The 72,089-nt window shown below is 43.4% G+C and overlaps 1 protein-coding gene across 2 annotated transcripts; it reads right to left on the reverse strand.

The window, feature by feature from the left end:
- Window positions 1-4,136: 4,136 nt before the first annotated feature.
- RAB9B (RAB9B, member RAS oncogene family) lies at window positions 4,137-60,073 on the reverse strand. 2 transcript variants are annotated; one of them, XM_069213547.1, is made up of 3 exons: window positions 59,942-60,040; window positions 36,533-36,601; window positions 4,137-4,904 (listed from the first exon to the last, which is right to left on the reverse strand). In XM_069213547.1, exon 3 carries the CDS (start codon window positions 4,876-4,878, stop codon window positions 4,273-4,275), a length of 606 nt encoding a protein of 201 aa, XP_069069648.1. In that variant the 5' UTR covers window positions 4,879-4,904; window positions 36,533-36,601; window positions 59,942-60,040; the 3' UTR covers window positions 4,137-4,272. The 2 variants fall into 2 exon arrangements, with proteins under 2 accessions (XP_069069648.1, XP_069069639.1); XM_069213538.1 differs by lacking the exon at window positions 36,533-36,601 and having other exon boundaries at window positions 59,942-60,073.
- Window positions 60,074-72,089: the final 12,016 nt, after the last annotated feature.

The raw sequence follows: 72,089 nt of genomic DNA on the forward strand, positions 1-72,089 counted from the left end.
TTCAGCAGAAATAGGTTTATGAGCAATTCTGATTCTGTCACATGTCACTTTTCGTAATTTCAGCATACAGGTCAGGTTAGCAGTGAAGCATCTGAAACTAAGGCAGGTCACTCAATCTTTAGCTCTCCATGTTACCCAGGGGTGCAGTTTTAGGGGAGTGGGTGTGTTTCAGGTGTTAATAAATGTACTATTAATATATATATATATATATATATATATATATATATATATATACACACACACACACACACACACACACACACACACAAGCTTTCAGTCTGGTATGATAAGGTGTTTGTCTGATTTCACCTGGGATTTTTAAATACTCAGACAAAAACACACATATAGGGTATCATTACGAGTCTAGGGGTCCGCTGACCGCCAGACTAGCACCACATTACGAACGCCAGGATTAGTCGTCCCGCCGGTCTGCAGTCGTGCCGGTCCTAATCCACCAGGGCAGCGCTGCCCTGGGGATTGAGATCCCCCTTCTCTGCCAGCGATTTCATGGCGGTAAGACCGCCATGAAAAGGCTGGTGGAGATGGGGTAAAGTGGGTCCCAGGGGGGCCCTGCACTGCCCATGCACTTGGCATTGTCAATGTAGGGCCCCCCTGGCCAGCACCGTTGCAATGTTCCCTGTCTGCTTTGCACACAGTGAACACTGCGACAGGTGCTGGCACTACAGCATTGCCACCAGCTCTATTACGAGCCGGAAACAATGTTGTAGGCTGTTTCCCGCTGGGCCAGCGGGCAGAAACTGAGGTTCTGCCCACTGATCCAGCGGGAAACTCGTATTGGGCCCGGCGGGGAGACTGCCACAGCGGCGGCAACCCACCCGTTTGGATTTCGGTGGATGGGCTTTTCCATCCACCTAAATCATAATCAGGCCCATAGTTTTGTCTCGTTAAGAAGGTCTTAAAATAGAGTTATCTTAGAAAATACTGTGTTTTAATCACAATCTGCACTTCTTTCCCTTTCCACTGGTGCTTATACTCCCCCATGTGCTGTTTCTCAAATGATTAACATGAAGATTCTCTACTCACCCAAAGTTTTACTAACAATGCTACGCCCCTGAGGTTACCTTTGCATGTGTGAGATTTATGAAATACTGTACTGGAGTAAATACCTCTACCTTGCCTGTTGCAGAGACCAGTGATGCAACACAAATATAAATACTTATCTGAGTGATCTAGGGACGTAACAAAACTTACGGAGGCCCCGGCTGCAAAGTACATGAAGGGGCCCCCTCCCCACAGACCCAGTTAGGGGCCTGCCGCCTGTGCAGTGTACTATACTGAGAGTGCTTTCTGGAGCTCCGCCCCCATCCTTACTGTTGGAGCTGTGGGGGCCTTTGTTACAACACTGGAGTGACCACTAGTTTGTCATCTTCATTTTGTGGGCAGGTTCGACTCATGAGCCACTATAGCCTTATAGCCCGCCATAGAAGGCCACTAAAGGTCCGGTCCAGAGTTAAAAGCCTGAGTCGAAAGGCGAGGGCCTTTAAGACAGAGAGAGTTTAATGCCGGTATAGCCCAGCTACGGAGGTCTATGAGGCTATTAGAACATTCTGCCACTAGAGGGTAGAATGTACTAATAAATAAAACAAAGGCTCCACGGAGCCTGAGGGGACTGATATCCTCTCAGGCTCCAGCAGGCCTTTGTTCACAGCAACAGCAACATTGGAATGTTGGAGCTGGGTGCTTCTACTGGCCATTAGAAGCCCAGAGGACTTTATTGTCTTTAATGGAGCTCCCGAAATTCCAGTGTTCTAATGAGAAAAAGGGACATAGACAAATGTGATTGAGGCATGAACGACTGCATGTGGGTGCTATGTCAGGGACTTCATCAGTGGAGTGAATCAGCCTGGCTCAATTGGGTCAAATTAAGAATGCAGTCCCAGAGTGCTGAAGTCATTAGATCAGTAGCATGATTAATGAGATGTGTGGCTGGTGTTCAAAGAAATGTAAGGGACAATGAAATGGCTTGCCAGAAGTGACCTACTTGAAATACGATTACAGTCAGTTTACTTAGGACCATGCTTATGAGAGTCAGAAGGTATAACACTATTGGTGCGGACAGCTTACAAAAAGTTCTTTTTACTTTTATTCCTTCTATTAACCCCCAAAGATCAGGACTAAATAATTACACTCACCTGCTGCTGTTTGCTAAAGTTAGTGTTCTTTTTGGAGCCATTTACTACTTAACAGTTGTGAAAAAGGCTATGGGCTATGGTTTCTTTGAGTAGCACCAAACTGCATATAGAAAGCTTCTATCTGTGGATTGAGCACAAAAGCAAAACCTTGCGTGTTCTCAGAGAGTGCATTTAGTAAACACAATTGTATTTTTTGAGAAAAAAACACACTTTATAGATTCCCAAGTTTACCTATGACAGTAAACATTCATCTCTCTGCATTTTTTAGGTCCACTGTATCCATCAAAGCCCTGAAAGACTAATAACTTTCAGTACTTCTACTCTTAGATTTTACTCCTCAAAGAGCCGACAATTAAAAGGGGCTGTGTTAGTTTTGGTTTGAGCTAATAATGTCATCACCAAAAGCTTTAGGCAAACCACTGCCGAGCATCAATGGAAAAGAAATGGGATGGAGGATGGAATCACCGGCAAAACATCTAACACAGACATACCAAATACCTAGTTTGAGTTATTTATAGTATTTCTCTAAATTCGGAATATGCGCCCTGAATCAGGTATGGTGTCCATTTATTTTTCACCTGACAAAAAGCCAATGTTAAGTATTTTTTTCCCTGAGTCATCTTCCAGCAAGAAGGGCATTACTTAGTAAGCATTTCTGCCTTAGATGACATATTTAAAAAAAAAAAAAAAAAAGGAGAGCAGATTTTTCTTTAAAAAATATATTAAAAAACAACAGGACACCTTCTCTGCTCGGAGGTAAAAAAAAAAGGGAATATGTGACTGTGCAATTTGGGTGCTTTTTCAAGCAGGTTTTTGTTTCGGGCATAAAAGGATGCAATATGTGGAATGTAATTATCTTAAGCAAATTGGTGGACTTCTAGAGGCAGGGGTTGTAACAAAATGCTCCAGTAAATTAACTAAGCGCATTCTCAATTAATAGCCGTGTTTCTTCGTCAAATGCCTTATTACATTCACACTGGTGTTTTTAACATTAGCCTTACATGGCATTAGTAGAGTGGAACTGTTAACATACATTTCCTACTTATTTCCGTTCTATTCTTTTCAAGATTAGGAACATTTTTGTTCTTCGTCAAATGCCTTATTACATTCACACTGGTGTTTTTAACATTTTGCCTTATATGGCATTAGTAGAGTGGAACTGGCAATATACATTTCCTACTTATTTCCATTCTATTCTTTTCAAGATTAGGAACATTTTTCTCTGAAGATAATTTGTCAAGATATTTCAGGTACACTCTCTGTATACATGTACGTTACTACGTTGCCAATTCAGTTATACACATGGAAACTTGCCAATGAACAAAAAGGAAATAAGATAGTTTGTTGTACTGCTGCCTGTAGTTTCACTCACCGTTTTATGAGCAAACGATTACAATTTCACAACATCAAAACAGACAGTAAGATTCCTAGTTAATAAAAATACATTTATATATTGCAAGAATGTACGAATACCTCAGGTGTAAAATTGGGAAACCAATATGCTGTGCTGTTAATTAAGTATATCATGGTCAATGAACGCCTGACATGTTCAAACTCCGGTCAGCTTGATAACTCACTAGACATTACTGGGAAAAATGATGTAGACACAACTGCAGTACAGTGTGAACACGTTTGAAGATGTAATCATTTTTGCCGTCAATTATCCACTGCTTGACTTTAAGAGAACATGTATTTCTCAGATGTAATTTCTTGGCTTTATACCTTCTGACATAGCAATTATAGAGGAATAAATACTGAAGAGAATACATATGCGTTCGTTCATGTGGGTATACTTTCAGAGTGCATGTGCATTTTAACCTTTACCCTAGCGCCAAGTACTGGCTGATTATTTCAATCCTATTCCTTCAATAAAAAAATGCTCACAAGCGATTTTTCATTAATTGTGCCAGCAACCAAAATGGAGCTACACAATCACCTACCAAACATCCTGATCATTTTTTTCCCTACTGCAGGACCCCAAAAATCATCCTCTATTTGAACAGAAAGGAAAAGTCTCCTACTGTAAATAACCCTTCCTATCCCGATGAGCAACCTTATGTGGTACCCAAAAGTCAATGGACAGCATCCTGTTTCACAGATAATTAGTAGCACTCTCCTCTTAGCAGCATGAAGACCCGGATTTGTAATCGCTATGCAAATCAATTGCATTCCCAAGCATAGAATGCTCCATATGCTCTTCTACAGCAAGTACCTGCCTTACTGATTCCTCAAAGGCAACATCCACATTTGTCGCATCCTTAGCACTTGTTTCTAGATAAGGGTAGTTTCCATTTTCAATACACCAAGCTTGTGCCACCTCTGTGGTGACCTCTCTTTCACTTTTGTCTACCTTGTTACCAAGGACTACAAATGGGAAGTGGTCAGGGTCCTTCACATCTGCATAGAAAATGAACTCTTTACGCCAGTTTCCCAAATTCTCAAAGCTCTGACGGTCATCCACACTGAAAGTCAACAAGCAGCAATCTGCTCCTCGATAGAAAGGGGTTCGTAGACTCTTGAAACGTTCCTGCCCTGCGGTGTCCCAGATCTGAAGAGTCACAAACCTTCCATCTACCTCCAGATCACGGTTTAAGAATTCAACGCCTATTGTGTGAAAAGCTTGGGAATCGAACTTGTTGGTCACATATCGATTCATGAGTGAACTTTTTCCAACTCCACCATCCCCGAGAAGAATAACCTTGAGAAGCAGAGACTTTCCACTCATTGCTGCAGCAGTAGAACTCAAAATACCTGGAGAGGGTACAATAAATAGAACCAATTAGAAAATGACTAATCAGTAATGTGCCACATGAATAACCCATTACGGTAAGAGATGAAAACACAATGAGAAGCAGACAATTTAATTACAACGAAGATAAAACAAAAGTGGTAACTTTGTCCACATTATTGGTTTTCACGTTATCCACCATGAATGGATAACAGACTGGATGATCAACTGACTCAATCTCCTTTGATTCAAACATGTGAACTAAAGGTTTCCTACAGCGGCATGTACAACTCACTCACTATCTGTCTATTAATACAGAGGAGGATGCTCTATAAGCACTAATATGTGCTGAGTAAATACAAGTTCTGCTCTGGCCCTCTCAAGACTGGAGTTCCACTGTTTGCTTGGCAAGGTTAGTAATTCATTAATTCTCTTGTTTCTTTGGAACAGATTCGCAAGCACTATTATACTAGTCTTACTTATCAAGCTGAAGGACAAAGTTTTGTCAAAAATATTTCTTTTATTTTAAAGGTTTCAATATAATGATACTACGTTCATGATTTGGGCTCACTGTTTATATTTACCTTTTCTTTCCTCATTTCTGCTTGAACGCCAAATAACTTTGAGTCTACTGATCAGAGTCAATAGAAAACTGTAAAATAGTTTTATAATAATCTTTTAGAACTCACCTTTGGGAGTAACTGCCAAACTGCAGCCTTAAGCTGTGTGGATTTCAACTAAAGTAGTATTTGTTCTATGAATAAATTGCAAGAGAGCGGGTGTCTGTTGAACTTGTACTCAGACTACAGTGAATGCAACAATATGGAAGTTACCCAGATATGAGAAAAAATACCTTATTATACAATACAGCTACTTACAGTTATAACTCTGAGCAGGCTTAAGGTTTTACAGCACCTATACTTGTACACCAAGTTTTCCAACCATTTAATTCCGCCACTCCTAATTCAATACTCTGGCCTTCATTTGGAGCAAAATGCCAAAGTGGATAATATTCTCATGCAGGAAAGTAGTTACTGCATTCAGGAGCAGTGATATTGCCTCCGATATGTGCACTTATGTACATAAATAGGGAATACCTGCTGGTTATCACATTTACATTTACTTTTACAGACTAATGAGTAATGGTGGTACCCTGCACTGATGAATGCAATATCATCTTTTTTCGTGGTCACTAAGACCCCCATTACGACTTCGGCTGACGGAAAAGGCTGTCGGCCGAAGTCCAGTGGTCAGGACATCACCAGTGTGGTCTCCTTCCTGAGGTCCCTATTACGAGTTTCCCTCTGCCGGAAACAGCCCACAACATTGAAACAGTCTCATAATTGAGCCGGTGGCGTCGCTCTTTTCACTGTCTGCAAAGAAGGAGGGCTCTTCCATCAATATGCCAAAACATACGTCAGTGGTTTTTACTTTTCATCCCAAGAACAATTGGTGTCTTTTCAGAAGTTGGATGGAGCCAATTCAATTCCATATTTCAAGATTTCTGCAGAAATCCTATCCTTTAGAGGAAATGGATGCTGTGATTCCTCAGTCCATTAAAGTGGATTCTATTTTGACTCCCCTACGCGGCAGATCATCATTAAACATGGATGACTGTTCTCCATCGGATCCGACAGACAAAAAGGTGGACACCTGCCTAAAGCTCTGGTTAGGGGCGGCAAATTTGGTCTTGCTTGCAGCATCTTATGCTGCGCTCAATTTGCAATCTATTGTTAAGGATTTTTAGTACCTTACAGAGGATATGCAGGAGGGTGTAAATGTTTTGGACATCCTGGTACAGATGCATTAGCAGTCGAAACTCATAACTCATATTTCCTCAAATATCAAAGCATCCTCAATCACTTCCAGTTCGGTGGTGATGGCTCGTCAGAATCTGTGGATGCAGGAGCAGAAAGCTGACTTCAGGGAGAAAGTAGCTTTTCTAAAAATATCTTTTGTGGGAAAGAAGCTCTTCGGTGACCAGCTGGGTGACACGATGAGGAAATCTTTCAAGGACAAGAAAAATCTCTGGTTGTATATATTATCTGTTGGGACGGCCTTCAGATCCTGGTCCAGAGATTCCAGGGATTATCCTAAGAATGACCCCAAGTCTTATTCTGCTAAACATTGCAAATACCAACCCTGTAAATTAGGGAATTTGTTCGAATGATCCAATAGGGCAGGCCCATCAGCACAGCGTTCCTGACTAGGTCAGTCTTCCAGTCTTCAATGTGGCGGAAGAAAGACTCCTGTCCTCAGTGATCCCGTCCGGGAAAGGGTCTTGTGGGATGAGTTTTCAGCCTTGCTACTCAAAAAGGTAATACTCCCTGGCCCCCATGACAAGGGGTGTATTCCATCCACTTTGTGGTGCAGAAAGTCTAATGGGCTGTCAACCTGTACTTGATTTAAAGAGACTCGACCAATGGTTCAAGACTGTTCATTTCTGCATGGCAACGCTGCAGGTCATCATTCCTCTGACTTCCTGGCCACAATCAACTGGATGCTTACGTGCATGGGCCTATTCATCAAGCACACAAAGGTTTCTTCGTTTTGAGGTGAGGAGATCTCACTTCCAGTTCTGAGTCCTCTTGTTTGGGTTAACATCGGCAACACCAAGGTTGTGGCTCTTTTGATGGCTCTGCTTTACCAGAAGGGGATTTGTGTTCAGCCCTATCCGTATGATTGTCTGGTGTCTGCCAGGTCTGCCCATCAAGCAATACAGCATGTGAATTGAGTTGTCCATATGCTAATGTGGGTTTCTGATCAACATCTAGAAGTCTCAGTTGCCCTTAGACCAGGACTGTGTTTTTACTTGTGCCAGATTTCGTACATATTGGGGTATAGTTAATCTTCCAGTCATCAGGGTTTACAAAATTAAGTCCCATGTTCAAGATATTCTGAAAGATCCTTTTCTGATTGTGTAGGACTAGATGAGAGTTTAGGGGCACTAGGTGTATTTGGCAGCAACTGTATTTTTGGTTCCCTGGTGTCGCTACCACCTGAACAAGTTCATTCACTTTCTGCTTCAGATCCCATCTTGTTGGACATCTCCCGGTGAAGGAAATGAAACAGTAGCTGGCCTGCTGGCTTGATCCGTGGCACCTCCTGAAAGGGATGCCCATATGTCCTCTTCCTTCGTCTGTGATTACTATGGATGCAAGCAAAAAGGGCTGGAAGCCTGGATATCTTTGCAGCGGGTCCAGGGTCTACGGACAACCTCTCAATGAATCCACTCAGTCAACAGGAGGGCGCTTGAGATGGTCCTTTTATCTCTACTGGCCTTTTCCCCTTCGATTCAGCAACAATGTGTTCTATCAGGACAGACAATACCATGGCTAAAGCCTACATCAACCGTCAGGGAGGAACGAGGGCTTTATCTCTGTCCCTCATTTCAGATTGCATCTTATCTTGGAGCCAGAATCATCTCTTGTCTCTGACTGCGATTTATATTCAGGGTCTTCTTAACAACCTTGCGGACCAGTTCAGCAGGGTGATTTCCTCCTCTCATGGCTTCTGTCGCTCTTCCAATTTGTTCGGTTTGCTCCATCAGAAGTGGGGGTGTCCAGTGGTGGGTGTGTTTGCGTCCTCCTACAACACTCTGTTTCCCAAGTTGTTTCCTGGATGGGGGAGTCTGCAGCTTGGGTGATAGATGCCTGTCCTGTCCCTGGCCACAGGGTCTTCTGTTTGCTTTCCCTTCTTTCCTTTTAATCCAGAATATTCTGATCAGGGTGAGGAGGGAGGAGGCTCAGGTCATACTGATTGCTCCATCATGGGCATGTTCCTCCTGGTTTCCTCTTCTGGTGATGAGAAAGAACAAGGGGTGGTTGCTGCCCAAGAATTCCTCTCCTCTGAGCTTCCCCGTTCTTCAGAAGTAGTCTTTGGTTTGTCTCAAGCTGGCAGTTTGGAAACTGAAGGTGCAGGTTTTATATCTCAAGGCTGGCACAGTATCCTCTTCTATTCAGGCCATCAGGAGGCCATCCACTAGAGGTTCCCGTGCTTAGCACTGATTTTCCTTTGGGAAATAGAGTGGGAAACAGCAAACTTAACCTAGTTCTGCCTCTCGTTGTCAGGTTCAATTTTTGCAGGATGGGTTCTCTTCGGGGCACTGCCCTTTGTCTATGGCTGCACTGAGTGCAATTAAGGCCTTCCGGGCTCCTTGGGGTAATTTGGAAGATCCACAGGGTCTAGTCTAAAAATTGTTTAAGGGATTTTCTAATATTCGCCCTAAGGTGTCTCCGGTTTGTCCTTCTAGTGATCCCTTTCTGGTGTTGCAGGCTTTGCGTTAGTCCCCCTTTTGAGCCTCTCCATTCAATTGAAATCAAAATTATTATATTGAAGGTGTCTTTTCCTGTCACAATTATTTCAGCTCAGAGAGATAGGGAGAGTGGGCAGGGTTCTTTCCAGTAACGCCCCTTTCTTAAAGATCTTGTGAGGACAGGGTGGTTCAGGGGCAAGCATCGAGGTTTGTTGCCAAAGTAAATTCTTCCTTTCATTTACAGCAGAAAGTTATTTTGTCTGTTTTCTGTCCAGAGCCTCACTATCCTGACAAGGTTTGTCTTCATTCTCTGGACGTTCAAAGAACTATTTTAGTTTATCTAGAGAGAGTGAGGACATTCATCAGGATACTTCTTTGTTAATTTTGGGCCTGCCAGGAAGGGTCGCAAACAGCCCATGCAAACCTTGAGCTGGTGGATTTGTACTTTTTTTGGCTTATTCTCAGTTTGGGATTCCTTCTCCTATGGGGATACAGAGCAGGTCAACATGAGGTTTGTTAACTTCTCCAGCTGAGGGTCAGGGGGCATCCTTAGCTGAGATCTGTAGGGTGACCACTGGGGCAATCCTGTCTACCTTCAATATGCACTACAGATTTGTTCAGGGTCCTGCAGTGGAGGATCTTTTTCGGGTCGAATGCTTTGTCTGCAATGAAGTAACCATGGTCTTCCTAATGGTAATAAAGATAGATGTTCTACAGTTACTCAGTTGACCAGACTTTCTTTTGCTTGGGTACATCTTGCATTGTTAGGAATCAAAGCGAGAGGGACAAGGGGGTAATGCTTTGATTACTTACTGGTAAATGCATTACTCAGAGTCCTTTTCTAGAGTCCTACCTCCCCCTTCCAGCCATCTGTGTTTGAGGATTGTTGATGAAATAAGAGGTATGGGGGAGGGGGTTTTTATGCTGAGGAAATGCTTTCAAGGAAGGCCTCAGGGCCTCACACTGTTAGGAATCTAAGTGAGGGAAGCACTCAGAGTAATGCAATTACTGGTAAGTAATCAAAGCATTCCCTATCATCTGAATCAGGAATGGAATTTTGTCATACAAATGCAGCTATCTGATCACTTGAGTTGCGTGTAGGTGATCCAACAGCTTTGTGAATCTTATCATAAATAATATTGTTTAGTTAATGATGGTCACTGCTCCCTTTTTCAGGTGCCACAAAAAAGGTGACTTCTTCCCTGAATATTCTTGTAAGTGACTAAAAAGACCCAGCCCCCTTTTTAGAAATAGAGTGATGTGGGATGTACTTGGCACACAAGCTTCTGCACTGGCTTCTATGTAGAGGAGGGATAAGATTAAAATATTTCTCCCTTGGTTATAAGGCTTTCACTCACAACTGGCTGAACTACTGTCATAATAAAACAACTTCTACTTCGAATGGCCAATTTGATAAATGTTTATCATTAGTAATTTTCTATTTTAGTTGTTCAATTAAGTAGGTGGTTTCCGGAAAAGTCCTGCCTTTATGTGTCTCTTGAGGTGAGCCACAGCAAAAGCCATCTTTTTATAAACATGCATTTGATTAATGGATGTCAAGCTTAGGTTCTTTTTTCCTACTGCCTGGTAGGCATTTGATGGAGGAAATCTGTTTCTCTTTATCACACTGCTTGTATTACTTCACTGTCGGTCTCAAAATGATGACTCATGCAATTCTAATTCTATGTCTCAGTTAGTACGCTTTAACCAGGGTTGACTCTCCACTATTTGACTTTTGTCTCTGCTTCTCCCATTGCATGTTTCTGATTCTGTACATTATGTTGCTCCACTTTGGAGCATTTCTGCCTTTTATAATTCATGCTGGGTTTGTGGTAATCACAATGTTAACAACTAAAACGCGCAAAAGAAAAGTGTCAATTTTCTGTTCTTTAACAAATGGATAAAAGCCAAGGTATAATGCGGAGGCTCAACTTGAAGTTGCTGCTGTACATTTTTTAAATATATTGGGCACTCAGATCAGGTTAATGGAGTGATGAAGAGAACCACCCAGTAGAGAGAAAGGACAGACTAGGAAGCAAAGAGTACAAATGGGAGAAAAGAGATGGTGGATCGAGAACTGAAACAAAAAAGAGTGTGTTATACAGGATGGTGAGGCTCCACCAGGCTCTACAAATTATCTGTTCTACTTAGCAGTGAGTAAGACTTGAAAAGGGCTAAAACTCCAAAGCTACAGAATGCCAACAGCCTGCATGTGCTTAAAAGAACAGTTTTAAAGTTATTACGGTTAGTTCATTACTGCAATTTATATTTGGTACATTCAGCACCATACAGGGTGGGGGGGGTATTTGTTTGAACCAAGTTATAAATAATTTAAAATTTCTTCCTTGATGCACAAAATAAATATACCGGTATCTCAGCAAGAAAGAATCAAAGTTTCCAAGAGAACAAGCTTAGCTCTGCAAAGGAAGCCCTGAACAGTTGTGTTGTGAACAGCTGCTTCTACAGCACAAACAACAGCTTACACACATCGACCCACAAAATAAAACAAAATAACAAACACCACACAATCTTTGGCTTTTCCTATTATTAGTTCAATGTTTTTCATCAACTTTGCAGAAAGGTTCCCTGAAATTCTCACTTAGATCTGTCTGCACCCCATCCCAATCCTGCATGGTCCTATGGCTGATTCGATTATTCACTCAAAGGTGAATGCAGGTGCAACCCAGGGACACACAAAAACACACCGTCATTGTTTTAGCATCAAAGCTAGTAGCGTACATTATTTTTCCTAGATAATTACAAAATACATCTGCAAGGTCTAACATTTCCATTGTACACAGCCTTTATATATCCTCTCTGCATTCCTCCATGCCCTCCTTTCTCAACCTAGCTCCCAGGATTTCGAAAAGACTATACAATTGGAGCCATCTCTTGCACTCAGATATACTTACTGGCCACATCCTTTCAGGAGCGTGAGGTGCCACCTCTTTCCCATTACTGCAATTTCACTCCACAACTGCTGTTTACTATTTGAAGCATAAAATATCAATAAGGTTTCATGCTTGGATACACATTTGCCTACATGCACAGGTCCTAAGCTTTATCATTCTCGTTCTCTACCCAAGAAAACCAGTTTCTTTCCATAGCATTTTCTTTGACTTAACCATTTTGCCTATCATTCCTGGGGGTTCCTTCCGGAACATGAAACAAATTTCTCACTGAGAAAAGTACCAACAGCTGCACAACTAGGTCATCATTTCAGATATTGGAGGGCCAAATGATGTTGTTTCCCTTTCTTAAGATTACTAACTTGGGAATAGTAACTTTTGCTTTATTTATAATGCTTAGAATCTGCAACAATGTTGTTTTAAGTGCAGTATAAAAAAACTCCTAGGGATTCCTTCCGGAACATGAAACAAATTTCTCACTGAGAAAAGTACCAGCAGCTGTGCAACTAGGTCGTCATTTCATATATTGGAGGGCCAAATGATGTTGTTTCCCTTTCTTAAGATTACTAACTTGGCAATAGTACCTTTTTGTTTTATTTATAATGCTTAGAATCTGCAACAATGTTGTTTTAAGTGCAGTATAAAAAAACTCACATTATAATTGCACATCTGAGTTTAGCGTAAACAACTCCCATAATAATGTTCATGTATTTGGCTTGTTCATAACTCTAGAAGAAATTCTAACGTACTAAATGCCAAATAAGAATTCCCTTTGATGAGGGGCGTGGCCAAGGCGTCCAGATGGCAGTCGCACTTTAGAAGTGCTCCCGACCCCTCCGTCATCCGCCCTCGTTTAAGCCCTAAAAACCACCATCCCTATGGCAGTTTTTGAGCGGACCCCACACAAGGTGGACCCAGAGGACGGAGGCGCTATCACCCAAAATGGTGGGCGCCATCTCCTCGGCAGATTGAGGTGCTGTCCCTCGCTATTGGGGACGTATGAAGCCGGGCTGTACGATGTGATGAGAGGGACAGCAGCGGAATGCTGAGGTGACCGGCCGGGGCGTCTTACCACCCACGGCTGCCTCGAGGCCTAGATGCGACCTGGTTTGGGGTCGCGCACGCAAAGAGACATCGCCTGGCCGATTAGACGGGGATTCAGGGGCCTAGTTGGGGCTTAGGGCGGTTGGTGCTGCGAGAGCAGGGCCCCCCGCAGCAGCAGCTCACGAGTGCACTGCGGTCAAGATCGACTGGGTGCGGCAGCCCTGGAGTGCAGAGGAGGTTCCTGTCCGTGTGCCCCGGCGGCAGAGAGGAGAGGGGCCGGCTGCCCGGCGGAGGCTCTGGGGCATCTTGCGGTCCCCAGGTGCTTCGGGGGTGTGCACACTCTTCCCAAAAGGCAGTAGAGACAAAAATCGGGGCAGTAAGAGTAGACGTGGCTCTGGTACATCAGGATCTGCGCAATGCTACAGCAAGGATTATGGAGGCGGAATCCAAACTGTCCAACGTGGAAGACTAAATTAATACACTTAAAAAGCTGGTCGCCCAGCTTCTTGTCCGATCATCTGAATTACACTGCAGAACAGAGAACGCTAAAAATCGATCATGGTGCAAAAACATTTGCATATTTGACGTCCCTGAAAACACAAAGACTTCCTTCCCTTGCCTCCTATCTAGAGGACTGGTTAAATCTTGGGTGCCACTGAACTGCCTCACACCTTGCTTTGCTACAGAACGGGCTCATAGAATGCTCCTGACCAGGCCCCCTCCGGGATAGCTGCCGAGACCTATAATACTTACATTTTTCAATTATAAAGACAGAGAAGTGGTGTTGCAGGCGGCCCGCCCCCAGGGTGAACTGCGTGCAATGGAGCAAAGGTTCTAGTGTTCCTGGATCATACCAGAGAGATTCAACAGCAATGCCGCTCTTACGCAGAAGTAAAGCAGAAACTGAGGGCAATGGAAGTACCATACCGCCATCTTTTCCCGGCTCACCTCAGAGTAATACACGCCAACAAAACCCATTTTATCGAGTCTCCTGCGGCAGCCTGGACATGGCTGACCAAGGAAATTCCGCTGACAACGTCTAAGGGCAGCCATCAACGGGGGCGGCCTGCACCAGACTTGGAGCACCTACCCTCGTGGCTGTAGAGCCAGCGACACCGTACTAGGTCTGGGAGGCGCAGGGGGCGGCCACGGTCCCGACCTGGCTCTCCTGTGTGGCGGCTGTGGGGGGGGGGATCTGCTGATCCAACCCCCCATGGAGCAAGGGGCACGGTCAAGGCTTGGGGAGCAGTGATGGTGCCAGCAGCAGAGGGGTTGCTCCCGGGGGACCCCCCCCAGTGACTATGACCTGTCCCAGAGTCCAAAGCTCTGAATGACTGGGAGGAATGGGGGAGGGCAAAACCAGATCAGCTCCTGTCTTCAATTCTTGTTATGTAACTGTATAATGAATATGATCAATACATCTAGCTTTATGGAGGGGTCACCACAACTGTTTAGCTTAAGTTTGGGTTAAAATCTTCAGGAGTTCAATGTTTTCTAAGGGCAAAAGATGCTTCTGGGGGGACGTTTGGGGTGGGGTGGGGTGGGAGTTGGGGGGGCTTAAGGGTAAGACTGTCACTGAGCAGCTCATGTTATTGCTGTTAGGAGTTGTTACTTACTTTTCTCTTACCACAAACACACAGGGTTCTAGACTCACACCTTGGTTATAAGAATGCCCTGGTGGACATGGAGGTAACAGTCCCACTTGTTCAACTGGTGGGACTGGTGGTGTGGCCCCCGACTGCAACGGTATATCGACCCATGCACACATAAATGGTAGGACCAATACCGGTTATCTCGTAGAATGTCAACGGACTTTTGGATAAGATCAAGCGCTCAGCCATCCTCAGATATGCCCACCACCACCAACCTGATTTGCTCCTGCTTCAGGAGACCCACCAGCTAGGGGATCACTGTCCTTTTCTAAGGCGTAGAGGCTTTGACAGAGTTTATCATGCCAGGTTTGTTCGGGGATCAAGAGGGGTGGCGGTGGTGCTACGCCGATCCTTCCCCATGACAATCACAAAAGGACGGTGGGATCCCCAGGGGCGGTTCCTGGTCCTGTTGTGCATATTGAGGGGCTCACACTTAATGTCATGTGTATACGTCCCACCGAACTCCCTGTGCACCGTTTTAAATGACCGTGCCAAAATACTCATGTATCTGCCTCCGATGGAGACTTTAATGCGGTCCCAGATCCACTGTGGGACACGTTGGGATCCCCAATGCACCACAGTTCATGCAATGACCTCCATCCTGATGAACAGGATGGCATGCTTGGGGGTATGTGATGCGTGAAGAATTTGGCATCCATGACAAGCTTGGTTTACACACACCTCGGCAGCACACCGAATGCAATCTAGAATAGACCTCATTCTGTTGCCGGCTACAGATTGCAGCCAACTTACACACATTGAGATCCTTTCTAGAGGAATCTCTGATAATGCTCCGGTGTGACTCATACTAGGGTCCGCTTTGTCGAATTACTACCCTATGTAGTAACTGAACACAAGGTACTTACAACAAAAACCCTTTACCCAACAATTGCAGGCAGTTATTCAGGAGTATTTCTCCCTAAACACGAGTTTGAACCCCAGAGAGGGCACCCTATGGTCAGTGTGTAAGGCAGTGGTGGGGGGGCTGCTAAGCGATTGGCCCGCACCCAGAAGCTTCACATTTCTAGTTTGGAAGCTAGAGCTCTACGTCTGGAGGCCAGGCAGTCCACACAGCACACTAAGGGCTGAATCGGCAACTCATGCTCCTATGGGAGGAGATACAAGCCCTCTCTCTGGAAGCAGCAAAGTACTTATGGCTTGCTTCCACCACCCGTGTATATGGGTCGGGAGACAAAAACAGGAAATTACTTGGTTGGTATCACATCATCACTCATCTGGAACTATCCCCGAAGTTAGCAACACAGGGGAAGGTGGTCACTAAGCTGCAAGAGGTACCAGACACTTTTGCCTCTTATTACAGAGACTTATACAAAGCTTCCTTGACGATTATCCCAGAGCACACCCAACAATTCGTAAACAATGTTCCATTCCCAGAGCTGTCGCAAACAGACAGACATCCTTGATGAACCTGTAACGGGGGATGAAATACATGAAGCAATTCTGGCACTGGGGGGCGGGGAAAACTCCTGGACCTGATGGGTTCCCACTGCAATTCTACAAAATGTTTAGAGAGGGGTTAACGCAGCCAATACAGGCCCTCTCTGATGAGGTGGCCCAAGTTGGTTCTTTCCCAGATGGAATGGACACGGCCACCATAGCGGTGATCCCTAAGACACAGCCGCCGATCAGGTCTTGCGCAGACCAATTTCACTTATTAATAATGAAACAAAGATCTATGCCAAAATTCTTGAGACCCGCTTCAAGCGGCTCCTCCCACTTCTCATTCACCCCGACAAATGCAGCTTTACGACCAACCAGAGTATGCGTCACTGTATACGTCGTCTCCATGTAGCAGTGGCTCAACGTCACTGCATTCCATCGGACTTAGAACACCTTTTTATTGATTTCGAAAAAGCCTTTGACACAGTGAATTGGGACTACTTGCACTTAGTGCTAATCCGGGCAGACCTGGGGCCAAGATTTCGCCTGATGGTCCAAGCGCTGTACAGCAATCCAATAGCCTGGGTTCGGGTGAAGCCCAGGCTATCTTCCGCCTTTTCCATTTGTCGGGGGACACATCAGGGCTGTCCTTTATCTCCACTGTTATTTTCTCTAGCAGTCAAACCCTTAGCTCGCCAGTTTAGGATGGACCCACTACATCACGGGTGGAGATGGGATCATACTTGCGAGGATCGCGTGGCGTTGTACGCTGATGATGTTTTGTTACACATGGCACACCCCAGTGAAACCGGCCCGTGGAGCCTTCATTTGCTGTACTGCTTTCAGGAGGCATCAGGTTTGTGTATGAACCCAGCTAAGTCGGTGCTGGTGGCACAGGCTCCCTCTCGTGACTGTTACGATTGGCAAGATCAGGTTCCCATCCGGCGAATGTGCTTTAAATATTTGGGTGTCTGGGTGACTCTCCTCCCTGAACTGACATGGACCCTGAACACGACCCCGCTGATGTCAAGGGCAAAGGCAGACTTGGTGAGGTTGCAATCCCTGCCAATAAATGTTTTAGCGCGTGTGGGCCTTTATAAAATTATGATTTTACCATGGTTCTAGTATGCTCTTCAGAACTTTCCACTTCCAATCCCTGGCACGTGGTTCCGGGTCCTGGACTGAGCGTCACCTTCCTTTTTTGGCGTGGCATGAGACACCGCATTGTGCTACAGTACTGTCAGAGGTGTACATACGAAGGTGGGATGGGCATGGTCAACCTACACCTGCATTACTTGGCAACACAACTGCTGGTCATTCACGACTGGTTTAACAGGGGCCGGGCAGACCTGGCTTTTCAGGCTGAACTGACAGCCTTGAGCTTTCCTAAGATACTAGCTCTTCTTTACGGATCTCCACTCCCTTGTGATCTAGAACCAGTGACCAGAGTGGTCTCTCTCGCCTGGTGGGCAGCTTTGCGGCATAAGCGTTGGGAGAGTGTAATAACCCAGCAAACACCCCTATGGCATGGTGCCTGGCAGAAGGAATCGACGGTCTTGCCTAGGTTTGGGAAGTGGGACCTGCTGGGCCTATCACTGCTGGGTGATCTGTGGAAGGGGGGGTACTATGAGATACTTTCAGAACTTACAGGTTACCCAACAGCTTGCCCACACAGTTTTATAGATACCTCCAGCTCCGACATGCCCTTCACATACAAATAAGGCATGATGACACACTACCATAATATAGCCCATTAGAGGCCTAGGTGCTGGTGGGAACTCTGAGGAAGGTGGGAATTTCCCAGCTCTATAGAATGCTAATGAATAATACTCCGGGTGACTTGGACCATCTTCGGACCCGTTGGGAGGGTTGTCTGGGTCTCCTAGAGGAAGCAGACTGGTGAGACGCTTTAATGGCGCCCAGGTTGATAACCATATCACCTAGACTGAAACTGATACAACCGTACTTCCTGTATGGGGCATACCTCTTTCCAGCATGACTGTATCAGGCGGGTCTCCAACCCTCCCACCACTGTCCCCGATGCATGGGGGGAACTGCAGATTTCTTTCATATGATATGTCCATAAATTGTGCTATACTGGCAAATGATATTTCCAGAATTGCATGCGGAGATGGGGCCGGCAGCTGTCTCCGACACTGGTTTTATTGGGAGTGATGGAGAGTGTGGGGGGCTTGAGGGCGGAGAGAGCGTTTGTGGATACTGCGCTGATGGTAGCAAAATGGGACATTGCAGTTCAATGGAACTCCCCCAGTACACCGTCCCTTCTGAAGTGGAGGCACAGGGTTGACTGGTGCGCTAATCAAGAAAAGTCAGTTTATGAGGCGAGAGGATGCCCGTGCAAATATATAAAAGTGTGGGGGAAGTGGCTGGGTCCCCTAGCATGAACTTCCAAGGACACAAGAGACTTGAGAGTGGCCGGCATGGACAAATTATATCTTGTTGGGGTACTTGTCAAAATGCATGACTACTTGCATGTAACAAACCTCAGTGTCATTGTCGATTCATGTTTCTTACCCTGTGGTGTTTTTCTCTTTATCTTCAAAAATCAATAAAATTGGTTTATAAAAAAAAAAGAAAAAAAAGAAAAAGAATTCCCTTCAATATTTGGCCATCCTTTTGGCAAAGGGGTAAATGAAAGGCAACAGCCATCTGCACACACCACTAAAGGCAAATTTGTGACAATATATATTTTCCATATGTATGGGTTGACTTAAAAAAGTAAATATATGCTGATCAACATATACTTACCTAAAAATATTTTGTTAGTTGATATTATGTCTGCAAAATTTTTATACTCCTATATTAAGACAAACAAGCTGAATAAACTGCAGTCATGAAAATTGCCACCCTGGGAAGTACTGAGTGCACAAAGGATGCTGCTGAGATGCGTACATGCAGTACACACAACAAGGGTTCCTATGGATCTACTTATGTAATACTTTCTATCTCTTCGGAGGCTGAATCTGTACCCATGTGATGTTGAATCATTTCAAACAACAAACTCTACTCCAAATGAGAATCTCAATAATAAATAATTTAATTTTTGTATAAAGGCCAATATTATATACTAAAGGTGCTCCATAGACAAAAGAGGTGGTATGGGGCAATGCCCTTGAGCTGTGACAAAGGGGATATTGGAATTTTAAGTGATAACTCAAAAGTATGAAAAATATGCAATAACTCTCATAGTTGCTAGAGCCTCATGATTCACAATTTCCCAATGTGCTTCTTATGAAGAACACACATTGCTAACAGTATTCCTGGGTTCTACTACACCATGGGTTACCAGAAAGCAGAAATCCCCTATCCTTCCAAACACCAAAATCTGGGTGTTTTGGGTGTTTATTATCAGAGCATTAGTCAACAATACATGCAAAAAACATCATTTTGCTTTTGGAGACCTAGTGGGGTGCATCCAAAGATAACTTAATCAGGGCACAGAGCAGAACATTTACATAATAGTGAGAACCTCAGAGGAAAACCTCTGACTGCTTTGAAAGCAGATGGGAGGATAACCAAAATTAGGGATAACAATAGGGAAGGCCAGCATACTCACTGTATCAGGCTCACGATGACTGACGGTATTCACAATGATCGTAGTTTTTCCCCCACAAACGAAAACGTTCACTGGTGTTGTGGGCATGTGACCTCTTAATATTAGGCTGAGGAAGTGGTCTCCAAACTTTTTAATGCCACCCCCCGCCCCCCCCCCCCAGTTGAAAAATAAAAATCATTGGGCCCCCCATCAGAATTTTTCCAGTTATTTTATAAAGATGGCAATGTTTAAATATGTCTAGACGTATTTAAACATTGCAGTTAAGTAATGTTACCTTTTTATTAGTGCAGTAACATGTCTCTGCTTAAAACAAAACACTGTTATCTGTGTAATACTTCTTTTGGTCAGAGCCTGGCGCCCCGCCTGGGAATCCTTGATACCCCCACCAGGGGGGCCCGTCCCCCTGTTTGAAGACACCTGGGCTAAGGTGAAACGTATTAGGGAAGTGACTACCCTTAGAGGTCTACTCAAATCTTTTGACTCACACAGGAGTAATGAGATGATCAAATCAACAATGAAAACCAATACAATCAAAATAAACAATAATGAGTCAGTATTTATACACACCGTGACCTATGTGGCCATGAATCACCACACCAATTTAGTAAAGTTTAAACATTTATTGCCCTTAAATTGACAATACTAAGGTCACAAAAATGATGTACAAAACCAAAGGGTAACAATACAGAAACAACACAGGCTCTCCAAATTCTCTGAAGAATCTCAGCCTAATGAGATCAATTACCATTAAAAACACTCTAAAAGAATTATGCAGAATACTACCAAAATTATTATGAAAATAGCAGCAAACTTAATTTAGTTGTGCAATTGAATAAATCACAATCAATTAATAAACAATCAAATTAATTGTTGGATCAGACATCCTAACTGCCAAATTCTAATTTGCAAAGCATGTGTGGGCTGGGCTTTGCACATACAAAAATGAAAAATAAGACAAAAATGTAATTTGGAAAAATATCTAACTATGGTGCTAACGAAAAATACGGGGTTGGATTTCTAAAGGGGAAATCCTGCAAAGGAAAAACAAATGCACATTGGTTATTGCAGAGCCTAAATCAGCGGAGCCCAGGAACAGCAGGTCTTCAGAGACCAGCATCAGGAACACAGAAAGGGGCAACAGTTCAGTAATCCTGGGCCTGTTGCAACTGAACTGCTAAAATCATAAGTAGCTGGATAGAAGAGCTGCACAGAACTGACACTGGCAAGAGCTGAACAGAATCTAAACTGAACTGCAAAGAGTTGAATGGAAAACTAAACTGAAAGAAAGCTAAACAGTAACTGCCTCTGGAACTGAGAGGAATCTGACTTACATCACCTAAAGCTTTGCTAAATTAAAGTCTCAAAACATCACTAGCATAGCTTCTATTGGACAAGACAATAAGGTGGGTAAGTGTGCAGCCAATAAAATGTAATCTGGGCTTCAGTTGTATCTTTCTTCATTATTCTTACGCTCCTCTCCGGTTGGCAGTTTCCATGTAACAACTACATTTTTAAAAACAGCAGCGGAGAACACAACATTTAGATAACATTGTTTCCTTTCAAAAACTAAGGCTCATTGTTAAAATTTGCAACATTTATCATAAGGAAGAACAGTACAAGCAGGATAGAGAAAGCAGTAGCTTTCCACTGTGAGCTTTATTAAACAATGTTTACAAAAGCATTTCACTAAAATCAGCATAACATTTTAACGCTGTGCTTTTAGAAAAATACTAAAGAGTAGGCCTATTCTACTAATGCTAATACATGAAGAACAAAACATTTCTAATAATTTCAAACCATTAGATTTGTAGTATGTTAATATTATTCACGTTTTGTCACTAGCTATAGTTATAATTAATCAAAATACATTTTCACAGTCCGTTTCTATTTCTCATTGAACTCGTGGTGGCTGGCACCATGTCAGCCACATTTTCAAACCTGTACGTTTTATTTCTCTAACACACGTTTCTCTTTTTAGGCCTTTTAGTACACATTAAACATTTCAATTTAGTTACCAATTTTTATTAACCCTATAGCTGCGCGCTTCAGCCACTAGGAATGCACGCACACCCACCCTGGTGCGGGTCACGGCCAGTGGCCGACGCCAGGGAGAGGTTTTAAAGATCCTCTGGTGCGTTGATTTTTTTAAAATTTAAAAGTTCCTTAGGAGACACAGAATTGCTTTCATGTCTCCCCTGCTCCCCACCCGCCCCTCTGTGACATCAGCATCACCGTTTGTTTTCCCCTCTGGAGCAGGAAGCAGCAGTTAAGGCCGCTTTCTATTCCGGTGGGGGAACACGGGCCCGAAAGGGCCTCACCAACAATTTTTTTTTTTTTAAATGAAACTGACAGGGGGTCGCTCGTGAGCAGGGCTGACCCCCTATGGGGGCAATTTGTTTTTTAACAGATAATATATAGCTAGAGAGAGAGACTATAGGGGAGAGAAAAAAAATCTCTCCATTATAAATATATAGCGAGATCACTTTTGTCAATTAATATGTGGTTTCCCTACGACCAGCCACCAGGGAAACCACACACACACATATAAAAGTGATCTCTTTACATATACATAAGGAGAGAGAGAGGCACTCTCTCCATATATATTTGCCACCAGTTGTCTTGCAGCACACGCGTCTACAAAGCAATGCACATACTCCAACTGACACATTTCAACCGTAGCTTTTAGGCAGCAATAAAAAAGTTAAGCTAACTCCTGTGATTATGTTTCTGCTAGAGAAGGATCGGACTTTTGTCTAGTCGCAGTTTTGATGCCATAAAGTAGCGCAGAAGTTTTATATGCTTGCTGCAAAGATCAAATCTGAATTTTATGTGAATAGCTGAGTGGATTAGTAAAGCCAGCCATTACCAGCACTATAATACAAATCAAATGTAGGTGCAAGGGGGCCATGGAGAGATAAAGGGCACTTTTGCTGGGTGGTAGTGAGGGAATTCAAGGAGGAGGTCATGGGAGTGGAAGTATAAAAAATGATTGTCATACTGGGCAACACAGGTGCTAAAGACTGTGAGGATGGGTATGTGGCAAGGTGACGTAATAGTGTGTCTTTTCTGTTTTTTTCTGTGTCTTCTGAGAAATGCTGATTGAGGGTAGAAGCGAAGGCAAGGTGACTGGCCTTTACTGTTGCACACATCAGTTTTCTTACCCAGAATACCCCGCAAATGTGAAATGTTGAATATAAACATCTATTTTTTTTTCTTGCATTTCTGTCACACAAACTACAGGGATATGCTTGGATCCACCAAATTCCAACCACAGAGTGTTTCCCTAACTGTCCTGATAAAAACGCTACCCCACTTGAGTGCATGTGCCTAGTGCGTGCGTCAGGAATGGATCACCCCAGGGTCAACAGTTGGCTTCATGTAAAGACTAACATTGACCGTTGTGTGATCCATTCCTGACCATCGCTCTAGGCCTGCGCACACAAGTGAGGTACCATTTTTATCAGGAGACTTGAGGAAATGCTGAGTGGAAGGAAATTTGTGGCTACCTCAGATTCCAGAACTTTCCATCGCTGAAATTTGAGGAAAGAGTTTTTTTAGCCACATTTTGAGGTTTGCAAAGGACTCTGAGTGACAGAATCCAGTGAGAGCCCACAAGTCACCCCATCCTGGATTCCCCTAGGTATCTACTTTCCAAAAATGTATAGGTTTGGAAGGTTTCCCTACGTGCTGACTGAGCTACAGCCCAAAATCCACAGCTAGGCACTGTGCAAAAAAACCATTATTTTTTCATGGAAAAATGTAATGTGTCCACGTCGGGTTTTGGGGCATTTCCTGTCACGAGCACTAGGCCTACCGACACAAGTGAGGTACGATTTTTAATCGGGAGACTTGGGGAAATACAGAACAGAAGAACAAGTGTTTTTGCCAATTGTCTTTTTCTACATTTTTGCCTTCCAAATGTAAGACAGTGGTGACCCCCGAATTCAGAGATGCGCAAATAACCACAGTTTCTAAGGGCCACATGTACTAAGCTTTTTGCAAGTCGCAAACAGCAAATTTGGCTGTTTGCGACATACAAAAGGCACATCGTGATGCACTAATCCCGTTTTGCAATTCGGTAACCTGGTTACCGAATCGCAAAATGGGTTTCTGACTTGCAATTAGGAAGGGGTGTTCCCTTCCTAATTGTGACTCGCAGTGCAATGTAAGATTGTTTTGTGACCGTGAAGGCGGTCGCAAAACAATCGCAGTTTGCACCCATTTCAAATGGGTGCTAACCCATTCGCAAAAGGGTTCCCCATGGGACCCCTTCCCCGTTGTGAATGTGACTGTAAACATTATTTCAGAGCAGGCAGTGGTCCTATGGGCCAATGCCTGCTCTTTAAAAATGAAATGAAAACGTTAAATTTTTTGTTTTTGGAATGCATCTCGTTTCCTTTAAGGAAAACGGGCTGCATTACAAAAAGAAAAAGCTGCTGTATAGAGAAGCAGTCACAGACATGGTGGTCTGCTGTCTCCAGCAGGCCACCATTCCTGTGAGGGCCGCCATTCCCAAGGCGGTTGCAAATTGCGACCTACCTCATGAATATTCATGAGGTGGGAATGTTCGACCCCCTTGCGAATCGCAAATAGTGTCAAGGACACAATCCTACATTTGGATTTGCAACTCGCAAATTGCGAGTCCCTTGACTCGCAATTTGCGAGTCGCAAATCTGAACCTACGTACATGTGGCCCTAAACTCCGTATCTTGTGCCCATTTCGAACTTACATAGGTTTCCTTAATACCTATTTTTCACTCTTTATATTTTACTAAATGGATTGATATATACCCGGTATACAATGAAAACCTATTGCAAGGTGCAGCTCATTTACTGGCTCTGGGTACCTTGGGCTCTTGATGAACCTACAAGACCTATATATCCCCACAACCCATGTCCAGCAACCCTAACAGTATATCGCTTTAAAAAATCTATCATAGTTGGAAAAAGTTACAGAAGAAAACAATCAGAAAGGGCTGTTTTTTTCAAATCAATTTCAATTCTTTTTAATTCAACTGTTACTTTCTGTAGGAAAATCTTGAAGGATCTCCACCAAAGGCCCCTTGCTAAAAATCTGAATTGTGTCTACTTTTCAGAAATGTTTAGCTGTCTGAGAACCACCATTAATTTCACACTAATTTCTGTCACTAACTGGAAGGAGGCTGAAAGTACAAAAAATATTAAAAGTGGGGTACGTCCCAGAAAAATTCCAAAACTGTGTTGAAAATTAGGTTTCTGATTCAAGTCTGCCTGCTCCTGAAAGCTGGGGAGATGGTGGTTTTAGCACCTCAGACCCTTTGCTGATGCCATTTGCAGGGGAAAAACAGATGCTTTATTCAGCAGCACTTTTTTCCCCATTTTTAAAAAAACAAAAACAAATTTTAGTTGTATTATGGCTAATTTTTTGGTCTCCTCCAGGGGAACCCCCAAACTCTTGGTATTTTACAATCCTCAGGATGTTGGTAAAAAAGGACGCACATTTGGCGTGGATAGCTTAAGTGGACAAAAAGTTATGGGGACCCAAGCACAAACTACCCCAAATAGCCAAAAAAGGGCACAGCAGTGGGAAGAAAAATACCCGTCAGCTACGGGATTAATAATGTTTGCTCTCTATCAGTGTCAAAGGTTGCACAGACGCCCACCTAAGCAGGCATTCAGCCAACAATTGAACTCTACAGTGCATATCTGTGCAAAACTCCAAATGCAACGGGCTTGTGAAAGGTTCCCGCACACAAGTGAAACCCTGCGTTTTCAAAACTATTTAGCTGTTTCTCCAAAACCCAAAATACTAAACAAGCTGATAACATACTGTAGGAAAGTACCATCTCGCCTGGGATGCTACCCCCATTTTTACATGTATGTAAGTTTGTTTTTGCCTGTCTAACTGGGATACTGCTAGCCAGGACCCCAGTGCTCATAGTTTGTGGCCTGAATGTGTCAGAACCTCAGTGCTTATGCTCTCTTTGCCTTTAAATTTGTCACTATAGGCTAGTGACCACTTTTACCAATTTCAATTGGCACACTGGAACACCCTTATAGTTCCCTAGTATATGATACCTAGGTACCCAGGGTATTGGGGTTCCAGGAGATCCCAATGTAACATGTCTAAGATTATAGAATTGTCCTCCCCATTCCAAATGCGGTATTGGGGAGCCAATTCCATGCATCCCCGGGGCTCCACTATGGAACCCTGGTACTGCCAAACCAGCTCTCTGGGGTTTTCTCTGCAGCTACCGCTGCTGCCACCCCACAGACAGGGTTCTGCCCTCGTGGGGTCTGGGCAGCCTGGTCCCAGGAAGGCAGAAGAAAGAATTTCCTCTGAGATAGGGTGTTACACCTTCTCCCTTTGGAAATAGGTGTTAAAGGCTGGGGAGGGGTAGCCTCTCCCAGCCTCTAGAAATGCTTTGAAGGGCACAGATGGTGCCCTCCTTGCATAAGCCAGTCTACACCGGTTTAGGGAACCCCCAGTCCCTGCTCTGGCACGAAACTGGACAAAGGAAAGGGGAGTGACCACTCCCCTGTCGGTCACCATCCCAGGGGTGGTACCCAGAGCTCCTCCAGTGTCCCAGACCTCTGCCATCTTGTTTCCAGAGGTGTGAGGGCACTCTGGAGGCCTCCGAGTGGCCAGTGCCAGCAGGTGACGTCAGAGACCCCTCCTGATAAGTACTTACCTGACTAGGTGGCCAATCCTCCTCTGAGGGCTATTTAGGGTATCTCCCGTGGGCTTTTCCTCAGATAATGACTTGCAAGAATTCACCAGAGTTCCTCTGCTCCTCTCTCTTCGACTTCTGCCAAGGATCAACCGCTGACTGTTCCAGGACGCCTGCAAAACTGCAACAAAGTAGCAAGAAGACTACCAGCGACATTGTAGCGCCTAATCCTGCCGGCTTTCTGGACTGTTTCCTTTCTGGTGCATGCTTTGGGGGCTGCCGGCCTTTATCCTGCACTGGAAGGCATGACAAAATCTCCTGTGGGTCGACAGAATCTTCCTCCTTCAGCAGTCACCGATCTACAACTTCACCGGTACTCTGGGACCCTTCTCCTCCTGACGAGCGTGGCCCCTGGAACACAGGTTGTGGACCCAAGTGAACCAGAGTGTCCAATGATCCAACTGTCCAAATTTGGAGGAGGTGAGTCCTTGCCTCCCCTCTCCAGACAGTAATCCTGTGCACCGCATGAACTGCAGCGACAAGGGCTTCTGTGCACATTACCACAAAATCCTGCATGCACAGCCAAGCCTAGGTCCCCAGCACTTTGTCTTGCGATGCTCAGTTCCCTGAGTTGGTCTCCGGTGTCGTGGGACCTCCTGTAGCAGTGTTGAGACGACCGCTGCATTCAGACTTCTTGAACCCATGTTCAAGGACTTCTGCGGGAGCTTCCTGCTTGTGCGTGGTCTCCCTACTTTGCTGAGGGCCCCCTCTGTCTCCTCACCCAAGTGGCGACATCCTGGTCCTTCATGGGCCCAGGCAGCACTCTTTTTCTCTAACTGCCACTCTTGCAGCTAGCTAGGCTTGTTTGCAGAATTTTGCCAAGAAAACAACTCTGCATCCTCCAGCACGCCGTGGGACATCTTCTGCACAAAGGAGACGTTCCTAGCACCTTTCGTTGTTGCAGAATCTTGAGCTTTTTCCTTTCGGAGGCAGCCATTTTGCACCTTCATCTGGGGTTTAGTGGGCTCCTGCCCCCCGTGGACACTTTCACGACTCTTGGACTTAGTCCCCTTCCTTTGCAGGACCTCAGGTCCAGGAATCCATCTTCAGTACTTTGCAGTCTGTTGTGGTCTTTGCAAAATCCCTCATCACAACTTTAGTGTGTTTCTGGGGAAATAGTAGTAATTTACTCCTACTTTCCTGGGTCTTGGGGTGGGGTATCTTGGACACCCTTAGTGTTTTCTTACACCCCCTATGACCCTCTACACACTACACTAGCCTAGGGGTCCATTCATGGTTTGCATTCCACTTTCTTAGTATATGGTTTGTGTTGCCCCTAGGCCTATTGCATCCTATTGTATCCTACAGTTGTTGCACTACTTTCTGACTGTTTTACTTACCTGATTTTGGTTTGTGTGTATATTTTGTGTATTTTACTTACCTCCTAAGGGAGTATATACTCTGAGATATTTTTGGCACATTGTCACTAAAAATAAAGTACCTTTATTTTTAGTAACCCTGAGTATTGTCTTTCTTATGGTATAGTACCTATATGATATAAGTTGTATAGTAGGAGCTTTGCATGTCTCCTAGTTCAGCCTTGACTACTCTGCTATAGCTACCTCTATCAGCCTAAGCTGCTAGAACGCTACTAATCTACTAATACGGGATAACTGAACCTGGCACAAGGTGTAAGTACCATTGGTACCCACTATAAGCCAGGCCAGCCTCCTAAACATACAGGCAAATATTTTCACATGGGTTTCTAAAAGGGAGACTAGTGTATATGCTCCCGGGTGTGTCTGGCCACCCTTGTTAATTTGCAATCTCAACTAGATGGCAGCTATTACCATGGTTTGCAAGATAAAGTGGTACCATGGTTTGAAAAAAAAAATTATCACTGTGCTGGAGACAGTTTTTGACAATACTAGGGACCCAATAGGGAACCTAAGATCTACCCAATGTTAGAAACTTGAATATTTTTACCAAATTTACTATGTTAACTGAGATAAGCAATGATTCTTCATCTTGATTATCCTGAAGTGGATTAACTAAAGGTGGTTCCTTATATAGAGGTTTCAAGTGGGTTGCTCATGTTTCTGAGAGCACAAGGCCTGGTGAAGTCTGCACACAGCCCATGTGATACTACCAAAGCGCACCATTACCTTGACTATGATGGCATATGACAACAAAGGAAGAGCATATAATGCACATACTAGTTCATAAGTCAAAGCCGCCATAATCATCTAATGTAAAATCAAGTGCTATATTAACTGCAACAGTAAAGTAAGCCAATCGTTCACCTCTCCAAAACTACATTTGAGACTGCAGGTATAACAAGAGAAATGGTGGAAAATGAGCTGTAGCCACTGTGTCTAAACACTCTTATGAGAAGGAACTCACAGGAAATATTTTACATAACAAATAAAGTTACTGACTGTAATTAAATCAAAAAGGGTATAGACCACAAGAGCAAGGGAGGAACTACAAAGACTAAAAAAAAAAAAAGCAGATGCAGTTTTCTTAGAGAAATTCTGAAAATCAATTTAAAAACAACTTAAAATGATTAATGGAATGCTTCCATTAATCTTATTCATTGATAGCCATACTTGCCCATCTTTCTTTAGTCACTGTGCCACTACAATCAATGACAAAAGGACATCTAAATCAGTCATGGCGCAGTCTATAAGGGACATTTCAGCTTGAACTGCTAGGCCGTAACCAAGCAGCCCCAGATGTGTTTCAGACTTGTAGAGCATAACACCTAGCTAGTGCACGATGCCATGCAGTATGAATCTTGTCAAACATAGTTATCATGATAGTAATGTCAGAATGTGTTATATCCTTGTAGCTACCCATTCTATCTCAGGTCCTACTTTAAAAGTCTGTTAAACTTTAGTCCTGAAGAGCTGTCTCAATAGCGTCATATACATTTTAAGTGCGTTCTTCAACCACATCCAAATGTTTGTCAACACATGGTAAATATTAGCACCTATGACTGCAGTCTCAGGGGTGATCTTAGCCAAATGTCCAAGTAGCAAACAGCATGATGCCAGCATTTCCAGATTATAAGACTAGAACATTCCATTGCAGTTTCAACTTGGGAATGAATCCCCTGACCATTAATACAGAAAAAGATATCATAGAGTGCAGTCATTTGTGTCAGTGAGCATGTTATGCTATATGGTCTCCATCCCACATGCAGACCCCAAACATTTATCCTAGATCTTTACCCTTTTCATTTCGACCGGGGGTGTGGACCAAACCAAGACCTTAATCTCTTCAAAGGCAAGTCTGGAAATTGTAATGGAAGAGGGCTGCAACAGTTAATAGGTCTCCCTCACTTAATATGTCTGGACAAGAGAGACTGTGGTTACAAAATGGCCACAATAAGAGCCACCATACAAACTTACTGCAGATCTGGTCAACTGGGTCAGAGGTGTCATGAGGCCTACTTCTCTTCTGTAATGGCAGCAGTCATGAGCAAAGCGGCCTTCATTGCACAATTTGCTTCTGTTCTTCGACTCTAAGGCAACTCTTCTAAACTGCTGGTCAGCGTCTGCTCACTCTCCTCTGCGCAGCTCCACCTGTTGCTGCTGCCTCTGCCACGTTCCGAACTGAGAGCCTCCCTGACACTCAGTTTCAGGCCCACCTCCATCCACAGGCTCCTGCCTGTACCTCATCCCTGGTGGCTTAGAGACCTTCTGTATCTAAGTAACTTGCGGTCTCTTTTTTACTTCTGCTTATTTTTCTGTCATTTTTATATTTTCTTTTCTTTCTTTCTTGTCTCTTTCTCTCTCCTTCAGTCTTTCACTCTTCCTGCATTCCCCGCCCCTATCCTGCCCCGCCCCCTTCCCTTCTGTGAATCGCTTTCCCGCTCTCCCAGCTGACCGGATCCCCCACCTCCCTCTCATGTTAACGGTGGCTCCTGAGCACTGAGAGGGCAACTCCTCTGACCTCCTGGTCAGCATCTGCTCACTCTCCTCTGCTAGCTCCACCTGTTGCTGCTGCCTCTGCTGCATTTCGAAATGAGAGCCTGCCTGACTCTCAGTTCGAGGCAAACCTCCACCCACCTGCACCTCATCCCTGGTGGCCTATTGGTAATCTGTATGTAAGTATCTTGCTGTCTCTGTTTAATTCTGCTTATTTTTCTGTCATTTTTATTTTTTCTTTCTTTTCATTCTTGTCTCTTTCACTCTCCTTCAGCTTCCTGCACTGCTGCTGACTCACCCCCTCCCTCCCTGTGAAGCCCTTTCCTGCCCTCTCGCCTACCAGCTGACTGGACCTCCTGCCTCTCTTCCCTTCTTAATGGCAGCTGCTGTGCACTGAGAGGGCGGCTCCTCTGACCTCCTGGTCAGTGTTTGCTTGCTCTTCTCTGCTGCCATATTTTGAACTGAGAGCCTAACCGACTGTCAGTTCGAGGCCCACCTCCACCAGCAGGGTTCTGCCTGCACCTAATCTCTGGTGACCTAGTGGCCATCTGTATGTAAGTATTTTGTTGTCTCTTTGACTACTTATGCTTATTTTTTTGTCATTTTTAATTTTTCTTTTTTGTCTCTTTCTCTCTCCTTCAGCCTTCCATTCTCCTTGCGTTTCACACGCCAACGCTGCCACTGTGCCGTCACCCTCTCCCTCCCTCCCTGTGAAGTACTTTCTTGCCCTCCCAACTGACCGGACTCCCTGTCTCCTTCCCCTTCTTAATGGCGGCCGCTGTGTGCCCGTGCAGCTGGTGCGCCAAAGGCAAGCCCGTCTGCACCCGTCGACTACTGGACATTCGCCCAGTGCCACGTACCCTGGTCCTCCAACCTTCCATCACTACAGAGCGGAGACACTTCACTAACTGAACATAGGATGATCTGCCTCCTGCCATCTCGCATCACCCAGAGACACCCATGGACTGCTTTCCTGCATTCACTACCACTGCACCCTACACCAAGCATCGGACCCTCCAGCCACTGAGCCATCGAACACCAACCCAGAGAATCTCAGTTGCATCCTCGTCAATATTCATTCCCTCCACAAACATGCCACAGAACTCTGGGACCTACTGGACTCCACCAGCCCAGACATCACCTTTCTCACTAAAACTTAGACAAACCCGGGATCTGCACCGGATATAGTCATCCCCATACCCAGCAGCTACAATCTGCTCCGCAAAGAAGGGCCTTCTTGGGCAGGTGGCGGCCTGGTCATTGAACACAAATTCTCCCTCCGCTTCACAACCAATGCAGAAGAACACTCCCCACCAAGGAGCACCTCCATTTCCAAATACACGTCACACCCAAGTCAACCTTACGTGCCAACCAGTCCCCGTCCAGCCTACAGCGACTCCATCGTCGACATCATCTCTCTTCATGCTCTCACCTCCTCAAACTACTTCCTCCTCGGTGACCTCAACTACCACATTGACAACGGCAACACCACCAACACCGCTTACCTGCTCGACAACCTCGTCACAATAGGACTAAAGCAACTGGTCACCTCGCCAACACACATCGCTGGACACAAGCTCAACGCATTTCCTCCACCAGCAACAACCTCACTGTTGTCAACACCTCCACATTTCACTGGACTGACCATCACTGCATCCATTTCACCATCACTCTACTGACCATCCACCTCCACACGCTCAGAGCCGCAAGCACAAAACTCCTGGACACCTCCCAATCAGGCTTCAGGAATAACTGTAGGACGGTGACCTCCCTCCTCGCCGCTACAGATGACATCCGCCCACTCCTTGACCGCAGCCATACAGCAGGCCTCATCCTACTGGACCCATCGGCTGCCTTCGACACAGTCTCACACCTCACCCTCTGCTTCAGGCTCCACGCAGATGGCATTGTGGAAAAACTCTACAATGGATACGCTCCTTCCTGTCTGGCAGAACACAGTCAGACTCCCGACTTACCTGTCAGAACCTACGGAGATCAGTTGCGGCGTTCCATAGGGTTCCTCCCTGAGCCCCACACTCTTCAACAACTACATGGCCCTGCTCGCATCCATCATCAGGGAGCATGGGCTGAACATCTTCTCCTATGCCGAGGATACCCAGTTGATCATCTCACTGACTGAAAACCCCACTACTACCAAGAAGATTCCACAGCAGGATGGAATCAGTCATTGCCTTGATGAAGGACAGCTGCCTCAAGCTCAACTCTGACAAGACCGAGATCCTCATCCTGGGACCATCCTCATCAGCCTGAGACAACTCCTGGTGGCCATCGATCCTCAGCACCCCTCCCAACCCAACGAACCACACACGCAACCTCTGCTTCATCCTGGACCCATCGCTCACCATTGCCTACTAAGTCAATTCAGTCGCATCCTTCTGCTTTAACACACTCCGACTTCTCCGTAAGATCTACAAATGGATTCCAAGGGACTGTCGCAAAACCGTAACCCATGTACTGGTTACCAGTAGACTTGACTATGGCAACGCCCTCTACGCTGGTACCACCCAGAGGAACCTGAAGAAACTACAGCACATCCAAAACGCCTCTGCCAGACTCATCGTAGACATTCCCTGCCGTGAACATAGCTCCAGTCACCTAAGAGATCTCCACTGGCTTCCTATCGAGAAAAGAATTAACTTCAAGCTCCTCGTCCATGCTTACAAGGCTCTCCACGACCTAGGACCAGCCTACCTCAACCACCACATCACCTTCTACTCCCCCACCAGACAGCTCCGCTCAAGAAGCACTAGCAACCCCTCTCTGCATATGGAAGACTTTGGCTGGTCGAAGATCCTTTGTATACCTCACGGCAAAGAGCTGGAACACACTGCCCCTGCACCTTAGGCAGTCATCATCGCTACCTCAATTCCGGAAGGACTTTAGAACCTGACTCTTCAACTGACACTCAGAGGACAATCCCCCTTAGCGCCTTGAGACCATTACGGGTGAATAGATGCACTTTCTAAACCCTGATTTGATTTCAACTCTAGTAAACATATTTTAATGATTTATAGTTGAACAACCACTTTAAGTGACCTTAACCCTACCAAATGGTATATGTATGGAGCTTTTAACAGACATAAATAACATGCATATACTTTATGCTTAAAAGTGGAATTTTTGTTTTTAGATCAAGCACAAGTTTGTTACATTTTTTTATAACATCATCCTTTTTGCCAAGCTTACTGTTAGCAGAGTTATTGGAATGACAGCAGGGAGACATTGTCAGTACTAAAGAAAGTGTATATTATTTTACTCCTCTTTTCACAATTTATAATTCAGAGTCTTACTTCTTCGATGAACGTTATTTTTGTAAAATAACCACATAGATGAAGTCTATTGTGTGGACGCCAACAGAATGTATTTTATAAAGCTGCAGATCCTTTGCAAATGGGGAGACAGCAGACTCAAAGAAGCAATAGGATTTGTTGTCACCAAAAGGAGGTCAAAGTCACAGAGCCTTTCCCAGGAAAAACTGAAGAAGTCATTTTGGCAATCCGAGAAATTACCAGAAAAATGATGTACTAAATCAAGCACCTTTCTATGATTGCAGTAAAGATGGTAGGCAACTTAGGTAAGACTATGGCCCTCATTACGAGTCTGGCAGTCTTAAGACCGCCACATTAAGACCCAGGCGGCTAGACCACCAGGGTACCACCAGCACTGCCGGGATCCATGATCCCGAAGGCCTGGGGGTGGCAGAGATCACAATCAGCCAGGGCCGCGCTGCATGCAGTGCCATCCTGCTGATTATGACCTTGTTCTCTGCCAGCCTTTTCATGGTGGTCTTATTGCCAAGAAAAGGCTGGTGGAGAACAGGTGCAAGGGGCCACAGGGGGAACCCTGACCTGCCCATGCACTTGGCAAGGGCAGTACCGGGTTCCCCCTTCCCAGCACCATCTCAGTGTTCAACATTGTGAAGGTGCTGGTGCATCCTGCAGCAGCAGCATTGCCGCCGGCTTGATTAGAAGCCAGAGACTATGCTGCTGCCTGTTTTTCTCTAGGCTGGCGGGCAGAAACCTCAGTTTCCACACGTCAGCCCAGCAGGAAACGTTTAATGTGCCCAGCAGGTAGGTAGCCAGTGTGGCGGCAACATCCCCATCGGAAGTTCTGAACTCCTGATGAGTCCCAATATGTGCTGGTCTTGAAAATGTGACTAATCTAATATAAAGTTTAGACCAGACAGTGCCAACTTCGTGCTGCCACAAATTCTCTTGCATTTGAGGTATCTTGAGTCCTTGCAACCAGACTTGCTCCTGCTGATGAATGGCCCAGGACTGTGGAAAATAACCCAGAACCTTACACGGCAAGGCGTGGTGGCAGGAGGTAGACAAGGGGTCAGGCTAGCAAGGGAGATCATTGCATGCTCCCCTATGCCTGTTGGTGGGGGTCGAGTGGGGAGTTGGGGACTAAGCCTGGGGTCTGACGTTCCTACATCTTAAAAATGTGTGTGTAGGATACACCTCCCCCCACCTACACACACATACACAACCAGAACTTATGATTTAGAGGATCAGAATTACACACAGGAATTCCACTACACGCGGCTCAATCACAGGCAAACAAGCAATTACATGGGCATCCTTCTAGGCTTCGCCCCTGGTGTATTCTGACCCAACAAAGCCAGTTGGCACTAGTTGCTGCCTAAAGAAACCATTCGTAACACTTAATTAGATCTTTTTTTCACTGAACACAAGAAGAACAAGATCCAAAAATATTAACTTGCCAGAACCCAGTCCTCTATAGCTACACCACCAGCTTGCACAATAACGCCATATTAAGACCATAGCAAAATATAAAACCATCTCTCTGAAGTTATCGGAAACCAAAAAAGAAGATCCAGGAACAAATCACCACTATTATGGACAACTGCCAAGGAATAAACATGGGGCACAAAGAAGGAACAGTTAGTGAAAAACCATTACAAATGTAAAAACAGACTAAAACTTCACATCAATAAAGATAGATAAACGCAGTAGGAACTGAGCAAGTAAACCAACACATTATCAGTAGGAACTGAGCAAGTAAACCAACACCTTATCATTACAAACTATTTACTGACAATTTGTTAAGCATAGTATACATTTACTGTTAAGAGTAAAGAGATACACACACTATCACACTAATTGCATACATAATTCCACAATTCTTGCACTCACGGCTTCCCAGGGGTTTCCGGGCCATTGGTTAAGAAGCACTGTTCTAGTTACTTCTCCAAGAGCAAAGACTGACATAATATCAGAGACTTCACATCTTGCCTTCAGATAGCCTAAACTTTTTAAATAAATGATTGTCAAAAGCCAAATCACAGCTTGAGCAACAGTAACTGGGATATATCCTTGCCAATCAAAATGGTTGTATTTTTCCTCATGGAATGGTACCAGTGCCTTTCTAGAGATCTTACACATTAGTTTGATCCTCGCAGTTTTACTATCCTCTTCTCCTTCCTTTGGTATGTTCCGCTTCTTCTGGGGTTACTGGTGGGTGACAGCGTAGACTGCACTTTAGGTGGTAGTTTTGCTCATCTTGTGTTAGCTCGACGTTGACTAAACTTATTGACATTTTTCTTGTGTTTTTTATTTATCGCCAAGAAAAAAATCCAAAACAAGTGTGCAAAATCGAGTATAACCAGCATGGCACAAAGCAATCTTGACTCCATTTTGTAAACACATGATTAATTCACTTGCTCATCTAGTAATGAGCCGAGTCTGATTCTATGTAAAGAGCATCTGGCTTTGGAAGCACCTAAAAACCACAGAAAGGACAACATCTTAATTTAAATTTATTCAAAATAATTCTAAAACACTCGTTCCCAAACGTTCATTTGGACAGTCAGAACAAAAACAGGGAGTCACAACAAACTCCTTACCTTTGTTACTACGTAAACACTAAACCGTTTTTTCAAGATGCAGAACCCGCCACAGATTCCTTTCCTGACAAGTTCTTCATTTATCAGGGAAGGGTGTTTACCAAAGGAAATTTTGCAGATCACTCACTTCCTCTTGCATGTTACTGATCTAAACAACAATTAAACACAACAAGTGGAATATATGTATTGTTATGGTTTAATATCTAACACTGTTTACACTTTTGCTCACTGTAAAAAGTAATGAGCGAATGAAACAAACAAGTGCATGTTTCTGCCGTTCCCGTGTCTACCAAACATCCATGTATCTTTCACAAAGTATAATGTAACTGTATTGTTCTTACCTATAAAGCAAGAGTAAGGTTCAGTTGTTCTGTAACTGTCCAAGGAAGGTACCCATGTGGTCTTGAGTGCTAGGACCACAAAAAAAACAAGAGTTAGCTTAATAGAGGTACCCATCTACAAGGCACATTTGTTTGTTTTGGGCTTTTTTTAATATTCCACTTTTCCTCTAGGTATACACTGAAAATAAATAGCTATTTAACAGGTGAATTATGGCTCTTTAGTAGCCAGATGCACTCCTCTGCGTGCTGCCCAAAAAAAGGTTAAAAGTATAAATTGGGAATATGCTGGGAGTTGTCAGCTGACAATATTAAATGAGAATAAACTCAGCCAATCCTGTTTTTTTCAGCAAATAGCACCAAGTATGAACAAAACTGCTCATACCTATAAGGCATAGTACACTACATATTCAACTACTGTATGGCTAGTGCTATAAGGCATTGGCCTATATGTTCCTCCACACTTTTCCTTCCCTTATACCACAAGGAACCAAGCTCATAACCTTCAATTCTATGAAAGACAAGGTAACCAGGCTGGCAAAACCAGTGGCATACATGAATCATTTCCTTCTGACTCAACATTCCCTTGTCCACTTAAACTATCAACCCATTCGATTTGAAAAAGTCAGAGGTAGACCTGTATATTTTTGGCAACATAACGGCTGACTTCCAACCAACCATATTCACTGAACAAAACACAGCTTTCTGTGATCAGCATTATGTCCTTTGGTACAGAAAGACAACTGAAACCATCTGGGCACACAGCAGAGAAGAAATCCTCAACACCCCTGATGAATGCAAGAAATCACACTTACACTTGAGCTTTCGTAGTACACAAAACTCCTGAAAGGAATGGAGAGGGAACACCGAACTACCTTAAAATTTAAATTGTCATACTACCTCAAGAAATATGGAAGTCACTTTTCCAATGCATTTAGCTTGCTGTTACTTAACTAACATGGATAGTTACATCCTCTCTGCAGATATGTTCAAAACAGTGGAATACAATGCCAAATTCCAGAACAACTTTTTCAAACTGTTCCTAAATCTGAGAGAAGGATCCCATAATCTATTAACAAGTGGCATCTAGCTGTCGGAGGACAAACCTAATGGGGTAAAAGTTACTTTACAAAATAATCAATCTGGTTTTCTGTAGAGTGACTGGATTAACACATACAGCTGGTCACATACTTGTTCTTGAGTTTGATCATGAGGATTGAGCCTCCATTCAAGACAGACCACTCATTTCCTAGCTAACAGGCAGCACTGTACTCGGTTCAAACCACCGCACATCCAATGAGATACAAACAAAATAAGCATTAATGATTTTGACAAAACTGGGTCAAATCCAAAGGTATTTTCTGTGCTTAATCGCACTTCCATTTATTCCTGCCTGGAATTCAGAAAAGAATTCCTGGCATGGATAAATGATTTTACTACTACAGATTTGTCGTCGAGTGCATAAAAATAGGAAAAGTAAATCCCACACAAGAGTTGGGAAGCAGGTGTGGTTATCTTCCAGATAGTCCCAAGCACTGATCCAGTGCTTTCCAAACTTGAAAATGTTCAGAGTTTTACTCCAACCTAGGACCGTAGTAACTCTCCTTCCAAGATGGGAAGGAGAATGGCTCACCCCCAGATTTGGTGAGGGTGCACAAGAAGGTATTTTTCTACTGGGGAATATGTTTTGTCTGTGGAGAAAAACAACAAACTATATTGCTCCTGTTAGTAATTCTGTAGAATTATGTGCAGTGAGAATAGAAGCCAGAGATAGCTGATACATGACACAGTAGTATTTAGGAAAGCTCTGCTTGGGCAGCTTTCCAGGTGTACTCCTGGCAATGTATGTGATTTGCAAAAATCTGCATCAAATACAGGCATATACTTTTACAAGTTCAGGTTTACTCTTTTTTCATGAATTAGGCCCTCGTATTTTAGATCCTCACCAAAATTATCATTCTATAAAATTCTCATGTGAACATAGCTAACTCAGTGACAAGGAAGTGCCTTACAGAAAGAAAAAAAATGAATACCGATTACACCACGAAGTAGGACGACAGTGAGCTGGCAGGCCTAATTAATTATAAAAGAGACAGTGGTTCACTTTGTGGAACAGAGACGAAAAACCTAATGCCAAATTCACAGGAGAGGCTACCACAAAGTCATCAAGAGTGACAAAAAAGTTTTAGATGAAATAATTAAGGAGCACAGAATCAGAAAAAATAAACATTCAACATGAACAATCAGACCAAAAGGCCAACACCTACATTGAAACCTACCAGCACCGCAAGTACCTCTAGTAAGATCCAAATCTAAAACTGAAAACAAATCTGCAAAACCGTCAAAAATAGTCCGAAATTATTATTTCTTTGCCCATATTTTCTTCGCCATGCTGAAGGAGATCACTACATTCTAACACAAGCATTGGCAAAGCCAATATGTCTACCGTTTGTGACCTACTGGCTTTGCCATTGGTTTTTAGCCAAGCTGCACAGTATCTGTGAAGCTGTTCAGCATGGCTTGACTTATTTTTAAAGAGCAGGTGCTCCTAAGGATGAAAAGGTGCAGTGCTACACAATATAAACAAATGTACACATGACTGGTAGGCAACATCTAGAAAAGAAGAGACGAAACCCAAGCAATGGGTAGTGACATCCCTTCTAACAATCTTTACAAAGGGCCAGTCCATACTGAACAAATGTCAATGTTTCGACCCTCAGGATTACTTATATACGTGTCATCAGGACAACAGGATAAACAAGATGCACTCAGTAGGGAAAATGGCCCTTCCTGTCCATTGATCAGTGTGGAAAATGTGGTGAACTATCCACTGCGTTATGTAGTAAGAGTTTGTAACCAGCTTCAAGGGGGTCAACTGTAGAGCTCCCCTATAGAAACTGCTTATCAGGCTCCATGTGTTGACAACTTGGGAGGCAAGCTTTCCTGCAAGTTTGATCATGCAAGGCAAAGAAGACGCAGGGTTGTCTCTTTGGACCACGCGTGCTGGCACAAACACTATGAAAGCGCGTAGTGTTGGTGCCAGCACGTGTGGTCCGGAGAGGAAAGCCTGCGCCGTCTTTGCCTTGCACGATCCACCCAGTGTTCATGTCAGCTCTCATGTGGAGAGAAGTATGTGTTTTCACAATGTCAGTGAAAAGAATGTCCCTGCCTACATTTGTATAAAGGATGTCTCAAAAATAGTACAAGTCCTATAATTTTTAAGCAAGTCTAAGGAGACTCAAGATTATCAGGTTCCGTGTGACCATACTTATATGTTATGCATGCCTTTATATAAGTGTTTAGATATATTTTGCCCTAGCTAGAAAAATCTCTCTCTATATAATTTGAGAGGAGCAGATTTAAATTAGGGCATATACTCAAATAGGCCCTGATGAATATCCATATGAATATGACCAACACTCCATGTATTTTTAAATTTAGTAGTCCTTCTTTACTTTTGGTGGCCATTTAGAGAAAGGGCCGGCTAACCATGTGGCGCCATCTTAAAACGGACTAAGATGATGTTATAAACTAAGACCGAATAAAGAGATTAAGTTAATAAGCTTCGATAAAAATAAGAAAAGACTGGAAAGTGTGAAATGGCCACCAAAAGTAAAGAAGGACTACTAATGTTAAAAATGCATGCATCAACTTGAAATGAATTCCAACATGGCGCGATACTAAGACGCATATACGGCCAACATGTGCGTTTCTCTACTTGAAATCGACCACCGGTATTTGGGTAAACCCCTTTTTCTTTACTTGGTTATCTGTATAGTGATCTCATTTCTACTCTGACTTTAGTGGAATTATTTACACAACCAGAATCTATTAGGGCAAGTCAGAACTTTTACATAGTTCATCTATTTAGTATAAGAATTTCGTTTAGCCGTATTATCATGTAACTTGAGAAACACTCTTGCCTTTTCTTCTACGATTATACATTTTTATTTTTTATTTTACTATCATAATTTCACTTTACTTTATATTTTTCTTTGTTTTTAACTATTGATTGGTGATATCTGTTTCACTTTTGTTATTATAATGTAGACCATAGACGATATGATGTGCTGCCTTATTTGACAAATTTAAGACATGATGTGCCGCTTTATATTACAATGGTATGAATTTCTTTAATCTGGGTGATACTTTGGTTCTGTATGGATTAGAGAGCAGGACAAATAAATCCTGTGGTCTTGTTTGATACACTATGATCACCAAATTTCACTTTATTTCTTAACTAGGCGTGCTAGCACCCCTACTAACTTACTTTCTCTACGACCTCGCTATTCTTTTGAGCACTTTTTAAGGCATTATATTAACCTATTAAACGTGGTGCCTCATTACACACATGGATTCATTCGAATTGCTGTTTGGGTTTTCACAGTTTGTTTCTCTTTCTTTCAATAAATCTGGTGTTCAAGGAATTTACATTACCATCTATTTATACAATTTACTCTCACAGTTTGACACGGATTTAGTCAGAATGTCCTGAGGATCACTAAGGGCTCTGCATGCCTCAGTATAATGTTTTAACTCACCAAGGCACCTCATTATTCTACCTTACCACATGACTTGGTTTACCTCTGATTGTTTACAGCCTTGAGAAAGCCCTAGGTGGACAGATCATAGAGGGCGAAACACATGTCGGCTGTTTCTTCGTTTCACAATTTTCAACTTAATTTTCCGGACTACTTTGGAATGAATGAATAAAGACTGTTTTTGACTACTGAAAAGACTGCATTGAAAATGTTATTCTCCAATATATATAACTTCTGTGGGTTCTCATTCTCAACTAGTTCAAGATTTCTACTCTCTAATGGGGGAATCTGGTCCAGACTCCCTGTTTGAGTACCCACCATCGAATTCATCAGCTATAGGGCATTTACACAGGAAGGAAATTTGGACCTTTGTTTTTTCAGGGTTAAAAAATTGAAATAGGAAGCAGATTAAAGTTTTCCAGGACCTCTGAGGAGAAAACTGCAGCTCACAGAAAAAAAAAATAACTTTTTGGGATTCAGACGGGATGTTGTACCTCCTATATATGCTAAGTATCTCTTATTTATAATGTTGCGCCTCTAAGGATCTTTCTGCTTTTGTGCCCTTTCCAGTAATTCCACGTGAATTTATGAGTGCTGCACTCGAGAGCGGCTTGGAGCGTTAAGCATTCTTATAGTGGAACTGGTTCAATTTTAGAATTGTTTTGTCTTGTGAAAGTATTGTATTGTGTTTGGAATGTAAGAGCTCTCTTGGTGTAGCCTGCGCATCGGCTGAGTCAGTTTTCTGGCGGCTTACTAAGGCTCAGGTTGCGCTGGGTATGGGCTCCATTTGTTTTGGACTTAAATAAATAAATAATTTACCTTACTGGCCTTGGAGCATTGTTTACCCTCAATCTGTGCATGCAACATTTTTTGCGACAAGCTTATTTGTCAGTTGTAAACGTTTTTGATTAATTTACATGCCTGGAGCCTGCAGTTACATTTCCTGTTATTGCTGCTAAAACCCGAGCTGGTTTAATGGCTGAATGCTGTTTTGCGTTGCAGTTTTACTGACTTGGATTTCTTGCTACATTTACTGGATTTTTGGTCAACATGGGCCGCAAAAAAGCAGAGGATCCTTTATTTAAAGTATTACTGACTACATCCTATGCTGCTGGAGATTTCGTCATCTCTTCTTGGTGCTTAATGGGGTCATGTGTACGCGCATACCTTTAAGCTTTTCTGTACACGTTGCCTAGTTTTATACGCTCCGTGCTGCAACACAATAATTGCTCAGCATTGTGGGGTGCTTCAAACAAACTATTTGCAACGTACTGTGATACCGCTGTGATACTACTTTGACTGTTTATTCGGTGACAGGCATGCTTGTCAGCAGTTCTAAATAAACATTTTGCTGCCTGAGCATCGGTGACAGGCAGAATTTTCACTTCCTCTTGTTTCTTGAGGTATTTTGAACAACCTACAAGCCTGACTTGTTTTCCTATTCATTTCAGCAAATCAGTCTAATGTTTGTTATATATTTTATGCAATTGGGATTTTTACTTACTATCCCTTGTATGGCATCTATGGCTACAACAAATTTGGCTACTATTACTCCATTTTTGCAGCATCCAGGGAGACATCCAGGTAAATGGGCCATTAGGTTATGTTCTTTTGAAAACTACTTGATTTTAGGTGCAGATGGATTTAAGCCTAAAAGTAATGGCACTCTGGGCAGGAAGGGCAACAAGTATTTGATAATTTACCAAGAGTAGCCCCTCCAACAGAAGCAGCGGGTAACTGTGATGAACTTGCTGAAGCTATTGTATGACCTGAACTAAAGTTTTCTCAGGAACCAAGAATTCTTCTTAAAGGATTCAAGTTATTTAAAAAGAAACAGCCTGCTGATGAATCTGTGGAAGAATTTATTTCAGACTTAGGGGGTCATTCTGACCCTGGCGGTCCATGACCGCCATGGCGGAGGGCGGCGGAAGCACCGCCAACAGGCTGGCGGTGCTTCCTGGGCGATTCTGACCGCGGAGGTAAAGCCGCGGTCAGAAAAGGGGAGCCGGCGGTTTCCCGCCGGTTTCCCACTGGCCCAGGGTATCCGCCATGGCGGCGCTGCTTGCAGCACCGCCATGGGGATTCCGACCGCCTTCCCGCCAGCCTGTTTCTGGCGGTGTCCACCGCCAGAACCAGGATGGCGGGAACGGGTGCTGTGGGGCCCCTGGGGGCCCCTCCACTGCCCATGCCACTGGCATGGGTAGTGCAGGGGCCCCCTAACAGGGCCCCACAAAGATTTTCACTGTCTGCTGTGCAGACAGTGAAAATCGCGAAGGGTGCCACTGCACCCGTCGCACCCCTGCAGCTCCGCCGGCTCCATTCCGAGCCGGCTTCATTGTTGAAGGGGCTTTCCCGCTGGGCCGGCTGGCGGTCTTCTGGCGGTCGCCCGCCGGCCCAGCGGGAAAGCCAGAATGGCCGCCACGGTCTTTTGACCGCGGAGCGGTCTTTCGGCGGGAACCGCTTGGCGGGCGCCGACCGCCGCGGTCAGAATGACCGCCTTAATGTTACTAGCAACTACTTGTAACTTTGGTGCATCCTTAGATACTTACCTACATGACCAATTTGGTGTATATCTGCTATTCCAAGAAAATCCAAGAAAAACTCTTGAGCTGCAGCGATCCTTCGTTAAATGAAGTTCTGGATTTAGCTAAGAGCATTGAATGTCTAATTGTTTCCACACATGCATTGTCTCAAGGGTGTGCTACTTCTTGTCCTTTATCTTTGAATGTAGCTGATTAATCTGAACATGTAGTGTAGGGTAGAAAAGTTACATCAAGTCTAATGCTATGACAACTAATTATTTCTGTTATGGGTGTGGCCCCAGATCCCATTTTAGCAACTTTGGCGCTAGGAAAACGTTGCACCAAGTGTAAGAATCAGGGTCATTTTTATAGTGTCTGTAAAATGGGTAAAGAAGCAATGAATGTGCATACTACAGAACTAGTGGACAAGGAAGATTCACCTAATTTCTCAAAATTGATGCCCAATTTAGGTCTCATTGGAAGGATCAAAGACTCTGTAGGTCAGGTTTTGCTGGGTGATGTGCATACCATTGACATAATGTGTTATTCGAGGGCACCAATCACAAGTATTTCAGACACTCTTTTCAATTCACATTGGAGAGGTACAGTGGCATAAAGAACCAGATGTCAGTCCCAAGGCGTATGTTGAAAAGGACACAGATATCCTTGGCTATTTTGAGCAGCATATCATGTACATGGGTGGAAAATAATTTACTAAAGTTAATGTTGTGGTTAAGGGTACACACATTACTGGGTGGCAGGACCTGGCTAAGCTGGGACTCATTCTTGTGATAAGTGTTGACCCTCCTGTGAGAGTATCAAATGCTCCCATTTCACTTGTTCAAGCTCAGGATCAAGTATCTGAGGAAAGGATATGCAAAGCATATCCTGAGCTCTTCAACAATAATATTGGGTGCCTAAAAAATGATGGACAGTGTATCAAACTTTTAAAAAAATGCTTTACCAGTTACTCATAAGGTTCCTGTTACATTGAATTTCAGAGCAGAATTGAAGAAATTGCTAGAGCAGATGATCAGGGATGGTATCATTAAAGAAGCTGGGCCATCGGAGTGGGTGAGCCCCATAGTTATTGTTCGGAAAAAGGATGGCAATGTCAAACTCTATGCTGACCTTCGCAGCCTCAGCAAAAACATTGTCATCGAATGTCACCCTCTACCTAAGGTGCAAGAACGTTTGGCAAATATTTGGAATACAAAGTATTTTTCATTGTTGGATCTCAATTCCGACTACCATTAAATTCCTCTGGAAGAACCTTCTTAACAACGCACTACTTTTGTCACGCCATTTGGGGCCTTCAGGTTTCCAAGGTTACCATTTGTTTTGGCTTCTGCAGCCAGTGTCTTTCAGAGATTGATGGACACTGTCCTGGAGGGCATGATGGGGTGCAGGCCTTCCAGGACGATGTTCTCATTTTTGCAGGGACTTTGGCTAAGCATAACCAGATTTTAGCTGCTGTTTTTGACAGGTTCAAAGAAATTGGAATCACCCTTCTCTCTGATAAATGCAAATTGAATTTTCAGAACTTTGATTATTTGGGAGATACCATTGGTACCAAAGGCATTTCGCTAAAATATTTACTGGTCAAAGCTATTCATGAGGCACAGACTCCCAGAGATAAAGACACCCTTAGATAATTTCTTGGTCTAAGTGAATACTATTCACAATTTGTTAAAGGGTATGCATATGTAGTTCAACCTTTGAGAAATGTGTTAAAGAAAAGTACTGAATACATTTAGTCTGGCGAAGTTGGTGAGTGCTTCCAAACTGTGAAGAAGCTGATTATTTCAACTCCAGCTGTTTCACCAATCATGGCTGGCAACATATGTGTTATCACTGTGGATGCCAGTCAGGTAGGGTTAGAGGCTGTACTGTCACAAGTTAATCAAAGCACTGAACTCACTATTGTGTTTGCCTCACATTCTCTTAGTGTTTCTGAATCACATTACAGCACAACTGAACATGAGGAATTAGTATGTTCATGGGCAGTGGAGAGATTTAAAAATGTCATTTGGGGCACACTGTTTGACATGTATGCTGACCACAAGCCCTTGCTCCATCTTCTTAATGGTAATGGGTCGGGTAAAGCACCTGCGCGTCTAACCAGATTATTTTCTTGGTGGAAGGAATGTTCAAGCAGATTGTCTCTCCATGTTACCCACTTCATATGAATTGGTGACAGATGTCTGTGAAGAAGAATGTGCTGTAGCACTGGTGGACGACATTCTGCGTGACTCTGGCACACTTTCACAAAGTGTATGGGTTGATGTTGCACACAAGGATCTAATTTTGGCGAAGTATCACTTGTACTTAAAGAATGGTCGGCTAGAGAGAGAATTGTGAAATAATCTTTATGCCCATATGAGCAGGTTTCAGATGAATTGACACTTGTGGATGGGGTATTGTTACATAATGATCTATGTGCACCTCTACCGTCTTTAAGAGATTTGCTTATTGAGGAAGCAAACAAAAGACACTAAGGAATCAGCAGCACATGTAAAGCTTTGAAGCAATTCTATTGGTGACCAGGTGTGGAGTCTCGTGTAGCTAGTTTTATTGGTCCACATGTCTGGTGTCTGATAAACATTGGAGGCTCAGAGAGTCACCACTTTACAATGTTCCTCATCGTGAGGAGCCTTGGCAAAAGGTGGGTTTAGCCTTTGCAGGACAGGTTGAAGTACTTCTATCTTCAAAGAAATACATGATAGTTTTTGTGGATTATTTTTCCAAATGTTTTTTTGGGGGGGTTTAACTGCTAATCTCAACACAGATTCCATCACAAAACCTTTGGAAAATATTTGTTCCATTGGAGGAGCAGCAAAAGAAATAGGGATAGGTAGTGGCACTCACTCTGTTTCAAACAAAATGAAGGAATGTATTGGTGAACTTCAGATTACACACATTACAGTAGTACTCTACTCTCCTTCATCCAATAGTTTAGTGGAGCACATGAACAGGTTTTTGAGGGTGTGCAAACGGCTGTGGCAATCGGTTATGAGGCAAAATCATTTTTTAGAAAGAAAATTTGGTCATATTTAATAACACCTCATAGCACTACTGCGGTTTGTCCTTTTGTCTTGTTGCGCAAAATAATCCCCAGATGTGTTATCTGCCCTGACTGGATTAGAGCACTAAGAACAAATTTGATGATTTTTCTTCTGTGTCATTGTTAGAAATTGGGTCTTTGGTTGGCAGACAAGTTGTCCCCAGTCCAAGCAAAAACCCTCACTCTAGTCAGGGTAATGGAGAAACACACTTAGATAACCCCTGCTTATCCCCTTGGCAGCTTGGCACAAGCAGTCAGGCTTATCTCAGAAGCAATGTGTAAAGTAGTTATACCAACACACAGAGTAATACAGTGAAAACTCTACAAAATGGACACCACACCAGTTTAGAAAAACAGGAAATATTTATCTAAATCAAACAAGACAAAATGACAAAAATCCAACATACACAATTTAAAATATGAATTTTCAAAAGAATAAGAGTCTTACTCCATAGGAAACAATTAAAACATTGATTTTGCACAAAGTACCTGGGTAGCATCAAAAATAAAGCTGCATGGGTAAGAGTGCGTTGAAAAAGGCAGCAATGAGTCAATTCCTTCCTCTCGAGGGAGGCCGTCTGTCATTTCTTCTCTGGTCAGGTCGGCAATGTGCAGTTTTTCTCGCTCACAAGAGAGCCGCGCGTCGATCTCTGCACTGGATCTGCCCAGGGACGATGTGTGGAAAATCCTGTTGTACAGTGTTAAAAAAACACGCTGCAAGCAGCAGCCACAAGCAGGAGTTGCATGTCGTTTCTCCAGCTGCGATGCATCAATCTCCCAGCTGTGATGCGGGTGGAGTGTTGATTTTAGCCACGAAGCCGGCAGCGTGTCGTATATCAGCCGCGTTGCAGATGGTGCGTCGAAAAATTCCCCACACGGCATTCTGTGCATGGATTTTCAGCTTTTGTCTGACAATTTCATCTTTCAAGGGCCCAGGGAATGGACAGGACACCACTTGGCAGAGCAGGCAGGAGTCTCAGCAGAGAGTCCAGATGTTAGCAGAGGAATTCTTAGATGGTCCTGAGACTTCAAAACGGGAGGCAAGCTCAACTCAAGCCCTTGGAGATTCTTCAAGTAGGAATGCACAACAAAGACCAGTCTTTGTCCCCTTTCACAGGCAAAAGCAGCAACTGCAGGATAGCCCAACAAAGCACAGTCACAGGCAGCACTTCTCCTCAGCTCTTCAGCGCTTCTCCTTGGCAGAGGTTCCTCTAGGTTCCAGAAGTGATCTTATTTTCAGGGTTTTTGGGTCCAATACTTATACACCTTTCTGCCTTTGAAGTAGGCCTACTTCAAAGGAAAGTCTCTGTGGTTCACAAGATCATAGAAGCACTTGCACTTTAGCACTGGTTAGCATTGGTAAAGTGCCCAGAGAATCAAAAACAGGAAAAACAGAGTCCAGCACACAACAACAACCTGGAAAGCAGAGGCAAAACGTTATGGGAGACTAGCCAAGGATGCCAAGTCTAACAGTCATCTAAAGTAGCTGCTAAACAGATCTGCTCCAAGGAACTTTTTGGCAGAAAACACAGTCACAGTGATTGATTATGTGAGCAGATATTGGGTCTTGGGGAGAGTGCCTATAAGAGTGAAGACAGGCTAAATTCTCTTCACCTGTGCGGGTTGATAAAGTCTCCAAGGGTTCAGTTTTATTACAAAACAAGGGTTGGTGGAGCAAAAGAGATGTCACTAATATCACAGATAACCAAGCTAAGAAAATTATATCTGTGAAGGGTATTAATACTGATCATGACTATGATTTTGTGGGAGATCAGCATGCCTCAAAACCTATTCACTCTGAGCCTGTTGGTCCTGTTGCTGAGGCACAGTTTCCTGAACCTGCAAATGATTAGATTTCATCTGTGGATTAAATCATACGTTCTGACCAAGTTTTACAACAACTATCTCAAACTGTGTCATCAAGCAGGGGTGTGGAATTTAATAAAAATACATACTTGTTCATGTGACACGTTGCTTCATAAATCTACTTGTCTAGTTAAAACAAATCTACTTGTCCCTATGGAGCCATGTAGTTCGGTGACTAATTATGGCAGCAATCTCATTGGATCAGAGCTCTGATAATAGCCTCTTTGATTATGCCAGGGCGAATACTACAGTAGAGTTTAAATACTAGCAATTTCTTTATTTTGTCACCCTTTCGAAGATTTACATACTACATACTGAGGCTGAGGGTAGCAATAAGAAATAGTTACAGGGTTGGAATGCCATTTTGAGTCCATGCAAACCTTCTACATGCATGTTTTAAGGGTTTTCACCAGCTCTCTGCTAATCTTTTCCTTTACTGACAAAGGTTGGAAATTTACTCCTGACAAGGGATGAAGTAAAACGTCTTCCACGTTTAGGGAAAAAGTGGTTGGAGGGAAATCGAACTTATAAATGCTCAACAGATTTTCACATGAGCAAATCTACACATGCATATTTGCTTGTACTATAATACAGTTCACAAATATATTTTCCAAGACCTTTTTTTTATTATAGTTCTATCTCTCTCTATCAATCTTTTGGCTGGCTTCACTGTGAATGATACCAATCTGCTCTTTCACAAGGAACAACTGTGGCAATGTGTGCTTTTTGAGACCACAAAGTATCTTTGCATTTGCCAATGTTTGTTACAATGGTGAAGACCTGGCAACTCCCACAACATTATTTTTTTTACAAAAGCCATGTCAAAACAAGATATGCATTCACAAAACCAGAAGACTGACCCCTCCCCCCCTCCCCCAATGTCAGGCCTGCTGGCTTTGCCAATGTTTTTTTTGTTTTTTGTTTCTCATACTCTTGTTGAAACTGGTTACATTGATTGCACATTCTGAATATTTGGGGAAAATACTAGCATGCATCATCATTTTACTAAATGATACTTCAGAGAAATGGTAACAAAAATTTTACAGTAATTTAACAAAATATGTTTTGTTTTTCGAGTTGCATTTTTTGTGAGTACATTTTATTTTGAAAGCAAAGAACCATAAATTCTGCTTTCGGGCTTATGCAAATATTTGAATCTAACCAGAGAGCATTATACATAGCCCTTTATTGTTTTGACTTTGCAAATGTGTGTACACATTTTTTGACTGAAACCACTATCAGTAGTGCAGTCTGAGCTTACAATAGTTATTTTGAGCTCTCACCCTAATAGTAAAAGCTTTGCATTAATGAACCACAAATACAAGTTGGAAAAACATGATCAAATGGACAGAAGTATTTTCTCAACTACAAACGATTCCCTTTCTTGCTTCATAAACTGGCAGCCAAAGGGTATGTGCTGCAAGGGGTTGGGCCTACTTGTCCCAATGACAAAATAAAATGCAACTTGTTGTACTTAACCCCAAACAATATACCCTGGGCTTCGGGCTATAGGAATTCCAAACCCCTGATCTAGGCATGTGTAGTGGAAGAGCAAGGAATAAATGAAGCAAATTCCAAGGTAGAGGAAAATCCACAACGTAGTTTATTCTTTCCTAAGTTTGATCAAACTGTCCATCCTCCAGTGTTCCTCCAACTCTGCTGCCCTGCAACTGACTGCCAAACTAGCAACCGTAAGTCAGCACGCAAGAGAACAGAACTTGGAACAGCGCTCAGAAGATGCACAACTACAAATGATGCAAGACATGGAATTCATGGCACCTGCATATAAAGAAAGCACTGAAACAAGTGTGTGCACACCCTATACAACAAATACATTTACTACTTATGCAACAAATACAACTTCCAGATACAACAAAGCACCCACAACCTTTCAAAATCAAATACATGTTTTTTTGGATACTTTGCCACTCCTTGTAGTAACTCCATCATTAGAAAAAACATCTTCAGAACATGCGCTCCCAATTCTACTGTCCTCAACAGAATCTCCCTGGCTGATGTCAGGACCATAACCCACCACACCCATATGGGACTGGCCATCACCAGGAAAAACTAAGCTGTAATTGGTTATCACCAGCAACACAAGGCTATGACTGCCCCACATCACCAGTGGTGGTATACATGGATTGAAGATGCAACTCACAAGTTTGCTGTTGCTGTAATCTGTATCTACCAAAAATTAGTTTGGAACTCATTTAATAGTACAATATTCCTTCTTGCCCAAGAGCAACCATCTTCCAATTGGACAGAAGAATGTGCAACTTTAATCACGTTAAAAGGTCCCTTAAAATTGAAATCCACTTTAGACCTCCTTGGTCTCATGTCTTTCCACATGACCAAAGACCCCCACAAAGACATCCTTCATACTCACACATCTTGTCTTGTCATGGTAATCTATCACACTCTTCTGGTCTTCATAGACTTTAGTTCCTATTCTGTCCAAATCCAAAACCTCCCCAAGTTTTCCGGAGGACTTCTCATTTAACCAGGTGGGACATAATCCCGTGCGAGCCTGTCTATCCCTTGACACCAAGAATCGGGACACTCCTGTAACAGTGTATTATAGTATGCCCAAATTTCGTCCTGAACAAATTTCTCCACGTTCAACCCTCACATCAAAGCCATTTGAATACCTTCTTTAAGCAGCCAGTTAGGCCTCTCAACAGTCCCAACTGATTACCCTGAATATAATGCCAGATTAGCATGTGTAATACTTTTGTTCCTCAGAAACGATTCCATAGTGTCAGACACAAGTTGAACCCCATTATCGGTGATCAATTGTGCAGGGTGCCCCACTAAGACAAAAACTGTATCCAAGAATTGGATAACAACTTGAGTAGATGTTTCAGCCACAAGACCTTAGTATATTCAACCATGACCACCAAATATTTAGCACTGTTAGGTAATCCAGTGATTCACCCAGCCAAATCCAAAGCCAATTTGTGCCACTGCCCTTGAGACAACGGTGTGGCAACCATGGGAGTGCCCTGTGACTTCCAAAGTTTGTTAGACATAATACACTCCTGACAGTCATAGACAAACTTATCTATGTCCTTATCCACGTGTGGCCATGAAAAATAGCATCTAAATGTTGTTGTTTTTTTTTTGGTTTTTTTTTGGGACGTAGACCCTAAATGTCCTTGTGCCAATTCCATAACTTTAGGTCTCAACCCACCAGGAACCACCAATTTTCCAGCCCTCAGAAGAATGTAATTTTTAATAGAGAGCTGATCGGCAAACTGATAAAACACCTATAACTCCCCATTAATATTTGTAACAGGAGGGGAACCTTGTTGAACAAAATGTTTGACTTTCTTCAAAATATTGTCATTACTCCATGCAGCATTCTATTAGATTTGGTCACAGTACCACACTTGTTCACAAAATCAGTACTAGCAACCACACACTCACTACCAAACATTTTCTCCTTGGACCCCACTTCCTGTCCTTGACGGGAAACCTGAAAAAGCAATCTGCCCTGGTGCTCCCAGGTTTGTACATCACATCAAATTTGTACTCTTGTAATTTAGATAGGATTCTGCTGAGCCTTGAAGAAGCAGCTGAGGTGCCCTTTTTACCCAACAAATACATCAAACGCTTCTGATCAATACACAAGGTGAAAAGCATGCCCCATACAAAAGTCCTAACCTTTTCTATGGCCCACGTACACAGGCAAGTGCCTCCCTTTCAGTTGTACTATACTTCCTTTCAGTGGATGGTAGAACTCTAGAAGCAAAAGCTACTGTTAATTCGGTATCGCCCACTCTTTGACACAAAACAGCACCCAACCCTACAGAACTGGCATCTACCGTTATAATGCATTTGTGAATACTGACAGATGTTTTTAATGCAGAGACATTTGACCAAATATTTTTAATGTCAAGCAAAACATTTTGCTCAACTGTACCGCAAAAAAAGTTCTCCTTTTTGCGTAACATTCTCTTAAGGGGCTCCATAAGAGTAGCATACCCGCAAACAAACCTGGAGTAGTAATCGCTTAGCCCAAGGAAAATCTTAACTTATCCTTGTTGCTATGGGGCAGGCACTTCTCTCAGAGCTCTAACAAGATCCTTGTTAAGCTTAATCCCTTGAGCAGTAATACAATGTCTCAAATATTCAACATTGTCTGTTAAAAACATACATTTGTTCTTAAATACGACCATACCTTGCATACATAAAATGCCCAGAACTTCATCTAATAAACAGTTATGCTCAGATTTTTCACAAAAATCAGGATATTGTCCTGGAATGCTAGCACCCCAGGTACATTCTTAATAATGTGAACATGAGCTTTGGAACTACACTTGCCGCCGATGCCACACCAAAAGGCAAGAATAGATCCTTAAAAGCTCTAAAAGAAGTAATGGAAGTACAAAGAGACTGGGACTCTTTTTTTAAGCAGCATTTGCTGTTAAGCTGCTTTCAGATCACTATTACTGAAAACTTTGACCCCTTCCAAGGTAGGTAACAACTCATTAATCTTTGGAAAAGGATGAAATTCCACAATATTGTTTTTGTTCAAACAGGGTAAAACTGCACACAAACAGATCTTACTGTCTTTCTTTTTGCAATAACAATTGCCCTGACCTGCACTTATAGGTTCAATTATTTTATCCTCCCGAAGTTGATCTAAATGTTTCCTCAAATCATTTCTGACCGACAGTGGAATGTCCCTAACTTAGTGCTTAACAGGCACTGCATTTTGCCTCAATATTATTTCATGCTTGAATCCTTAGACTGTGCCAATACAATTAGAAAAAACAGTGGCATGCTTCTGTAAAATGTGCTCCACAGTCCCAAAATCACTCTCAACTGACGTAACAGGGATGGTAGTCTCAAATCTCAACACAATCTCTAGTCTTCCTTACTCCTCGCAACCCATTATATCACAGCCATTCACTACCACGTATATTTTTGCCAATATTGATCTACCAGAAAATTGCAAAGCATACGCAAAATATCCTTTAGTAATAATTTCTGACTCTCTATGCAACGGCTCTGATATCAGGAGTTTTAATCAAAGCTGTCCTCTGCTGCAACTTAACATTTTCCTCTGACAGCATGGTTAGTGGTGATCCTCAATCCACCATAATTTGTAAATTCACTCCTCCAATTCTAACAATACAGAATGGTCCCTTTTTTAGCAATTATACTAGTATCACAGCCAACAGTTTGCATATCATTGTCAGACTGATCTACTCTTCCTCTCCAGGTTAATATTGTTGTAAAACATCAGGCACACAATTGATCTTAACAGCACTGTTATTTTTGCACACTTTCATAAAATATCATTCTTTTTTTTTTTTTTTTACATTTACTGCACAAGGATTCCTTCCTTGTGCATGGCAACTTTGACTATTACCCATGTGGCTGTTTGAACTACACCTATAACATGCAATTGATTTATTGAACCTTTCACTCAACATTCTATACAGCATTCACTTTGGAATTGTCCACAAATCTAGACGCACCAGCTAGTACTTTTACCAAAAGAGCATATTGCTCAATACCCTTAGCGATTTTGACTGTTTCCTTCAGTGTGGGAATAGTATGGCAGAGTAAATGTTTTTGCATTTTTTTAGAATGGCAGTTCAACACTATTAGACCCTGCAAGTATTGGTCTTTCATATTTTCAAAACAACACGTGCTAGCCAGAAATTTGAGGGCCGCAACATATTGATCCATGTTTTCCTCCAAGGTCTGATTCCTAGCGTAAACGTTAAATAATTTTAAAACAACACTAGGTTCCTCAGCAAATTGTCACACTAGTCTTTTTTTCAGCTTCTATATACAGGTTATCCAGGAGCTTCAACTTCAGGTAGGTTGTCGAAAACGTTCTGTCCCTCAATACCTAGACAATTGTACAAAATTGCCAATTTTCTTGAAGGGCTGTAGCCCATGCCATCAACAGCCACCAAGTAATTCCTAAAAACACATACCCGGTGTTTCCATTCTAACTTGGGTTTTCTAAGAATGTCAAGAAAATGTGGAGGCTGTTGCACATTTTCACCACCACCACTTGAATGTCAATTATTTCAATTGTTCTCTTACAAACATATAACTTAAGGATAATAAGTTCCAATAACTGCAATGCAATGTTATCCAAAAGTTCCAGAAATAATGTAAATATGCCAACAGCAGAGATCAAATTCTCAGTCTAATGCTTAGAAAAGTAATAATTTTAGAAAATACTGATACAAGTACAAGCGCCCCATGCACTTGTCTCTTACTCCTCTCTGTGCCTTAGTGTCAGAACTGGTGCTTCCTGGTGCCTCTGTGTCAGAACAGCGGAAATCAAAATGGTGGCAAGCTCACTGTGCACGTCCTGATTTGCACAGACCAATAAACCAGGCAAACGCATCAGCCACTCCAGAACGCTTGCCTGAGTGACACGTCAACACAATGCTGCACTCTCATTGGTCCGGTGAAGAGTAAGCCAGTCCCAACTGGTGCCGTCGTGCACACAACACAGCACACAAGAGAAACTTTGGATCTCTTATTTGGCAAGATTGTTAGCCAAATACAGCAGCCGGAATCCATGGAAACTGCTGTTGGTGGGCTTCTGTTGCTCAGAGAAGAGCAAAAACCATCCTTTATCGTCAAATATGTAGTGCATGAGCCAGGAATAAATGAAGCAAAATTCAAGGTAAAGGAAAATCCACAGCGTAGTTTAATCTTTCTTAAGTTCGATCAAAAAGCCCATCCTCCAGCAATCCTCCAACTCTCCTGCCCTGCAAATGACTGACCAAACTGGCAACCGTAAGTTGGCGCGCAAAAGAACTGAAACTGGAACAGCACTCAGAAGATACACAAATACAAATGATGCAAGACATAGAATTCATGAGGCCTGCATATAACAATGCACTGCAACAAGTGCATGCACATCCTATACAACAAATATATCTTCCACCTAATCAGCAAATAAAACTTCCAGATACAACAGCATAAAAGAAGTGTCCACAATGGGGGCATGCCCACTAAATTCAAGGATTACTATGCATCATAAATGTTTTTACCATGGTACAGCCTTTGCTTTTGTTCTGTTTGGAAAAGGGAAAGGAGCTGTCCCTCCTATATAAGTTAAGTATCTCCTATTTATAATTTTGCTCCTATAAGGATCTTGCCGCTCCCGTGCCCTCTTCAGTAATTGCACGCACATTTAGGAGTGCTGCACTCAAGAGCGGCTTGGAGCAATAAGTATTCTGTGGAACTGGTTTAATTTTAACATTGTTTTGCCTTGTGAACAGATTGTATTGGGTTTCAAATGTAGGAGCTTTCTTGGTGTAGCCTGAGCATCAGTTCAGTCAGTTTCCTGGCGGCTTACTAATGCTCGGGTTGCGCTGGGTATGGGCTCCATTTGTTTTGGACTTAAATAAATAATTCAACCTACGGGTGTTTACCCTCAGTATGTGCATGCAACACAGGATCAAATGAAGCAAAGGAAGGGGACAGTGGAATCCATAAAAAACATAAAGGTGTCAATGTCCCCTAAGGGCGAACAAAACAGGTGAGCAACTCACTGAAGCGATAACGCCAAAGAAAGACAGCTGCCTGATCAAGGGGCAGGTGCAGAAATTACCTGAAAAAGGGCAAACATAGGAAGAAGAATTTCCTCACACAAGCTTGGACAATCTTTTCAGTCAACTATTCCGATCAAAAATACAGCCTGGGTTAAAATGCCTAGAAAAGAACAGAGGACTGAATACATTTCATACTGGTGATATGAACGCGTGGAGCAGGTGCCTCTGCCCTCCTACGCTACCAGCAACTCACAACTCCCCGTTACTGACAAAGCTAAAAAACACCAGGACAGATAGCAGCAACATCAAAGGGGGACTACCAAGCCAAAGGACAGACATGGCCCCACCACTTCACTGACAACTGCGACTTGATTTCAGATACAAAGCCTAGACATGTCTGTGATAGTGAAGCGACTATGAAAGAAAGGCCTACTGTGCTTAGGAACAAAGAGCTCTGCATCAAAATAACACCAGCAATACAAGAGCCTCTGAGACCCCTCACGGGCCTAGGAACAGCACTGTCCACCGCTACTATGATGGAGAGGTCAGAGACTATAAGGCCAGTAGGAACTAAGACACAAGTAAGTCTTGACATCAACACTGGGTGAAGCACACCAAAGCCCTAGTGATGGCATGCCTTAGGCACTGCTATAATGTCTCGATTGGGCTACCCACAAAGCTATAGCCAGACTGCAGAGAATGCCGAACCAGGCAACTGGAAAGGGCCTGAATGTCTGAAACCAAGATCAGGTATAACCTTCCCTGAAATCACTCCACTGGCTCAAGGTGGAGTTAAGAATTAGCCTCAAGAATCTATTATCCTTACACAAGGCCTACTGGTACTATGGTCTGGACTGTACTCCGAATCTGGCACTCCACGACACTCCCACATCAGAGGCCTTGGGCAACCCACCTGTAATCTGATACAGTAAAACTTGTTCTAACAAGAACAAGATGGAGAACAATCATTAGAAGTCCGTGAACCCAGATTCAGGAATATCCTGCACGATAACCAATGGGCAGTACGTAAAAACCTGCACTTCATGAAACACTCAAAACTGACATTTTTGGGCTGGGTTTCAATTGCCAGCCTGCCTGGAAGAGATAAGTCACTAAAGAATACTGGATGGTGAATCACACATCGCATATATTTGGGCTGCAACTATCCTGGTCGTCTCATGACATTCTGATGTACACCTAGCATTCAAAGTGATCACAGGATAACTCATAAATAAATCACAGGAGAATTCATAAATATATAAAGTGGTAAACTGTCATGAAACCAAAATATGTGAACACAAGTAAATAAACGGATCATAGTTCAAATAAAATATATTTTAATAACAATGGCTGTCTGTCTCTACTGATGGTTTTACAGGGCTGTGCTGATATAAACTGAAAACTCTTCCTATGCTTTTCTCTTTTGTTATATTTTTTTATCCTAAATTAGAATTAATTCTTGACATTTCTCTTTCTTTGTTATTTTTTAAAAACTAAAATCACTTTGTAACCTACACCTCCATGCCGCTGTGCGCGTTATACTTCATGTGTGTGAAACATGCCTAAAACAATGCTCCCTACTGGGTGTAGGAGAAAGTATTTACATATCAAAGACTGCTTGAGTTTGGAAACTTCATGTTCACAGCACAGGGCAACTAACATATGAAATATACAACTGATTAAATTCAATGACGTTGGCTTGCAGAGTTTATAAATGAGTTCATACACATCACTTATCTCATATTAGTGTATATGTGCAAACACACACAATGGTAATAACTGTAGCATATACATTTTTCATAATCGTTTCTTGAGAGTGCAATAAGGAACATACCAAACTGATTCTTCCCAACTTTTCAAATGTGAATAATGGGACTATAATTGGGTTAAATCAGTTTGCCTTGTTCATTATTTGCAAAACTTCTGTCGGATGGCCAGTGTGCTGAGACATGAGAATAGGGGAGAAGAAATATGCGTGTCATCATGTCTGTGGATTCAGTTTACAGCCTTGCTCTAACTTTCACAGTAGAATGCAAAATAGGAGTTCGGGTTACCTTTTATTTGTTATTCTTCATTGTGTAGTCTCCATCTACTTATTTTGTCAGGAACTACAGATTATTCTGAAATAATTGCTTCTAGTGGTCTACGGTAATGCAAACACCTACCAACCCTCTAAGAGTATTGTTTGCTACCTTCCACAGAAAGGTGACCTAAAACTGACCACAATATTCCAAAGTCACTCTTACCGTAAGTCTTAACACCACCTCATTTAGAGGGCAGTGGAGGGACAGAAAAATAATTAAGGTATAAGATCAGCACACAATGTCATTGTAATTTATTATGTGTGGCAGTGACGGAATCTTTCTTCTGACTCATTCTGTTATGAATTAGCACCAGAAAAAAACGTGTAGCTAAAGTAAGCATACAACAGTGGTGCCTTTCTTATAGAAAGTTATTCCATGTGTTTCTGTTGTAAACGTAATGCCGTTGTAATGCTGTGCAGTGGTGTAATTACCGCTGCTGGACAGTACCGATGTTTTTAAAGCTTACTTTAAAAGCATCAATGACGTGCTTTGATGGAAATTGAGGAATAGTAATCAGAATTTCTATTTTACAAAAGGCCCAAATATCAACACGCGGAAAAAAATCAATTAAGCTGTTTGTTACCACTTGCTCCAGGGTCAAAATGACACTCGACACTTCAGAAACAGCGTAAGAGAACTTAACATTTTGTTCAAGCACTCTATAAACCACTTCTGTTCCCAGAGATTATTTTGTTTTAGATTGGCATGCCTGTGGAGGGTGCTACCTTTTTAAAGTAGACTCCATATTTATTCTTTGAATTCAGGTTTGAAGGTAGCAGCATTAGTATTTCTACATCGTTCACTGCTGGGATGCTTTACGTTTGGGCTTGGATATATTTCCTGACAGGGAACAGTGACTAGCTTTCATAAAATGCTGTGAAAAGGGACTTTCAGCACTTTGGACCGTAAAAATGTTTGCACTGGACAAAAGAGTCATTCTGTTTACTAAGTTCTAAAATACATTCAGCTATGCAGCATCAACATGTTTATAATTATTTGTCAGCTTTGTTCCCAGAATTTATATACACAAGACATAAATTACCATAGAGACTAACGATGCATAAATGAGAATTAATGAGTCATTTCGTCTATACAAAGTACACAGTAAACGCCTTCTATATAGTGGCTATGTGACAGCATCCAGATCCTTCTTTATAAATGTGTCAAGAGCGCCAGAGTTTCCACCATGCTGCTACAGTAATTTGTCAAGTGGTTTAGCCGATATAAGGTTTAGGAACTCGTGATTTTAGACCTCGCCTCCCTTTGAAAATAATGACTCAGGTTTTCAGATCACTCTATTTCGAAATAATCTCTTCACGAAAGAGAACCTGTCCTTCCTCTTTTTTATACTCTATAGAACAGCATTAAGATAGGAATGTCTATGTAAAGGTATTGTCACTTTAAAAGATTGTATTTTGTAATCTGACCAAATGAACCCCGATTTATATGCTATAGGTAATGAATGGCGTGCTTAATACAAACATCACCACTGGCCACTTCTGCTTTGCAGCATGCGTATTTGATTTTACTGTATGGGTTTTATGGCTACCTATGTGCAATATGGGGCAGCAACGGTATTCTTGTCAGGTTATGTGAACCTTTCGCCTCTCTCTCTTCTATCACTGAAGCTCCTCACATCCACCTCCCAAGTACTGAGCCAGCAGCCCTGGATCCACAAGCACGCATGCGCAATGGGCTGTGACTCCGGCGCAGCCTCGCCACCCGCTATCCATTACTCAGCTCGTTTCTGAGCGTCTGATTCAGTGTTCCCACCGCAAGTATTGCATCCTCACTTACCTGCGAGAGCTTATCTATAACCCCGTGAAAATCTAGAAAATGGCTTGCTGACTGCACGCTCACTCCTCGCCACCTCCTGCTCCACTGAGTGTTGAGGGTGCAGGTGGCACGATGACATCACTAGCAGCAGCCGGGACAAACGCAAAGACTTCAGCTGCGCACCAGCGCGAGACACAGGAAGGCTCGCGCGCTCCCGGCTATGTTCACTTCTGCGTGCGCCTGCGCGCCCGAGAATGGAAGAGACGAGGAAGGGTGGGGTAGGCGTAAGGGTGGAAAGCCCCTGCTTAGCTCCCTTTCCACAGTGCTGAAAGATGTAGTTGCTTTATTGTGACAGCTGCTTACAGGGCATGTTGCAGGGCGCAGCGCTTAAAACAAAACCTGTCCAGTTCAGTCATCCTTCAAACATGGGTCCACCTCCGAGTCTTTTAAATTGGTTGCTGGGTACATTCCTAATGTTTTCATCCCTGTGCTTTCTTATTCAATTATCGATATGAGATTTTATTTGCGGATGTAATGTCATGCTCTAGATGCGTTTTTCTCTCTTTTCGATTTTAATTTATGGGGTATTTTTTGGTTAGGGTGGGCGTTTTTTTTTAATTTTAATGATTTTAATCACGCATTTTTTACTGCAAATCCATCCCTGAGACAAAAAATAAATGAAACTGTATCAGTGTTAGGGTCTCCATAGCAGTCCCACTCTTCCATTTCGACCATCTATTAAAAGTAGGAGCTGGTCGTAGATTGGTCTAACTTAAGAAATGCTGAAATACGGGTGTGATGTATTGTTGAAGTTAAACATGTTGGGGAAGAATATTTTCTTAGTACTTTATGTATTTGACTTTTTATATATCGCTGACCACATCACATGACATCAAAGCCCTTTATAACTGGAAGATTTGTAACAAAAATATGTAGTTTCATATTTATATAGTCAGATTGGAAAGTGGATACAGATATTTTCAGTTAGACTAGGAGTTATTCATTATGATTTACAGATGTGTGCAAATCAGTTTGATCTTCGTAATAAGATAAATAGATTGCTGTTGAGTCTGTATTGAAGCTAGCATAAAATATATAAACGTACAAGTGCAAGCTTTTTGCCAGAACTGCCTGCGCATGCATTTTTACGGTTGAGAGCACAAGCGTTCTGTCCCTGTTGTAATCTCTCTTTGGGCTTTTAACTACGCCCATGTCACACCTGTCACTTTCATTGGTTCGTGGGCTTGCCTTTTAAAATCTTCTTGATTTCATTAGTGAAAGGCATCCATACGTCATGCCTTTTCTGGTGCTTAGCCCTCCTCGAGAGTACTGGCCAACTAATGAAAACATACGAGGCTCCATGTTTTCAGCCTGGTTTCTGCACTACATTATCTTTTTATTTTCCAGGTAGCGATCACGCTCGTTTTTTTCCTTTCAATTTATGTGGCAAGAAAAGTCCGGTTAGGAGTTTACAAGGCCCACAGCTCTAACGAGCAAATGCAAGACCAGTTGCATTGCAAATGGTTGTTAATATTCTTAGGAGTGAGGAGGAACATGTTATGATGTTACAGTTAGTAATGCCACAGTGTCTTTATCATTGATTATATCATGTAAGGTGGAAAGTGATGGTGATGAATTGATGGAATCCGGGGTACAACTAGAACCAAACCTTATGGGGGGCTTATACTTCAAAGAGTGTGGGCAGAGCTTTCTTCAGCTCTTGGTCAGAATTAATCATAGGGTGGCTTCCTTTCCTGTTCTGGAACAATACCTAGTATGGAATGTCAGTGTTCTGGAAAATATGCGGGGAATGGAGCATTTTAAATCACACTGTGCCATCGGTCTCACTACAACAATACTTAACAACTTGCTGTTAAGAAGATTTTGTTAGTTATTTTCAGTTTATACCGCATTGTTTAGCACATAATATAATTATTTTAGTTGAGAAATGTAAGGCGAGGACAGAAAAGGGGAAGTAGAGGAGACAACCCTCTTGCAGCTGGTTGGGGGTGACTCCTGTCCAGGCTTTCTAACATAGGAAATGGTGAATCTGAGCTCCTCGGTTGTTCACGGTAAATCTGAGTTTCACTTCCCACCAGATATTATTAGTTATCATCTGTTTGGGCAATTTCCTAGCATTAAACGTAGCCAACATGAAATGGTATTGGCTGTAGAAACACACATGGAGTACAGAAATTGTTAACAAATGATTATGGAATGTGCCCCCACAAGACAGACTGAATACCCAATCCATGAACATTGGTAACAGCCGAATTTTACCTATTAATACTCTTTGTGCAAATATTTGGCTGAAGTCAGTAAGAAAAACTTAGCTTAGACATAAGTATAGAATTTGTACATGTGGTGTATTTTGACAGAAGTCTTATGAGTCAGCATATCATTGAAAACGTTATCTTAGGGGAATGCTCAGAAAGGAGTGCATCTCAGCAGATTCCTCTGATGCAACGGATCATGTAATAAGACATCTTGGGGGAATGCTCAATGGATATAATAAGGTGTTACCTGCATAGACTGACAACAAATGCATCACCTTTCCTATTAATATTCCCCATCCCAAAGGTGTGATCTACATATATCAGGCATAGGCTCCACCACTAACACAAACAATACAGATGAAAGATGACATCCCTGATGTATACTTCTTCCCAGTGGCCATCTCTAAGATATCTTAGAGTGAGATATAATTTTATTATATTATTATATTTTTAGAATAAAGTCGTTTACTTGAAGAAATCATTGGAATTAAAGAGAAAAACCTTACAAATATAGGTGAGTGATGTCTTTTGACTCACAATTAAAAAGTAAAAAAGAACAGATCATATCAAAGGAGGAAATATTGAAAACTATTTTATTTTTGTCTTTACCTAGGTGCGACCGACAAAAAACTCTTAGTCCTGAAGATGACCCTTTAATTAATTCTATATAAGGTCGAAACATTGACATTAAATGTGGTTTAGCATACAGTGTGACTTCAAGACACCTGGAACGAAGGGGTCCTTTTGAAGTTCACTTTTCTGTCTTGGTTTTTAACCACATTATAGTAAATATTGTATCAAACACTTTTTCACTTAAACTATCACTATTATCACTGCACTGTGTCGTTATATTTAGGGAGCACCTGAGGCTTATGATCTAGGAATGGAATATTTTCGTACAATTGAAAAATGATTTTATCAAGGATGGTAAAAATAAAACTTAATGTATATTGATTTAACAATGGTATGTTTGGCTATAAATAACCTCCTACAGAAAGTTAAAAGGTGCTGTGGAAGTGTAGGCTTATACTTCTCCCTGAGGACCTAAGAATTTTGATATTTACTTTTAGTAAGTGAGCATTTTTCTACACTCAAGACCTTCTGTGCCTTACAGCCTATCTCCAATCCACGTCTGGCTGGGTTAGTTGACAGCTCCCTTGTGCATTTCACTCAGACAACCCCAAACACAGGATGCTTAGTCACATCTGCCCACATCTGCATACTGAATGGGTCTTCCTGGGCTGGGAGGGTGGAGGGCCTGACACTTACATTTCAAAGGACAGTGGCCTGCCCTTTCACAATGGACTGCCAAACGCCCTACTGAGACCCTGGGAGACAGAATGGAACTGAAAGGGGACCTTGTGCATTTCTAAGCCACTCTTTCAAGTATCCCCCACTTCAAAGTATTTTCAAGTATTTTCAAGTATTTGGGTATTTAAACAGGGCCTCTGACCCTACCAACTCAGACACTTCTGAAGTTAGACACTTCTGGACAAGATACCACTGGTGAAGAAACTCTGAACCAGACCCTGCAACCTGCCAAAATGAACTGCCTGGCTGCCCAAAGGACTCACCTGACTGCTTTTCTGCAAAGGTCTGCTGCCCTGCCGTTGCCCTGCTGCCTTGCTGCTCTCTGGCTGTGCTACGAAGTGGTCTCCAAGGGCTTGGATAGAGCTTGCCTCCTGTTTCTTGAATTCTCAGGACCAAAAAGACTTCCTCCTGCAAAAAACTCCTTGTGTGGTTAAAATTAGACGCACAGCCTGCCAGAAACGATGCACAGCCTGCATCGCGTTGAGAAAATCACCACACACCAAACCGGAACAACGCAGCCTGGCTCCCCGAGAGGAGATCGACGCAGCGCAAGCATTGTGACCGGAACTTCAACGCATGGCCCACTGGATCAACGCATAGCCGAGCCAGAATGATGCAGCCTGACTTCCTGTAAGAAGAATCAACGCAGCATCTGCTGTGGAACAGAAATTTCCCTGTATCGCCCACCAACTACACAAACAATGGAAATTCTAAAGTTATAGCTATAACTTACAGTTATAATTTGCTCACCAAAACTTAATATAACTCATCCACCACCCCACACAGTGTTGTGAACTCACTAGGCAGATTACTTGAACAATAACTTACAGCTTCCCCATTCATTGCTTATACCCTTTCATATTGCATCACCTATAGCAAGTTAAATCGTAACATTCATAGGAACACCTGTGCCATCTGAAATTACATGTATAAGAACACTGTGCATGATAAAGGGGGGAGTTATAGTTAATTCAGTCTGCTTAGAGAATTCACAACACTGTTTTTGTGGTGTGCAAGTTATATTACATTTTGGGTGGTACACAAATTATAAACTGTTAAATGATGCCTATAACTTTAGAAATTTCAAATGTTTATGTAGTCTGAGTTTGTTTTGTCTACAAATGAATTATCCTAACTGTAACTTATTCTCAAATATATATATATATATATATTTTTTTTGGAAAGGTCCACGACTGCTTAGAAAATGAAATAATATTAACAGATTAGGTCAGTAATGACTCAGTAGGGGGTCCCCGGATTCCAATAATGATTCAGTGGGGGTCCCCAGGTTCCAGTAATGATGAAGTGGGGGTCCACAAATGTCAAAAGGTTGGGGACCACTGGACAGCATTTAATATCAACAAAACAGTAAATAAGAAAAACACCACACACAAAAATCCGACACAATTTTTTAATAATAGGAAATATTCTTATCTTTAAAATGACGGCAAAACAACAAAATTCCAATGTAGGGAACTGGAGATATGAATTTTTAAAGATTAAGGGCCACATGTTGGTAGCTTTTCGCACGTCGCAAACAGCGAATTTAGCTGTTTGCGACATGCAAAAAGCACATCGTGATGCACAAACCCAGTTTTGCGATTCGGTAACCTGGTGTTCCCTTCCTAATTGCGACTCGCAGTGCAATGTAGGATTGTTTTGTGACCGCGAACGCGGTTGCCAACCAATCGCAGTTTGCACCCATTTCAAATGGGTGCTAACCCATTCACAAAAGGGAAGGGGTCCCCAGGGGACCCCTTCCCTGTTGTGAATGTCACTGTAAACATTTTATCAGAGCAGGCAGTGGTCCTATGGACCACTGCCTGCTCGGAAAAAATGAAACAAAAACATTAAATTTTTTGTTTTTGTAATGCATCTCGTTTTCCTTTAAGGAAAACGGGCTGCATTACAAAAATAAACCTGCTTTATTGAAAAGCAGTCCAGACATGATGGTCTGCTGTCCGCAGCAGGCCACCATCCCTGTGAGGACCGCCATTCGCAAGGGGGTCGCAAATTGCGACCCACCTTCATGATTATTTATAAGGTCGGCATTTGCGACCCCCTTGTGAATCGCAGATGGTGTCAGGGACACCATCCTACATTCAGATTTGCGAGTTGCAAATTGCGAGTCGCTCTGACTCGCAATTTGCGGGTCGCAAATCTGAAATTTTGTACATGTGGCCCTAAGGGCCTTATTATGAGTTTAGCAGTCTGACTATAAGACCACTGTGGTGGCGGCCGCCAAAAGACCGCTATGTTGGCTCATACAGACCTCCATATTACGAGTTACACAAGCAGGACTGCCAAAACCCAGCCAAAATTCCGGTACCTCCAGGACTTTAGAGGATGGTAAAGAGGTGGCTCCACCTCCAGCCCGTCAAAAATCCTCCGAACCAATTACAACGCACAAAACATAATAGCCATTATCCCATGGCATTAAACCAATGGCGGTGCGAAGCACAGCGGCTAGCGGTCTACTCAGCAATACATTACATCACTTTGGATAGTTTGAACTCCACACACCTGACACACATCCCGACGGTAGACCCATCTACAAATTGCACTATAAAACACACCCCACAATCCTTTGCAATCAGAACGCTACACAGAACAGGATAGAGGTCGCAAATCTAGATGTAGTATAGAACAGACATACCTCCACACCTCAAAAACCATTCATCCCACACCTGCACAACATACACAACACACAAATTAATACCCTGCACATCAGACACCAACAGTCCCCCACTCACAACTCAGCATCCACACCTCATCACCCTTTTTTTTCTTATCCACCACCTACATGTCCCCAAAAAAACATCCCTGCTTCAAAGATGATGAGTTGAGGGTCATAGTGGATGAAATAATCAGAGTAGAGCTGACCTATTTAGAGCACAAGTCCAACTAACCTCTATTGCCAGGAAAATGGGGATGTGCAAAATATAGTCTACTGGGTAAATGCTGTAGGCAGCTATCCTTGCACAAGGAAGGACATAAGGAAGAGGTGGAATGACCTCAGGGGGAAGGTACGTTCCACGGCCCCCGTGCACCAGCTGTTGATCCGCAAGACTGCCAGTGGGCTCCCAACTCTTCCCCCAACATTCACATCATGGGAAGAGAAGGTCTTGGACATCCTGAGGGCTTGACATGAACACCTGGGGGAGTGGAGTTGGATAAGTCACAACACTGAATATGTCACCCTAAATTCTGTCTTACATGCTAACTGATCACCTGTTGACATTTTACATCCAACACACTCACCACCCCTGTGTCCAACTGTCCAAATACCCCTCTCTAGCATACCACATGTCAACTAAACTCACTGGGGGATGCATTGTCTCTGTATGGGGTGGGTAGTTCAGAGACTGACAGCACTACAATTCTCAGCAGGCACTGCCCTACCATTAAGAAAACCTGAACTGTGTACCATAATTAAAATAGCCTTGTATATCAACTACACAATCGGCTAAACCCACCTGAGTGATCCACAGTTTTACAGTCTAGAGTAATGACATCAATGCCATGGCCATCTGCCAGTACAGTACTACCAACACACAGCAACAACTGTGTCCTATGCTAAAATAAATGTAGGAAAGTACCATCTTGCCTGGTATGTTACCCCCATTTTTACTTCTGTGTCAGTTTGTTTTTGCCTGTCCCGCTGGGATCCTGCTAGCCAGGACCCCAGTACTCATAGTTTGTGGCCTGAATGTGTTCCCTGTGTGGTGCCTAACTGTATCACTGAGGCTCTGCTAACCAGAACCTCGGTGCTTATGCTTTCTCTGTCTTCAAAATTGTCACTGCAGGCTAGTGACAATTGTTACCAATTCTGATTGGCACACTGGAACACCCTTATAATTCCCTAGTATATGGTACCTAGGTACCCAGGGTATTGGGGTTCCAGGAGATCCCTATGGGCTGCAGCATTTCTTTTCCCACCCATAGGGAGCTCAGACAATTCTTACACAGGACTGCCACTGCAGTCTGATTGAAATAACGTCCAAGTTATTTCACAGCCATTTTACACTGCACTTAAGTAAGTTATAAGTCACCTATTTGTCTAACCCTCACTTAGTGAAGGTTAGGTGCAAAGTTACTAAGTGTTGGGCACCATGGCACTAGCCAAGGTGCCCCCACATAGTTCAGGGCAATTTCCCCAGACTTTGTGAGTGCTGGGACACCATTACACGCGTGCACTACATATAGGTCAATACCTATATGTAGCTTCACAATGGTAACTCCGAACATGGCCATGTAACATGTCTAAGATCATGGAATTGTCCCCCCATGCCAAATCTGGTATTGGGGTGCCAATCCCATGCATCCCCGGGGCTCCAGCATGGACCCTGGGTACTGCCAAACGAGCTCTCTGGGTTTTCACTGCAGCTACATCTGCTGCCAACCCACAGACCGGCTTCTGCCCTTCTGGGGTCTGAGCAGCCCAGTCCCAGGAAGGCAGAACAAAGGATTTCCTCTGAGAGAGGGTGTTACACCCTCTTGTAGGAAAGTACCATCTTGCCTGGCATGTTACCCCCATATTTCACTGTATATATGCTGTTTTAGTCTATGTGTCACTGGGACCCTGCCAGACAGGGCCCCAATGCTCATAAGTATGTGCCCTGTATGTGTTCCCTGTGTGATGCCTAACTGTCTCACTGAGGCTCTGCTAACCACAACCTCAGTGGTTATGCTCTCTCTGCTTTCCAAATTTGTCACTAACAGGCTAGTGACTAAATTTAGCAATTCACATTGGCATACTGGTACACCCATATAATTCCCTTGTATATGGTAATGAGGTACCCAGGGTATTGGGGTTCAAGGAGATCCCTATGGGCTGCAGCATTTCTTTTGCCACCCATAGGGAGCTCGGAGAATTCTTTCACAGGCCTGCCACTGCAGCCTGCGTGAAATAACGTCCACGTTATTTCACAGCCATTTACCACTGAACATAAGTAACTTATAAGTCACCTATATATCTAACCTTCACCTGGTGAAGGTTGGGTGCAAAGTTACTTAGTGTGTGAGCACCCTGGCACTAGCCATTACACGTGTGCACTATACATAGGTCACTACCTATGTATAGCGTCACAATGGTAACTCCGAACATGGCCATGTAACATGTCTAAGATCATGGAATTGTCACCCCAATACCATCCATGATCCCCCGGGTCTCTAGCACAGAACCCGAGTGTGAGAAAGTAGCCTCTTTCTAGCCTTGTTACCCCCACTTTTGGCCTGTTTGTGAGTGTATGTCAGGGTGTTTTCACTGTCTCACTGGTATCCTGCTAGCCAGGGCCCAGTGCTCATAGTGAAAACCCTATGTTTTCAGTATGTTTGTTATGTGTCACTGGGACCCTGCTAGTCAGGACCCCAGTGCTCATAAGTTTGTGACCTATATCTATGTGTTCCCTGTGTGATGCCTAACTGTCTCACTGAGGCTCTGCTAACCAGAACCTCAGTGGTTATGCTCTCTCTTTACAAATTGTCACTAACAGGCTAGTGACCAATTTTACCAATTTACATTGGCATACTGGAACACCCTTATAATTCCCTAGTATATGGTACTGAGGTACCCAGGGTATTGGGGTTCCAGGAGATCCCTATGGGCTGCAGCATTTCTTTTGCCACCCATAGGGAGCTCTGACAATTCTTACACAGGCCTGCCACTGCACCCTGAGTGAAATAACGTCCACGTTATTTCACAGCCATTTTACACTGCACTTAAGTAACTTATAAGTCACCTATATGTCTAACCTTTACCTGGTAAAGGTTGGGTGCTAAGTTACTTAGTGTGTGGGCACCCTGGCACTAGCCAAGGTGCCCCCACATTGTTCAGGGCCAATTCCCCGGACTTTGTGAGTGCGGGGACACCATTACACGCGTGCACTACATATAGGTCACTACCTATATGTAGCTTCACAATGGTAACTCCGAATATGGCTATGATCATGGAATTGCCCCCTCTATGCCATCCTCGCATAGTTGGCACAATCCCATGATCCCACAGGTCTGTAGGTCAGACCTGGGTACTGCCAAACTGCCTTTCCCGGGGTTTCACTGCAGCTGCTGCTGCTGCCAACCCCTCAGACAGGTTTCTGCCCTCATGGGGTCCAGCCAGGCCTGGCCCAGGAAGGCAGAACAAAGGACTTCCTCAGAGAGAGGGTGTTACACCCTCTCCCTTTGGAAAATGGTGTTAGGGCTGGGGAGGAGTAGCCTTCCCCAGCCTCTGGAAATGCTTTCATGGGCACAGATGGTGCCCATTTCTGCATAAGCCAGTCTACACCGGTTCAGGGACCCCTCAGCCCTGCTCTGGCGCGAAACTGGACAAAGGAAAGGGGATCGACCACTCCCCTGACCTGCACCTCCCCTGGGAGGTGCCCAGAGCTCCTCCAGTGTGATCCAGACCTCTGCCATCTTGGAAACAGAGGTGCTGCTAAAACACTGGACTGCTCTGAGTGGCCAGTGCCAGCAGGTGACGTCAGAGACTCCTTCTGATAGGCTCCTTCAGGTGTTGCTAGCCTATCCTCTCTCCTAAGTAGCCAAACCCACTTTTCTGGCTATTTAGGGTCTCTGTCTTTGGGGATTCCTTAGATAACGAATGCAAGAGCTCATCCGAGTTCCTCTGCATCTCTCTCTTCACCTTCTGCCAAGGAATCGACTGCTGACTGCGCTGGAAGCCTGCAAAACTGCAACAAAGTAGCAAAGACGACTACTGCAACTCTGTAACGCTGATCCTGCCGCCTTCTCGACTGCTTTCCTGGTGGTGCATGCTGTGGGGGTAGTCTGCCTCCTCTCTGCACTAGAAGCTCCGAAGAAATCTCCCGTGGGTCGATGGAATCGTCCCCCTGCAACCGCAGGCACCAAAGAACTGCATCCCCGGTACCCTGAGTCTCCTCTCAGCATGATGAGCGAGGTCCCTTGAATCCACCAACTCTGTCCAAGTGACTCCCACAGTCCAGTGACTCTTCAGTCCAAGTTTGGTGGAGGTAAGTCCTTGCCTCCCCACGCCAGACTGCATTGCTGGGAACCGCGAGTTTTGCAGCTACTCCGGCCTCCGTGAACTTCCGGCGGAAATCCTTTCTGCACAGTCCAGCCTGGGTCCACGGCACTCTAACCTGCATTGCACGACCTCCTAAGTTGTCTTCCGGCGACGTGGGACTCCTTTGTGCGACTTCGGGTGAGCACCATTTCACTCCACTTCATAGTGCCTGTTCTGGCACTTCTGCGGGTGCTGCCTGCTTCTGAGAGGGCTCCTTGTCTTGCTCGACGCCCCCTCTGTCCCCAGACACAATTGGCGACATCCTGGTCCCTCCTGGGCCACAGCAGCATCCAAAAACCCTAACCGCACGACTTGCAGCTAGCAAGGCTTGTTTGCGGTCTTTCTTCAGGAAAACACTTCTGCACGACTCTCCACGGCGTGAGGGATCCGTCCTCCAAAGGGGAAGTTCCTAGCCCTTGTCGTTCCTGCAGAATCTTCAGCTTCTACTGTCCAGTAGCAGCTTCTTTGCACCCACAGCTGGCATTTCCTGGGCATCTGCCCACCTCCGACTTGCTTGTGACTTTTGGACTTGGTCCCCTTGTTCCACAGGTACCCTCGTTTGGAAATCCATCGTTGTTGCATTGCTGATTTGTGTCTTTCCTGCAGAATTCCCCTATCACGACTTCTATGTCCTTTGGGGAACTTTAGTGCACTTTGCACTCACTTTTCAGGGTCTTGGGGTGGGCTATTTTTCTAACCCTAACTGTTTTCTTACAGTCCCAGCGACCCTCTACAAGGTCACATAGGTTTGGGGTCCATTCGTGGTTCGCATTCCACTTCTGGAGTATATGGTTTGTGTTGCCCCTATCCCTATGTGTCCCCATTGCATCCTATTGTAACTATACATTGTTTGCACTGTTTTCTAATACTATTACTGCATATTTTGGTATTGTGTACATATATCTTGTGTATATTTGCTATCCTCATACTGACGGTACTCACTGAGATACTTTTGGCATATTGTCATAAAAAAAAAGTACCTTTATTTTTAGTATATCTGTGTATTGTGTTTTCTTATGATATTGTGCATATGACACTAGTGGTACTGTAGGAGCTTCACTCGTCTCCTAGTTCAGCCTAAGCTGCTCTGCTAAGCTACCATTATCTATCAGCCTAAGCTGCAAGACACCCTATACACTAATAAAGGATAACTGGGCCTGGTGCAAGGTGTAAGTACCCCTAGGTACTCACTACAAGCCAGTCCAGCCTCCTACACCGAGTACTGCCAAACTGCCTTTCCGGGGTCTCCACCTCAGCTGCTGCCAACCCCTTAGACAGGTTTCTGCCCTCCTGGGGTCCAGGCAGCCCTGGCCCAGGAAGGCAGAACAAAGGATTTCCTCTGAGAGAGGGTGTTACACCCTCCCCCTTTGGAAATAGGTGTGAAGGGCTGGGGAGGATTAGCCTCCCCCATCCTCTGGAAGTGCTTTGATGGGCACAGATGGTGCCCATCTCTGCATAAGCCAGTCTACACCGGTTCAGGGATCCCCCAGCCCTGCTCTGGCATGAAACTGGGCAAAGGAAAGGGGTGTGACCACTCCCCTGA

This window comes from Pleurodeles waltl, chromosome 2_1 (genome assembly GCF_031143425.1).
Source record: "Pleurodeles waltl isolate 20211129_DDA chromosome 2_1, aPleWal1.hap1.20221129, whole genome shotgun sequence".
Classification (NCBI taxonomy): domain Eukaryota; kingdom Metazoa; phylum Chordata; class Amphibia; order Caudata; family Salamandridae; genus Pleurodeles; species Pleurodeles waltl.

Bases quoted from the DNA above. Each gene is read 5' to 3' on its own strand.
- RAB9B (XM_069213538.1), bottom strand. From the start codon at position 4,878: ATGAGTGGAAAGTCTCTGCTTCTCAAGGTTATTCTTCTCGGGGATGGT.